This window comes from Momordica charantia, assembly GCF_013281855.1.
Source record: "Momordica charantia cultivar OHB3-1 chromosome 6 unlocalized genomic scaffold, Mcharantia_2.0 BLBB01000006.1, whole genome shotgun sequence".
Classification (NCBI taxonomy): Eukaryota; Viridiplantae; Streptophyta; class Magnoliopsida; order Cucurbitales; family Cucurbitaceae; genus Momordica; species Momordica charantia.
The window spans coordinates 15,212,919-15,285,007 of record NW_028275164.1 but is presented as its reverse complement, the minus strand read 5'-3'; the positions used below and the strand labels follow the sequence as shown (position 1 = coordinate 15,285,007).

At 34.2% G+C, this 72,089-nt stretch overlaps 2 protein-coding genes across 2 annotated transcripts; one reads left to right on the top strand and one right to left on the bottom strand.

Annotated features, from left to right (window-relative positions):
• The first annotated feature begins 49,723 nt into the window (after positions 1-49,723).
• On the top strand, positions 49,724-50,221 carry LOC148210765 (uncharacterized). Its single transcript, XM_088125179.1, has one exon. The coding sequence runs from the start codon at positions 49,724-49,726 to the stop codon at positions 50,219-50,221; it is 498 nt and encodes a 165-aa protein (XP_087981305.1).
• Positions 50,222-51,370: 1,149 nt separating this feature from the next.
• Positions 51,371-55,397, bottom strand: LOC111019591 (uncharacterized). Its single transcript, XM_088125178.1, has 8 exons — positions 55,300-55,397; positions 53,914-53,964; positions 53,363-53,687; positions 52,938-53,162; positions 52,677-52,859; positions 52,220-52,613; positions 52,056-52,151; positions 51,371-51,977 (listed from the first exon to the last, which is right to left on the bottom strand). Exons 1-6 carry the CDS (start codon positions 55,395-55,397, stop codon positions 52,386-52,388), a joined length of 1,110 nt encoding a protein of 369 aa, XP_087981304.1. The 3' UTR covers positions 51,371-51,977; positions 52,056-52,151; positions 52,220-52,385.
• Positions 55,398-72,089: the final 16,692 nt, after the last annotated feature.

The following is a 72,089-nucleotide window of genomic DNA, read 5'->3' as shown; positions in this document are numbered from 1 at the left end:
GGCGACCCATTCCGATGCATCCACGACCAACAATCCAGTGACCTTCACCGTTGGTAAGTGAAGGTGGGTCTTGAAGTTTCTAAACAAAATAAACTTTCATTCCATAGCAAAAAAAAAGTTGTTTATTTTTTTGTAAAAAGAAACCAAGTTTTTTTTTTTTTTTTACTTTTCTAAAAAGGAGAAATATATTAATCATGTTTAAATATGTTTGGTAAATAGGATTGAGTTTTTGTTTTGAGTTTTAGACATCTTTTTTAAAATGCAAAGTAAATAAAGTTTTAATTTAAAGTAAAGGATAAAGAAAATGTTTTAAATTAAGTTTAAATAAGTTTTTTAAAAGAAAATAAAGATTTTGATATTTTAAAATTTGTTTTAAATAGAATGATTTGTTTTTTTTTTAATAAAGATGATTTTTTGTTTTTGTTTTTTTTAAGAAAAGATTTATTTCGTATTTTAAACAAATGTTTTTTTAAATGCAAAGTTTTTTTTTTTAAAATAAGTCGTTTTTAAAAGTGAATAAAATATTTGTTTAATTTCCTTTGATTTCGTGAAAAACTGAGTTTAAAGAAAAAAGTTTTCTTTTAAAAGAAAGTTTAAGAGTTAAGTTTTTTAGGAAAATAATAAAAAATTCAAAAGAAAATTTTTGTTTTAAAATAAATGAATCTCAAATTATAAAATAAGTAAAAGTTTGTTTTGAAATATTTGATAAATAATTTTTGAAAAAATGGAATAAGAGATCAGGTTTGTTTTGAAATATTTGTTAAATAAGTTTTTAAAAAATTGAATAAGAGATCTTTTTAAATAAGTTTGATCTTACAAATAAGATATTTTTTGATTTATTTTTTATTTTTTAAATCAAATTTCAAACTATGAAATAAATAAAAGGTTTTTTTATTTTCTGTTCTATTTAAATAATAGATTTTATTTAGAGTTTTTTATTATTTTTTTAACAAAGTCTAAAATTAAAAGTTTTTATTTTAAAAAAGAAAATTAAGTTATATCCTAAGATGTTGGCACATTGGCAAGAGACTTTGATATTAAAAGTCATGACCCAACCTCAAGTCTTTTCATGCCTGAAAATAATTGGAACCTTCCAATATTCAGGTGATAAAATCTTTCTAATGACCTTCGTGCCACTCATACCTATTAATTCATATCTTATAATAAAGTGTCAATTAATATAACGTGAGACATTTCAATCGAAAAACAAAAATATTTTTTTTGACCAAATAAAATAATAGAATAATTTTTGACAAAATGTGGTACCGTTTTTAAAATGGGTGTCGTAGGGTGCTAAAACCTTCCCTACTTCCAATCAACTCCAGAACAAAAAAATATGTTTTCCGCAGACCGTTTTTTATTTATAGGTGACCAATCACACCTCGTGGATGATTGGTGGCGACTCCAAAGCCTTATCTCGAAAGAGACTCTTGAGGAGATGACGTCGGCCACTCCACATCGCGATGACATTGCAGTTGTAGACATCGTATTTGGTCGGGTTTATTTTTAATTTTTCTTATTTATTTATTTATTATTAATATTTTATTTTTACTTTATTAGGTGGTTGTGGAGGAAAGGTTGTTGGATGGACCATCATACATATCTTGGTTGTGGAGGAAAGACCATTTTTACTTTCTTACTTCTCTCGTGGAAAATTCAGTCATAAGGCATATTCATGTTACTTATCTAAATTGAATTATATGAAATGTTAGGAATGTTATGAATGTTGGAACTAAAAAGAAATGGGTTCTAAAGATTGAGACTAACCTACATGGATCCACACAAATATGAGTACTGAAAGCTATTTGCTAAATTGTTTCGTAGGTGCACTTGAATTTTAAGATTGCTTGAACCACAAAATAGAAATTGCTTCAAAAAGTAGTTTTTGACTCATTTGGGCTTAAAAAGGAAAAACTGTAACTTTATTTAAATTAAATGTTTTTATTTTGAGATATTTTATGATATTACATTCCAATTTGAATTTTATTTTCTTAAATTGTTTGTTGAATTGAACTTTTATGTATCTTTATCACTTCCCTTATTACATTGTTGTATAATTAAAATGTTAATTTTTCTTTTGACATCATAGCAAATTAAAGTATATTTATCACTTATTTGTGCTTTATTTGTTATGGATATTATTTTCTTTTGGTGAAATTAATTTTAACTATGTTTAGTTTTTGTATGTTAGGAAATTGTGCTTTCTTGAGAAAATTGATTATTAAGAATTGTTGTAGTTTATTTATGAGTTGTTTGTTGAAATTTTATTTAAATTATTGTTTATGTAATTGGTTTGTGAAAGAAGTTTACTAGAGAAAAATATTTAGAAACTTCTTTTTCGGTCTTTGTTAATTCTTTGTTAAAAATGAATTTCATCAAACTTGTTTTGAAATTACTTCTCCTGATATCAAATTGTTTGAGTTCTAGTCCTATAGTTTGTATTAAGTATGCTTAGTTTGAAATTTATTTGGTTATAATCTCCTTGAAAGAAATGATTTTGAGTTTTTATAAATGAAAGCTTGAAAGTTTATACTTTGATTGTAGTTTGCATGTTTGATGATTCTTTTTAAAGCCGTATCGTTAATTAATTCATTTTGATAGGGGGAGTTGCTTGAACATTTTTTATTTATTTTTGAATCCCTATTGGTTGTGTCTTGAATTTTATTTTATCTTTAAATGCAATATATTTTATTTGTAATTATTATTGATATGCTTTATTTATTCATCTCTAATTAATTTTATTTTATGAAGAAAAATATATGTGATTGTTTTTAATGTATCTCATATTGCCTCTCGTATTGGTATCTTTTTAACTTTTGGCATAATATATATTTTCCATAAGTTGTCTGTCTCTTTATATTCAATAAGCTTGATATATATCATGCTTAAACGGAACTCCTTCAGTTTGCTTCTCTTGTGATTGATATTTCCTTACTTGCAATTTCGTATCGTGATAATACTTTTGAAATTAATTTTCATCAACTGATATAAGACTATATGTTGTGAAACTCTTTGTTGTTAAAGTGTTTAAAAATTTTATAAATCCTATATTTTTAATTGGTATCTCTTAATGCTTCAAAGTTTGAATTTTTATATGAGATTGCTTGTGAGAAAATGAAACTGTAAATTCCATTATTGATATATTTTAAAGTTATTTACTCTATTGAAATATCTTGTCTTATGCCCTATTATTATGGTTAATTGAGTTATTAAGAAAGTTTTAAATTGCCTAAGTTTTGAGTTATGCAACTCCTTGAAATCCTTTGATAAAATCTCGTTTGGAGTATGCTTAGTTTTAGGGGGAGCAGATACATAATTATGAGAGTCAAAGCGAGCATAGATCAGTGGTAATTCGCATATACCTCCAACCAAGAGGTTGTGAGTTCGAATCCCCTCCCCAACATGTTGTACTAAAAAAAAAAAGATACATAATTATCAGAGTTATTTATGATAATGATTATGAATTATTTGTCAATGTTGTTATTTTCTGATAAAAGTTATTGGTTTAAATGATTTTATTGTTTTTATCTTGTATATGTAACCTTAATATATGTCTCATACATTTAGGAGAAGTTTTTATTCATCTGGTTAAATATCTATGTTTTGATGACTTCTTGAAAGTATTTATATCTATTGATCTTATGTTTGCTCAAAATTGATTAACTTTCAAAGAGCTTAAATTGATTTATGGTTATCTATTGTTTGATTACTATTTTGAAGGGGAACTTATGCATGCTTAGAATTGTTATGTTTTGATGATAAGGGAGAATTGTTAAGAAAAATTCAAAATACTTGTGATTAATGGTGATATTGGTTGAAGTACCCATTTGTGGATGAATTCTTTTAATATTATTATACTCATGCCACTTTGAGAATATTTTTCTTAAGTGGTTTGTCATCATAAAAAAAGGGGATATTGTTAGCTTTACGAGCTTCAATCGCACCAAATATTTTGATGATAACAAACTTTATTTACTGATGGTTTTAGTGTGTTAAAGTGTCCATAGCATAGAGCTTGGAAAGATGAATTTAACGCACTTTGAATCACTCAAATCAGAGTTCAAACGAATAATTTATAGCAAAAATAAGTTAGGGAAGAAAAAGTACACGTGGCAGGTGACATGGATCTAATAGTCAAATTAGGCCATCGTGGCAATGATGTGGTAGTAACGTGGCATCAACAATTTTGGTGACGTGGACAGATGTGACAACACGTGGCACTTTCAATCTTAACAAATAAAATTCTCACAATTCTCTCAATTTCACATAATTTCTCAATCTCCACCAATTTCTCCAAATCTCCATAATTATCTTTATTCTTTTCCTTATCTCTACTTTTAATCTCCATCGTCCATCATTTGTTGTCCTAAATCCAACAGCTGAATTTCATCTTCGAAACTCTATTTAAAGCCACCAAACTTAACCATTCTCTACACCAATTATCAAAGCAAACATTCTTCTCTCTTCGAATCATTTTGCTCTCAAATTTTCATTCTCTCCACACAAAAAGTTGTCAATATTTTTTTGTGAGAGATATATTAGAGTTTAGCTTTTTAACTATTGCTTTAGTGCGAAATTTGCAAATCTACCTTAGTGAGGTATTTTATTTGTATTGTTGATTTCACATTTGAGTTTTGTATTAAAGTGTGGGTACACTTTGGGTTGTGAGAAAATACGATTGGTTAGATCCTGAACCAGTAAAAGGATCGTGGGTTTCTCTTTAGCCTAGGACCAAAAAAGGGTTGATCGATTTTGTTCTCACCCGCAAGAGAGTCGTTGTAGTAAAATACCAAAGAAGGAGTCTTGGGGGTGGAGTAGGGATTTCCGAACCACTATAAACATTCCTTGTGTCATCTCTCTCTACTATTTAATTTATGCATTTAAATTTCATTTGATTTTTTGTTATTATTGATTTGATTTTTTTTAATCTACAAATTCGTAAGCAATCCTATTCACCCCCTCTAGTGTTGCCATATCAATCCTACAAATATTTCTGTGAAGAATAACATGATTTCATCAAATGTCTCTAGCTAAGCTCAAAGAATGAGTGAGGTACATGAGATGAACTCTTGGGAGAGTTACGCAACCAATTCTCAAGGTTATTTATCCAAAGAAATTGGATCATTTTAACGCTTTTTCTTACCAAAGCTTTAAAAAAATTTACAGTCTCTTATTGTTCAAGAGACTCGACAAAATATCCTTGAACTCTTATTTTCCTTTTCTCTGAAAAGGAAGTGACTTTTCTTCCTCGTTAAGCTTTGTTGAAAATTGCAATTTCCAACCTCACTTGCTCATAGTGTCAAATTAATTTTCTTGTATCCGACCTTCTTGTCAGTTATAAGGCCGAGGTTATGAAACAGTTTAATCAATCAAGATGTACAATGCTATGAATTACTTTTGATAGTTCTCTAAACTAATAAATGAGATACATCTAAAAAAGAATCCTCCACTAAACATGATATGGTTGATAAAATTACCTTGATGTATATATCTCTTATCAGGTGAAGACATTCATTTTATTTTCATTTGATTATTTGCTAAATATTTGCTAATAAGAGGGATGAGAGTAGACAAAGGACAACATCTTTACCAAATATGGAAAAACTTCTTGTTCTCTTAACCATATTTTCACAAATCATGCATTCACATCACTTGCATATATATTCTTCAAGAAATAAATTGTTTTCATATCACAGTTAAATATTGAAAATATGAATATCATGCATTCATCTAGCGCTAGCACATGCACATGCATAAATATGCATTGTGCATTCATAGTCACATCCCATTATTTGAGCTAAAACAAAAATGAGTATCATGCATACATATTGCATCTATCTAGCTTTCAGTAGGCATATATGTTATTGCATCATGTAATGAGGGTCAAATAAATTAGTTAAGATAAATAAAAAACAGATCATATGCTGTCACACATTGTCAAGTAATAAAAAATAAATGGAAAATAAAATGGAGCATCATTTGTCATTCATGACATTGGAGTAGTGCACATTTGTAGACGCACCTATCATTCTTATAAACATCATTTGTGATAAGTACTGCATACTACCATTGGAAATCCGCATTCGCATGAACACGTGGTTTGCGTTAGTCTTATCATCATGCATCAGGTGCGCATTTCATACATTTAGGCAAGTTTAGAAGGATTTCTAATCCTCATAATATGGAAAATTGCATTTTAATATGTTGAAGCTAGTTTTCTACCTTACATGTGGCACATCCTTATTGGAAGAGAAAAACATGTGTGGCTTTAATTCTATGAAGCCAAGTTTATCACCTTGATATTTCGACTGACTACTGAGTCGACGTCCGTTATGGCCGAGCCCACCAAGATCTTCTTTGGTCTAATTCTCATTCTTTGTTTGAACCGACCTAGATGTGTCTTGCTGAGCAACATATTTTGACAAATTCCATGACAACATGTCGTGATTCACGCTTACCTTAAAGAGTCGTTGAGGCCTCGGGAATCCTGTCGGAGACCTTGCCTATATATAGAAATCATTTCCTCCTATCCCAGTTACGCAAAAATTATATTTTCTCTCGAAGATAGCTTAGATTCTTCCTGACTTGGGCGTCGAAGTGTTTTCTCTTGTAGGTCTCCTGCTCACAAGTTTCAGCTCATCCTCAAGGTCATCCTTCCGTTCGAGCTGAGCTCGCAAATTTGGTCATTTTTGTGATTAATCATTTATTTTCGGTTAAATCAAACTCAATCCAACTTGAGGTCAAAGCCTATGTTAAAGCCAGATCCGTTGCATTTTATCAGTCGGTTAAATCAAACTTGATCCAAGTCGAGGTCGAAGCCTATGTTAAAGTCAGGTCTGATGCATTTTATTCTTCAGTTAAATTGAACCCGATCCAAGTAGGGGTCGAAGCCTTTGTTAAAGCCAGATTCATCACATTTTATCTTTCAATTAAATTGAACCTGATCCAAATCAATGTCGAAGCCTGTGTTAAAGTTAGGTTCATTGCATTCTCTCTTTAAATTAAATCAAACCCAATCTAAGATGAGGTTGAGATTGTGTTCAAGCTAGGTCTTTTGCATTCTCTCTTTTGGTTAAATCGAACCGGATCCAAGTCGAGGTCGAAGCCTGTGATAAAGCCCAGTCCGTTACCTTTTATCTTTTGGTTAAATTGAACCCGATCCAAGTCGAGGTCGAAGCCTGTGTTAAAGCCAGGTCTGTTGCATTCTATCTTTCAGTTAAATCGAACCCGATCCAAGTCAAGGTCGAAGCATGTGTTAAAGTCAGCTCCATTGCATTCTTTGTTTCGATTAAATCGAACTCGATCCAAGTTGAGGTCGAAACCTATGTGATAAAGGAACTATCTCAATTACGCATGAGAACTCCCTTATACAAGGTGAACCCCTATAACAATAATAATAATAACAACCCAAATAACAAGATGATGAATCAACCCCAAGGAAGCTAAAGAGATTTGTACTTGGAAAAGATGATCAATGATCCAGAATAAAGGAGAACTTGTTCCTATATTTAGGGGTGTTCACGAATTTTCGGGTTGGGAATTAGTCGGAACCAACAGGTTGTAAAATGATGGCCAACCCAACCCAATAAATTCGGGTTGGGTTGTCGGGTTCTTCTTCTTCTTTTTTATTTTTTTAATTTATAAAACAGTAAGCTAGAAACTAATTAACTCACCGGAGACGACTTCATTCACCGGCGATGGATAGATCTACTACTCGGACAAATCTGTTTTCAATATATATAATGAAATAGTTAGCCTAAAAATATAATCTAACCTAATACATATAAAACAGAGAACTTTGCTAACAGTGTAGAAATTATGAGTGGCTTATGTTGTCTCATTTATTTAGGAGGCATTGGGGTGATTATTGAAGCTTTTTTGGACCAAAAACCAACACAATGAGATGAGATTTTAATAGTTCAAGATGTTTTGTTGTTAGTTGAATAAGGAGTTGAGAGAGACAGAATACCAAAGCAGCAGCAACGACGGCGAGAGGTGGAGATTGGAGCGGCAGTGGCAGCGGTGGTGAGAGGTGGAGACTGAACGGCGGTGGCGGCGGTGGCGAATGAAAAAATGGGAACCAAGGTTGTAGAGAGAGATGGGGGAGAGGAAAATGAAATTGAAAATGTTAGAGAAGAGAGAATCAAAGATTCAAAATGGGAGGAAGGTATTGAAAGTTGAGACCCTAAAATCAATGGTTGAAATTTAATAAAATGGATAGATGAGATTGAATATAAAAAATTAGATTTTAATTAATAATTAATAATTTATTATATATATGTAATATTACATTATTAGTAATATATATATATATATATATATATATAACGTATAATCTCGGGTCGGGTCGGGTTGACCAGAGATTTTTAAGGGTCAACCCGAGACCCGACCCAACACGATCGGGTTGGGATTTTCTAACCCAACCCAACCCAATGTTAGATTCAACCCAACCCAACCCGTCGGGTTCGTTGGGTTGTCAAGTTCCCTGAACACCCCTATCTATATTCAAGATTTTGAACTCTCCACAACCTAATTGATCAAACTAGATTGAAAGTTCTAAACATGCATTCTAAACAAAAGAATACAAAGAAAGCTTAAAGCTTGATAGAGACTAAACTCAATATGAAATTTTCATTCCTCAAAATGCTGTGTTTGAAAAGCAAATGTACATCCCTATTTATAGAAATTTGAAAGACAACATGAAAGGACACGACTCTTGGCCTAAATAGTCTAAATCCAGCCACCACCCTTTCAAATCCATTCATGAACCATTTTAAATGCAAATATATGGATTTAAAAAAAAACATAATACATTAAATTGTCGATGAATTTGGATTTTTAGATTTATGAAGTTTCCTGGAGGACAAGATGTCTTTTCAATCTTGAAGGGATGCAACTCTTCACCAAGTGTGAGAACCTTAGCTTGGAAGTGACCATTCAATCCTTCTGGTTGTCTTTTAGCTCTAGCTCTTGTGATTAGACCTTGTGGCATAATGATTCGCTTATGATTGGGTTGACTTTGAGCATAAACTTTATTTGAGCAGATTTTGATCTTGCTCCTCTTGTAAGCTTTTCCCGTGTACTCTGTGATCACACATTTGTATATCATTATATGTTAAAGTCAGGTCTGTTGCATTCTCTCTTTTAGTTAAATCAAACCCGATCTAAGTAGAGATCGAAACCTGTGTAAAAGCCAGGTCCGTTGCATCTTATCTTCGATTAAATCGAACCTGATCCAAGATCGAGGTCGAAGCCTGTGTCAAGTACAAGTGATTTGCATGTTGAGATCCTGCCTTGTATGAAGATGGATCTATTTTTATCTTGCCTTGTCTGAATAAAATTTTCGTCTTCCGTTTATTTTAATTTTATTAAGTTTTATTTTAATGGGTTTGATTTAAATTAACATAAGTTTACTTTATTATTGTTTGTAAGATATAGTCTAATTTAATTAATCTGGTTAAAAAAAGTTTAGATTTTGTTTAAAGAATTTGATAATATTTGGTTTTATTATTATTTTATTAAGTAAATAAAGAAAGAATTTATTTTCATAAATAAAAAGGTTTTGTTTGTTTTTTTTTTCAAAATAGCTTTCTGATTTTTTCATCTAACAACCGAACCCTTCCATATTACGGTTGTCACTTTTGTGTATTTAAGAGGGATGTTGCACATAGTTGGGGGACAAACAAAAAACATAGTGCAGAGTGCAGAGAGGAGAATTTGGTTTTATTACTCTTTAGGAAAACCCAACGTCCATTAAAGTTCACCTTTTTTTTTTTTTTCCTTTTCCTTTTCTTTCATTCTTTCTCTTCAATCCCACTTTTCCCTAATCTTCTACCTCTCTTCTCCTTTATTCTCCTTACCACCATCTTCTCAACCTTCCTCACCCATTCCGGCGGGCGACTTGCAGTGGCACGAGCTCGGCACCGACATCCTCATCCATTCCAGTAGAACGACAGGGACCTCTGGCGCCACAGGTCCAGCTCTGATGATCTGACAGATCCACGACCTCTGGCACAGCACCTTCTTCACGGCGACCAGACAGCCCAGATTCAACATTCCAAGTAGCAGTACAACAGCAGAAGATCAGCGACCCCACGGCAGCGGCGAGCAAGTCCGACAACCCCACGGTAGCGGGACGAATAGTGAGCCGACAATAAACCATTCTAGATTTGGTGAACGTTCAGGCGGCATTACGATTTCCGACAAAGACCAGCGACACAACAGATCCGACTCCTACGTTTCTTCACGCCCCACAACACCGATGTTTCTTTTCAGCGGCAGCAACCGGCATGGTGATCCACCACTCCTCCAACTCCGATAGCGGCGAAACAAGAAACGAGCAAAAATTTAGTTTCCGATGACTCATATTGGTGCAAGCACTACCAGCAATCCGGTAACCTCCACCATTGGTAAGTAAAGGTGGTTTTGAAGTTTCTAAAGAAAAGGAACTTTCCTCCCGTAACAAAAAGAAAACATTTTATTATTGGGTAAAATGAAACCAAGTTTGTTTTAGCTCTTTAAAAAAGAAAAGTCATTGATTAGGTTTTAATTATATTTTAAATAGGTTTGAGATTTAAATATTTTTTTTATTGCGTAAAATGGAACCAAGCTTTTCTTTTAATTTTTTTTTAAAGAAAATCATTATTAAGGTTTAATATGTTAAAGATAAATAAAAGAGGTCTTAAAAAGGAAAGATTTTTATTTTGAAGTTTTAAGCATTTTCAAATACAAATAAAATAAACCTAAATTTTTTAAAAGGAAAGAAAATCTTTTAAATTAGGTGTTAAATAAGTTTTAAAAAATGAATAAAAGATTTTAGTTTCAAATTTTTTATTTGACTCTTTTGATTTACTAAAAATTAAGTTTAAAGGAAAATTTTTCTTTAAAAGTAAGTTTAAGAGGAAATTTTTTTTTTTTTGAAAGTAAGTAAAAGATTGGAAGGAAAATTTTTTGTTTTAAAATTAATAAATCTCAAATTACAAAGCAAGTAAATGTTTGTTTTTAAAATGAAAGATTTGTTGGATAAGTTTTGAAAAATGAATAAGATATAAATAAGTTTTTTTTAAACTTCAATTAAATAAAAGGTTTTTCTTTGTTTTTTTTAAATAAAAGATTCGGTTAGAGTTTTTTTTTTTTTTTAAACAAAGTTTAAAGATAAAGATTTTGTATTTTTAAAAAGGAAACTTTGTTTCTATTCTAAAGTGTTAGCATAGTGGCAAGATGCTTGGGTTTTAATATTTATGACCCAAGTTCTATGACCCAAGTTCGAGCACATAATAAAAATTATTTCATTTTTTTCTATTGTTTCTACTAAATAATTATTTTGAAAACTCCAATGACGGAAATTGGAACCTTCTAATATTCCCGGGTGATAAAATTTTTTATAGCCCTCGTGGCACTCATACCTCTAATTGTATTAAAACGTGAAAATAGCTTGAGACATTTAAAATAAAATCACAAAAATATTTTCTTTTGGACTAATAAGTATAATAGGATATTAATTTTGTTCATTTGTTTCCCTAGAGTTTATTATGCAAGCTATGTAACATGGAAAAGTCATAAATACACACACAAGCCAACTCATTGCTACTTAATTCAATCATTTATGACAATTACAGATCACAAACTCATAGGTAACAGTAGTAGAACAATCAATATAAATTAAGACATCAATTTAATTAATACCAACTGTTCATAACCAATAAAAACAATAAACAAAGAATACTTTGAAAAAAAAGAAATCTCTATCTAGTCTGACCCTCCCGAAGCTTACAATTGAACTTGAATCACTCTTGAATTGGAAGAATTAAAGCTTATTCACTCTCATGGTTGAGGAAGATAACATGAATTGAGGAGAATAGAGCTTTTCGGCGGGATCAGGATGATGGATCTTCCAACAAGGCTCCTCCATTTATACAGCTATTGAGAAATTCTATTTGAAGGAAAATAAATAAAATAAAATATTTCTTAATAAATTTAGAATTATGTTATCTTGATTATATCTCTTTATTTACAAAATATCATAAAAATTCATAATTTTAAATTTGGAGCATCCTGCCATAATAATTGTGTTGGTACTTTATCTGTTGAGCTCTCTCCAATTTTGTGAAGTCGACATTATCCAAATAAGTGTATAAGATATGGATGTATTTTTTATCTTATCAAATTTTTTTTATTACCAGTTGCTCTGAGGGTATGTGCACTGTCCCCATACCCGTACATATGCAAGGGGTCGTTGCTTTGTGGAGTTGCATTCCTTGTGACTTGAACCCCAGACCTCCAGATATTCCTTGAAGCCCCAAGTCATCCAAGCTATCCTTGAGGACGACTCATCTTATCAAATTTCCCCACACCTAATTCATGCTTGTACTCGAGCATAACTTAACTTAGCATATCGACTATCCTCTCTACACCTTTTTTATATTTCTCAATATCCAAAAACACCGGTAAAGTTAATCACACATCAATGAGATGAATCATAATGACAATTAAGTGAATAAACATTTGTATGATATAATTTATAAAAACTCAGGGAACTCCTTAACTCATTTAAATCAAATTAAAATGACTTGACAACCTCACGAAGTTTCACCTAATTCTCTCAAAGTGTTTTTAGAATCATTTTACTCTCAAACTCAAAACATAGACTTACAAATGAATCAAATCTCCCCATTTAAAGATGAACTGAAAGTAGAAATCAAAGATAATTTAATATTGGTTGTAACGGGGCTTAGATAAGGGTGTGGTAAAAGAAAATTTAGGAGTCTATATTTCAAACAACAAAGTTATTTTCTTGAATGATATTGAAATAAAATGTACTGCTAGTAGCTTGAATTCTCTCCCCACATCTTCTTCGGCATTAAGGACCTTGGAAAAGTAGCGTTAACTCGATTACTTATTGGAAAATATTTTTCCACATGTCCTTTCTTCATTAGGGAATAAAGTGGCTTCTTTCATGATGTAACAATTTTTTTTTTAATTATAATTGTACAGAGCTTGCATAATATATGGGTTGAATAATAACAATGTAATATCATGCAACATTTTTTTCTTCTATCTTGACAGAGGTAGAAATTTTAAGGATAATAAATGAAAATGCCCTAGGTTTAAATATCGTGTTTAAAACACAAAAACAAAAATGAAAAATTTAGCTCAAAGGTGGTTTCTAAAGAAATATGTGAAATGATGGGATTTTAGAAGTTTAAAATTTGGGGAAGCTTAAATTGTCATTGTCATATTAAGCATCAAACATGCAGTCACAAAATGCATTCATATACAAGTCGTAGAATAATCATGCTAATTTTGATCACACTCATCAAGAAAAATAAATAGAGCAAGAGGTAATGTGTTGCTCATATACTCAAAAAGCTCACTTGGATCTGTAGATTACATCAAGTCTAGATTAATTTTAAATCAATGGGAGACTATCATATAATTTGAAAGGAAAACATTAATCATGTGCATCATCTTTCATGCATAAAAAATTCAAACCAAAACGTATTCCTAACATACAAATTATTCAAGGGTATTAATAAAAAAAAATGAAGGTTTCAAAAAGAGAAAACAACATATACGAATCAAGACATACAGAATCTAAAGCATGAAAAAGATGTAAAAGGTTGGACTTCTTCTTTTCTAATAATAATAATATTATTATTATTAATAATATTAATATTAATATTAATAATAATAATACCTAAACAAAAACCAAATAAACCAAGTGAAAGAAAACAAAAAACGAAAATAAAAATAAATAACATTTGGGTTGCCTCCCAATAGCGCAGGTGTCTAACATCATTTTGCTCGATGGATCTTGTAAATATTTAATCATCCAAAAACAAATTGCTAAATAAAAGGTGACAATTTATTAATTGAGGCAAAACTTTCGGTAATTAATAGTTCTGTCATCCCTTTGGCTCCAATGTCATCATGAATTTCTTTTAGACTAGAGTTTTCATCTAGTTTTTTCTCGTTAATAATGTTTTCATTTGTAACTATATTCTGCACAACTGAATTAAATGTTATTTTGAAAGAGAGTAGTTATAATTTATAGTATAAAAATGCTAAATTTTACAATCTCTCCATCAGATTCCACGGGGAGAATGTCTTCATTGACATTAATCTTTGTGTTGGCTGTTATTATGAATGGTCGCCCTAGAGTTTGCATTTTTCTGGTAAGTGTATTTGGAAGATAGTTGACAAATTTGTACACCTCCATTTTCTCCTTTTCATGCTTTTCTTCTTTTGATTTAGTAACTTATTAGGAAAGAGTGAGGATAGGGTGTGAGATGAAAGAGATACAAGAAGATCTAATTTTATCTCACATGATACTTTAGAAGTGGTTGCTCCATTTTCCTCTATTAGATTTTCCTCTATTAGTTGACTTTCTACTGGTGAAATTGATATCGAAGGAATCTCACTACTTAGAATTATTGCAATCAAGTTCTCCTCTAATTTAGAAGGTAGCATTCTAGAATTTTGAGCTTCCAACTTACTAACTGACGTAGCCAATTAAGTACTTTGGTTCTCTAAACTCTACGTTTCTTCTTTTGTTTCTTATTGAAATATGAGGTTATTTGCTTTTAGTTTTTGCATGAAAGTGTTTCTTTCCCGTTGAATTTGGAGATTATTGTTAGCAATACTCCTAACAAGATCTTCTAAAGACATACCTGAGTCTTGTATAGAAGTTGGAGGTTGTCTAATAAAGTTGTGATTTCCACTAGATAAATTTTGGTGATCTCTTCATCGAGTATGGTAGTGATTAGAGTAGGGGTCGTAGTGAACTAGACAAGGACACTGCTTACAACATTGGACTCTTGAATGAAATATTGTTGAGGTTGAGGATATGTATACGTAGGATGTCTTTGAAGTGAGTACATATTATGTCTCGTTTTTGTTTGAGATTGCCCTACAGCCAATTGACAAACCAAAGCAGTTAAATAAGAAATTTGACTTTTAAATTCACTTCATTTACTTCCTGCTTCACTTGCTCTAGTCCATAATTGTCCATCATTTGTCATCATGTTAAAAAATTAAAAATAAACAAAAATAAACCAATAAAAATAAATCGTTAAATGAAAAAAAAAAAAGAGAAACTAATAATTGATTCACTAGCAATGATGTCAATTTTGGTAATGGTTGTCAAGGCCCACAAAAATAATTACAGATTTTAATAAATTTAACTTTTTGATGTAGAGAGACCAAATCAAATCCCAAGGGATCCAATGAAATTAATTTCTCAATGTTTTATAAATATGGGAGGTTTTGAATTTGAATTTTGAATTTTAAATAACAAACTAAAAAAATATATGAAAGTCAATATGACCAAACTTCTAAGCTAAATATGTGATTTTCATCTCATTGTAATCTTGATCATAGGCTTCACACAAAATTGGTTTCTTAATTCAAGAACTTAGTTTACTTACTCGGAAGAGGCATAGAAAGTTTTAGTTCTCCTAATTTAATTAATTTAGACCAAACAACAAAATAAAATCTTATTAATTAAAGGCACAATAACATTCCTTATTAATTAAATAATAACATTAAGAACAATGAGAATGACTAAATCAAAGCCAATTAATTTGAGATATAGCTACAAATTAGTAAATTTTGTTCATTTATTTCCCTAGAGTCTATTATGCTAGTTGCGTAACATGGAAAATCAATAAATACACTTGCATAAGCCAACTTCTAGCTACTTATTTCAATCATTAATGACAATTGTGGATCACAAATAGTTATCGAACAATCAATATGACGTAAGACAAGAAACAAAAATTACTTGAAAAAAAAAATCTCTATCTAATATGAGCCTCTCAATCTTACAATTCAACTTGAATCACTCTTGAATTGGAAGAATTAAAGTCTAGTCACTCATGATCGAGGAAAAGAACTTGAATTTAGGAGAAGAAAGCTTTTCGTCGGGATCCAAATGATGGATGATGAAGGTGGAATTTCATTCAAGGGACACATCATTATTAACTTGGCTGTTAGTCACACGCGCTAACCTCATGGGGTAAGTTCGGAAGTAAGTTCGATAAAGTCGAACTACAAAATAACGAACTAAGCCAACTACATAATAGAAGTTTCCTAACTTGACCTTAACCTTTAAATATGTAACCATACAACTATATTTCAACCTCAACGTGTATTTCACGCCTAAAATTTCGGAGATAACCGTAGATTTTAATTCATCATGCCAACGATTATCTAACCTCCATATAAATACACTAAAATCAAATAGAGGAGGTACGCAAACTTGGCTATTTGAGATTTTGCATTATTGAGTCATGTACTGACAAAACCTTTGGAGTGCTAACTTCTTTTTTGCAGGATCCGTTTTCATTTTTGAGTGTTCTTGGATATCTTAACGCTTTAATCGAATTTATCATTTAAAATATCTGGTGCCGTTTGAGGGAACAATAGTGCTTTGATTTACCAGCAAATTCTTACCTTTGATTCTAAATCACCTTTCACTTATGGCAAACATCGTCTCTCAATAATCCATTGTATATGTGAGCCATTCTTCAAATCGTATGGTGTACAGGGAAGGAGACGTCACCCTTCCGAATTCATCAAACTCCACAAGGAGGATGGAACAAGAACTGACTAAATTGAGGGCACAATTGAATGATGTCCGAGTCGAGTTGGGTGGAGTCGCCCACTTATGCGATGAGCTAGCAGAACTGAAGATGGCTCTACGCCAAAATAAAGTACCCACCGAGGTAACAAGGGATATACTTAACCCTTAACGCGACACTCGATGACAATTGAGGAAGATATAACCTCACAATCATCACTTCGCAGAGATTATAAGAAGGAAGGCACTAGGGGTCTATGGACAAGGTAATCCCGATGAAGAGAGACCACAATGGAGGAAGGCTTTGATCAGTCAGTTTCAACTCAGCATGTCCAAAAAAGACTGGATACTTACCTGTTAACCATCCGACAAAAAGAGGGCGAATCAATTTGAGAGTTTGTCGAAAAAATCATGGCAAAAGATCAAGGTAGTAGATTTGTTCGCATGAGGTGGCCAAAATGAATTTTATCACTGCGATAAATGACCCCGACATTGTAAAATCTTTCTCATGCAATGAACAAAAACTTGAAGCGATTCAACGTGCAAAGAAGTATATGCATGCAGATTTGTTGAAGTTAAAACAACTACTTCAAACATGTTGTCAATCAGTTAGGACCAGTTGTAGTTCACGAGCAAATAGGGATCGCAGAGATAGAAAGCCGAATTATGATTAGTGACAACAATATCGTAATAGATCAAACAATGATTGATGTAATGTTGTTATGAACGATACACGTCGGTCAATGTACCATTAATGGAGATCTTGTTGAGCATCGAGAGTAGTGATTTGCACACTATGCTCGAAAGGCTAGAAAAGATGAAGCTGAGCTGGAATAAGCAGAATCAGAATTAGATTTCTGATCTCACAGAGATCACGATCATGACACTTCGTAGTGTTATGACCTTAAGAATCAAATTGAAACATTGATCTGACAAGATCATCTAAAGAAAAAAAGAAAATATGTCCGACCTGGTCGAGATGATAAGGATCGATCACCATCCCTCAAAAAACGTGACCAAAGTGATAAACAACTAGCCATCATAAATACAATTTTTGGCGGTCCGAGCCGTGGACAGTCAGGTAATAAATGCAAGGCCTTAAATCTGTGAGGCTCAACATCAGGTCAATACCTCATATAGTCGACCTACTACAGCGATTACCTTCACTGAGTAAGACCTAGAAGGAGTCCACCAACTGCTCAATGACGCCTTAATCATTTCACCAATGATCGATAATGTCCGAGTAAAAAGGATGTTGATCGACTGGGGGGGGGGGGGGGGGGGGGAGGGGGTGCCTTAACAAAAATACTCACACTCTCAACGGATTTGGCTTTAGGTTGGGAGATAAACCAATTGAAAAAATGCCAAACACCCTTGGTCATGCTTTCCGGAAGTTCGTGGCAGTAGAAGGATGTATCAAACTTCTAGTGTTGATTAAAGAAGGAGAAACTAAAGTTTGGAAAATAGTTGAATTTGGTGTGGTCAATGACACCTCTACTTACAATGCAATCTTAGGAAGGTTGTTCATCCACGATCTACAAGCTTTTTCCTCTACTTTTCACCAAATGATGAAGTATCCGACCAATCTGAATGGGGTTGGAGCTACGAAAAAAGAGTAGAAGGCATAGATAATGTTATGCAATTGCCCTGAAAGGTAATACGACTTGTGCTATGATTATTGACGAGGCCTCGACTTCAGTCGAACAACCCAAGGCTCGCCCTTCCAATGACTCCCATTGGGGCCGACAAGGAATCAGAAGGATGAGGAACCAATCGAAGAGCTAGAACTAATTATACTTACGATGTGGTAAAGCAAGTGAGTGTCGGAACAAGAGTGAAGACTTCCTTGAATAATCATTTAATAGATTTTTTACGTGCAAATGCGGATGTATTCGCCTGGTCCCATCAGGACATGTCTGGCATTAACCCAAATGTAATAGTTCATAGGTTTATATTGATCTGAACTCCTAAATCGGTTAAACAAAAGTGTCGGCCTATAGACGTGGAAGTTTATGTTGATAATATACTTGTTAAAAGCAAAACATCGGAGCAACACATCGCCGACCTTATGGAAGCTTTTGAAGTTTTAAAACATTATAAAATGAAGCTCAATCCTACTAAATGTGCCTTTGGCGTTTCATCAGAGAAATTTTTGTGATTCATGGTCAATCAAATGGGAATTGAAGCTAATGCAGATAAGATCAAAGCAATTTTTTAATGGAATTACCGAAGAACTTAAAACAACTTCAATGTCTTAACGAATGAGTTGCAGCTTTAAATCATTTTGTTTCCTCGTCTACTAACAAATGTTTACCATTTTTCAAAGTTTTTAGAACAAAAGAGAAATTTTAGTGGACTGAAGAATGTCAAAAAGCATTCCTCTAGCTGAGGGAATACTTAGGAACTACCCATTTGGTGCCGAAACCCGAAAATGGTGATAATTTATTTCTCCACTTGGCGGTTCCCGATATAGCGGTTAGTTCGGTTTTAATTAGAAATAACGATGGATGTCAAAGGCCAGTGTATTACACCAGTAAATCTATGACCAACGCGGAGACAAGGAATCCGGACATAGAAAACTCGCTTTAGCTTTGGTGACATCAACTCGACGGCTATGACTATAATTTCAAGATCATAAGATCACTAACGAACTTTCCTCTAAAACAGGTGTTCCAAAAGCAAGAGACATCTGGAAGACTGATGAAATGGGCGATAGAACTAAGTGAATATGACATTTGCTTTGAACCACGTGTCTCGTTAAAGGGACAAGTAGTGACATATTGTAGCCGAATTAATGCCTGGGGTATTTGAAGGAAACTTAAAGCAGCAGTGGACATTATATGTCGGTGGATCTTCCAATGAGAAGGGATGTGGAGCCAGAATACTATTATAGTCTCTTGAAGGAACTCGTTTTAAGTATGCCATCATGTTTAATTTCCAAACTTCCAATAACAAAACTAGTATGAAGCTCTATTAGCAGGCTTGCGAATGACTCAAAGCATAGAAGCTACTTACCTACTCATTCTCAATGACTCACAGTTTATTGTTAATCAGATCACAGAGAAATTTCAGGCCAAGGATAGCCAGATGTCAAAGTATGTAGACAAAACTGGGGCGAACGCTACCCACTTTAAGGATTTTGTGAGCAGACAAATTTTAAGATAAAAAAATTCTAATGCAGACACGTTAGCAAGACTGGCTTCGACATAAGAAATGGAATCAGCCTGAACTGTGCCTGTAGAAGTGTTGCCTTCAATATTTTAAGCTAAGTAATGGGACATTACGGTCCGAACGTATTACTGAATGGATTCAATAATAGAATTTCTACACGGCATAGAGCCTGAAGATTGGTGAGAATTTAAAAAGCTTGGGAGACAGGCTGCTCATTATATAATCCGAGATGGACAATTATGCAAAAGAGGATATTCATTACCACTACTTAAATGTTTGGATTCAAAGGAAGTTGATTATATCATCAGAGAAATTCATGAAGGAATCTGCGGAAACCATTTAAAGGCTCGATCCTTAATGACTAAATTTATCCGTCAAGGGTATTATTGGCCTAATATTAGTTTGTATGTGAAGAAATTTGTGAAAAAATGTGATAAATGTCAACTTTATGCGAATATTTTCAGGCAGCCCCAGGAAAATTTATTCCCTATCTCGAATTCTTGGTCATTTACCCAATGGGAAATTGATTTGATTGGACCGCTTCCGACTAGCAAGGGTCAGATAAGATTTGCTATGGTGGTTGTTGACTACTTCACCAAATGGGCCGAATCAGAACCATTAGCTACTATAACAGAAGCGAAAATAACTAATTTCGTCTGGCAAAACATAGTATATCGGTTTGTAATTCCATACACTATAATTACTGATGATGAAAAGTAATTCGACAATATCAAATTCAAAGAATTTTGTTCGGAACTTGGAATTAAACATCTAAGCTCGTCCTCTACCCATCCCCAGGCAAATAGACAGGCTAAGGCAGTCAACAAAATTTTAAAACGAGGACTCAAGTTGAAGCTTGAGGAGTTAAAGCGTCGTTGGGTATAAGAGCTACCAAGTGTCCTCTAATCTTATTGAACTACCCCTAGGGGTTTTATGAATCAAACCTGGTATGCTTTAGCCTTTGGTTCAGAGGTAGTAGTTCCACTTGAGATCGGTTTGCCAATTGTGCGAGTTGAAAGATCCTTCAATGAACAACAAAATTCTGCGACAATATTTGAATTTAGATGTAGTTCAAGAACAATGAAATGCTTCCCAACTAAGGAATATGGAATATCATAATCGAATGAAGCAATATTATAATTCAAGAGTAAAACTTCGTAGTTTTAAAGGCGACTTAGTTCTTAGAAAGGTTCTACAAAAAACTAGGACTCTAGGATCGAATTGGGAAGGTTCTTACAAAGTCAAAGAAATAGCTCGAACAGAAACTTATCATTTGATTGATCTGAATGAGAAACAATTTGCGCATCCGCAGAATGCAGAACATCTAAAAGCTATTATCAATGATTCCTATAATTTGAACATCATTCAATAGAAAAATGCTCAAATTAGGGGCTATCATATTCCACATTATTCAATGTTCATCATTTGTTTATTGTTCTGCTCATGTAACTTATTTGCTCAACTTATTTTTTTCGACTTATTTTGTTACAATTTTGTTCAGTTCTCTCTCTCCCAATACTCTATAAAGTAAATGACAAGCTATAAAGTGACAAAACGAGAGAAAATAACATAATCATTTTTATTAATTTATCTGTCACGGTTACAAGATTTTGAAAATTTAAAGAGATAATAACGAGTAATAAAAGAGGGAAGGACATGTTCATTGTATGCCATGACCGCAACCATATCCTCGACGGAGTCGCCTCTACAGTTCAGCGACTCTCTCCTTCAGGACTCTCTTCTCCTCCTTTAACTGAGCACATTCCAGTTCGTACTCAATTTTCTTGATGGTGCTTTAAAAAAGCTTTTGTTTCAGCCAGTGTACTTTTCGAACCATATGTCACATAGCACGACGTGTGGGAGGGGTAGCCAGGCAATGCAGACATTTGGAGGAGGATCTAGTGAAGCTAGTAGGATAATGGGGAAGATCGTATGTATCTTCCTAGATTCCCCTTTGCAGTCCAGGCGGCAATGGGGGGAAGATGATAACTTGTTCATCGAGGCAAAGAAGATGACTATCAGATCTGTTAGAGCATCTACTTCTCCAGACATTTTTCAGTAGATGTAGAAGAACATGAAGAAAAATGAGATATGTTAATGACCGAAACACCTCCTTTAAATAGGAAAAGAAGGAGAAAGTGAAATATTTCTTATTAGAGAAATGAAAGACCTGGTTCAGAAGTCAAAGCAACGCATTGAGTGCATGTGGATGAGCATGTGGTGAGAATTCAATGGACATTACGAGTATTGATTTTATGTAATAATTACTTCATAAAAAATAATAATTGTATTTTGACGGTTATTAAAGAACGTGGATTATGGAATTTATAAAACAATTACACATATATAACTCAGTTCAATGAAATTTTCAACTAATTATCACTAGCAGATTGATTTAGCTTTGAAGTATCAATTCTATTAAAATTCTAAAGCAGAAGTAAAAAAGATAAAAGCATAAACATTACAAGGTAGGCTACAAATTCTGAACAAGGATCGGCAATCTTTCGACTGCCTGTTGTTTTGATGGAAGGAACTTGTGTTTCAAGGTTAAGTTCAACCTCCTGAGCAAGTTGAAGTCTGACCTTCCAAACTGATGGTTCGGCATCAATATTTAGGGGTAGTTCAGAACCTGGCTTGGCTGAATCAACTTGATTACGTTCACTTAAGCGATAGGCAGCCTCCCAATCAAGATTGAATGCCTTGGTTAGTTGTGTGACGTCAACTTGAGGCGGGTTCTTCACTAACCAATTTACGGCGAAGTCCAAGCCACCATACTCCAAATCCTCCTTATATCCTTAAAAATTTTTAAATTGAGACATACTTTCATGAAGCAAGTCAAAAACCCCAAGTTGAGTTTCAGCTTCCACTACAGATTCAACGAGCTGGTTCTCAGAGTCTTGAAGTTTGGTCTCGATCTCAAGAAGTCTAGACTCGGTATTGCTAAGTTTAGTCTCGGCTTCAGCGAGCTTAGCCTCCACATCAGCAAACTTGTTCTCCGTACGAGATCTTGGCTCAAATTTCGACAATAAAAGTTTGTCTTATTTGGCCACGGACTCAGTCAACCTTTGTATTTCCAACTTCAACTAACTTGTTTCGGAAATCAAGTTGCGGTTCTCCTCTTTTAATTGAGTAAGTTGTACCTTGAAATTGTTATTCTCCATCATGCACTTTTGAGCATCAAGCAAAGTCAAAGTTGTCTCCTTCTTCAGTGCGTCAAACATGTGTTTCGACTGCTCAAACTTGGCCTGATCCTGTCTTAGTTATGATATTGACAATTCGTGTTCCTTCAGCTGAAAAGAGAAAGCGTAGCTCTCTTGATAGCCTCGATAATTTAATCTCAGTCAAACGATTTGCAATATTATGTTGTGAAAGTTCTGTGTGCATGGCAATGGCACTCTGGCACGCGAGGAGCAGAGTTTAGAGCAAAAATAAATATGCAAGTTCAAAAGTAGGATTTAAATCATTGTTAATTAAAGTGAAAATAAGAAGTCAACTTACTCTTGCAGCACCGGCGACTGTTTCTCTTATAAGATTAGTCCCAATGGAGTATTCGATGTTTTCATAAAACCAAAAGCCTCTTTGATGAAGCTTGGGTAGACTCTGTTTGCCAAGGTTAAAACTTCGTCTTTGTGAATGTTCAACATGAAAGGCAAAAGGCGAAATTGAAAATTATGTGGAGATCCAGACTCTTCGAAGGACATTTCCTCTGCTAATCATTTGCCTTTGTTTTTGGATGAGTCTTGGATTGAACCTCATCCAACTCCCATATAGATACGCCAAAAGCTGCCCCCAAAATTATAGTCGTTATCAAGAGATTCTTGAAGGTGTCGACAAAGTCACATGAGCAAGAGGAGAATGAGGGATAATTTCATTTACATCAGCCCAAGAATAACACGAATTCCCCTTTTGAACGAATTTGCGTTTTCCTCTTCAGTTGAGTCCCCCGATTGTCTTCTTCTCTGCTAATAGAAACCTGTTCATTCTAGTTATTATGAGTATCATTGTTTGGTTTTGTGCCCTTAGCTCATGTTTTTGTATTTAATAAACAATTTATTTTAATAAAGAGTTATTGTATTTCAATAAAGAGTTATTTTTTTGCATTACTCGTATTCCAATAAACTAAGATCCAATGTTATTTAATATAAGTGGAACAGTTATATTTGATATACAATATATATTTAATATATAATGTATATATTTGATATATAGTATATAGTTAATATGTAGTATATATTCGATATACAAGTCGATAATGTTCCAGTAATAACCTAAATGTTCTATAGTACATGGATACGGTTGGATACCTCATCCTGGTAACACTATGAATACGACCCGCTTTGTAGTAGTTACAAACAACTTAATTTAGGTTGTTCATGTAGAGACATACAAGTGGGGATATCCTATACATTGAGTTTGTATAAAATCAGACCGTGAAATAATTAATCTTTAGTTATAACACCGTAAACTAACTAGATTAATATTTCATAGAATGACCAGGTAACTCGATCTTAATCTTGAACGAGTTATGGACTCTTGCCTATAAGGGATCGTCCTTTGATTTGTATGGTGAGAGTGGCTCAAGTTGCCGACTCAATAATCCTACCATGTTGGGGACGAGATCGAGTGGGGAGCTGGGAACATAACTATGTAAGATGAAATTCACTCATTCCCGACTCAGGGTAAGTAGATAAGTGTTCCCTTAAGTGCTGTGACTTGAATAAGGGGCCCCACTCTATCACTGGCCCGAGAAGAACTTTCGTTTATTGGTTGGACCATTAACAGGTTGTTCATTAGAGGATCGGTGGTACTTAAGGTACAAGATGTAATTGAGGGGTAAAACGGTAATTTGACATAACTGCAATTACAAACACTCATGAAGGATCCACCTACTGTGAATTGTTATATCCATGGACGCAACGTATTCTGCAGTGCATAAGAGTGCAACTATAGGTCTTTAGTGGAATGACCTATAATTAACGAATGTTGATTAAATTAATTAATGTGTTTAATTATTTAATCTCGAGTCATTGAAGCTTATAGCTTGCAGGTCCATTAGGTCTCCTTGCTAGCTCACAACCGGTAAATCGAGGATTAAGAATTTGGAAGAATTTGAATTGTTCAAATTATTTAAGGGAATGTAAATTAGTTGTATAAGATACAATTAAACTATAATGTATATAGATGCATTATAAATGAGAGATATTTTTTAAACAAGATTCAATTAATAATAAATATGAATTAGATTCATATTTCAACCATAGGTTAAAAATTAACGTGAATGATTCGCATTAAAGGAGCTTTTGAATATGATTGGTTAAATATATGATATTTAATGAAATTAAATATTATTTAATTAATTAAATTAGTTTAATTAATTACTTAATATTTAAATATTTAAATTAAGTATTAATTATTTAGTTAATTAAATTTGATTTAATTAATTAATTATATTTAATTTAATTATTTGTTTAATTTTAATTTTAATTTGTTTTAAATTAAAATTAACAAACTACCTCGTTGCATTTTCTCACGGACTTGGCATTATGATGTGGTGGGGGAGTTATCTCCCTCCACCTGCATAAATGCACAACCTCTGCATTTTGCAAAGATTCTTCAACAAGGTTATGCTGTCAAAACAAAAAGCTCAACCAGAATCTCTTTTTTCCTTCCCAAATTTCAAAAGTCGGTTCCCACAAACTCGAATCTCGCAGGAGTCATAGCAAGTAGACTGATTGGAGGCAGTTCAATCAAACTGCTATTTTGCAAGGAGTTTCTACAAAGGTTGGTTTTCTTCCCTGTTTTATTTTCTGTGTGTTTCAAATTTCAAAAGAGATTCAAAGAACTCGTTCTACCGCTTCCGCTTGGGATTAACATCCATCAACCATGAAGTGCGGAAGCTCCGTTTTCTCATAAAGTAGCTCTTTTGACTCTAGTAGTAGCTTTCTCCGTAATGGATGGTCCCATTTTTCCTAATGTGTTAGACTTGGACAAAGTTGATGGAGATGTCCAAGGTTGGGGAACTTTTTTAGTCAACTGGGGATGAACCTTTCCTTCTCCCCTCTCTGAGGTATGTTGAGTTGGCAAAAGCTACCGAATTGCCTAACTGGATGGGAAGACATATCTACAAAACAAAAGAAAGGAGTGCAAAAAAAAAAAAGGACAATACAGAGCAAGAGGTTTAACAATGTCAACGACGTATACCTCTGGGTAACTCAACAACCAAACCACAATTTTTGAGATTCTCGCTGGAGAGGAAGAGAAGATTATATCGATCTTGAGGAGAAATTATTGCACAACTATTTCCTTAGTTAGCTCCCATGGAGGCTCAACTAAAGCTACACAAAAATTAGAGAAACGAAGTCATATAATGTGTTCCAAAGTACCAATGATTAATATAAGGGAGATGAACTTACTTAATCTACTAAATTCAGTGGGAACCTCACAGTAAGGAAATCCTTCGTGTTAGTCAAGGTCAACTAGTTACCAGATATGTAAACCACTTTTCCTTCCATTTTTTAGTGGAGATGGGGCCATTTACAGTGCAGGTAAAACCCTTCTACATATCAGGACCCTTCACCATCTTAGCAAACCCTTTTTGATAGCTCAAATATAAGCGACATGGGGCTTTAGAAGACTTCTTTACGGTATGAGTTGCTAGCATTTGTTCTACCGAAAGAATGTCCAATCCCACTACACTAAATCTCCATCATAGATACCAAAACCCCATAAGAGTGTCCCAATCGTTCGGTTCAAACTGGGCAGCGGCTAAGTTGACCCCATTTAATAATAATTGAGGCAAAGGGATGGAGAGGAAGACAAACCCATATTTGAACATTTGGGGATAGAAACTATCATATCCTACAGGGGGTTTATTAATAGTCCCCCTTCGATTGGTATCCTAAGTTCAATGTCATTAGGGATGGAGTAATTGTACTTAAGAATGCCCAAAAGTTCCTTAGGACAGTTTAATGGCCCAAAATTTAAATTCAAACTCTCAATATCCTCTGAGTTTGAATGAGAAGCCCTAGAGCAAGGAGCCGTGAGAACTCTAGATGGGGCTTGAGAAGAAGACGGTCTAACGAAAGTCTTTGTCCTAGCCACTAATCGACTAAAATCGAGAAATCCAAACAAATAGGTTAAAAAAATGATAGAATTTGTGTCAGAAAATTACCTAGATAAAGAAATAATGGTAGAACTGAGCGAATCCTCTTTGCAACCCATAGAAGTAGATGGCGGTGAATAAAATTTTGCCCTAGCCAAATGAAACGACCCAGAGAAAATTTCAAAGTAAATTGAGCCCAAAAGAGGCGCTGCCCAAACTTAAATAGTTAACGACTATGCACTATTAAGTTCGTAAAAAGGGAAAAATTGGTAATCTTGATTGGTGACGTGGATAACCAAATTTCTGAAGTTGGGGGCTAATGATGACCATTAGCCGCACGTCCTAACCCCACGGGGTAAGTCTGGAAGTAAGTTCAGCAAAGTCGAACTATAAAATAACGAACTAAGCCAACTACATAATAGAAGTTTCCTAACTTGACCTTAACATTTAAATATGTAACCATACAACAATTTGGGGATATGGGGGGTCGAACCTCCGACCTTGATGGAAGAAGTACATGCCAATTACCACTAATTAGTTATGCTCATGTTGGCTAAATACGAAACCGTACAACCGTATTTTAACCTCAACACGTATTCCATGCCTAGAATTTCGGAGATAACCGTAGATTTGAATTCATCAGGCCAACGATTATCTAGCCTCTATATAACTACACTAAAATTAAACGAGTAAGGTACGCAAACTTGGCTATTTGAGATTTTGCATTATTGAATCCTGTATTGACAAAACCTTCGGAGTACTAACTATTTTTTTTTGTAGGATCTGGTTTTATTTTCGAGTGTTCTTGGAGATCTTAATGCTTTAATCGAATTTATCAGTTAAAACAATGGATCTTCCAACAAGGCTCCAATTTTATCCTCTTTTAAAGAGAAAATTATTTCTAATAAATAATTTATAACTAATTGGGAAATCCTATTTGAAAGAAAATAAATTAAATAATAGATTTACTAATCAATTTAGGATTATGTCATATTTTCTAATTTGATTATACCTCTTTATTTACAAAATATCCTAAAAATCCATAATTTTCAATTTGGAGCGGTCTGCCATAATAATTACGTCTATACTTTATTCATTGAGCTCTCTCTAATTTTGCGAACTCTGCATTATCTTCTAAAATTGCACTTTTAAATTAATATTTTTTTAATATCTTCAATCTGTTACAAAATCATAAACTATAATTAAATTAAAATATTTAAAATTAATAAAATGTAAAATAAATATATAAAATATAAGTATATATTTTCATCTTATCGATGCCTAACTTAATTTTGTAGTCTTTTTATTTAAATTACATATATTGTGTTATTACTTTTAGACTCTGTATAATTTTTTAATTTATTTTAAAATTATATTATTCTTAAAGTTAACCCGTATTTTCAAAACGTATATTTTAGTCCTTTACTTTCAACTTTAGTTCATTTTGGTCATTGTACTTTTTAAACTTGTATTTTGATTTTGTACTTTTAAAAAGCGATCACTATTTTGGTCATTTCATTATCAGTATTTAAACTCGAACCAACTCAAGTAAGCTTTTTGTCGAACTCAATTTTCATACAATTTAGGTCGGGTTAGATTAGATTCTTTAGATTATCCAATATTTTGAACTCAGGTGAAAAGATTGTCAAGAGGCACAATAGTTAATATTAAATTTATTACAAGATTTCCCCCTTTGTTCTTATTATATCCTTATCAAGCAACCTTAGATCAAATTAGTTAAGTAACAAGAGGGTATAAATAATTTGAAAAAATCCATATATCCTCTAAAAGAAAAAAAACATTATATACTCTTCAAAACAGGTCAAGTCATTTTTGGCCACTCTCTCTCTCTTTGACCATTCAATAAGATATTGTTTTATTTAAGGCAAGGGAAAACTTTTGATTTATATTGGCCACTTTATAAATTATTTCTTTACAAAAAGGTAAAAAGAATTTGACCTTTGCCAGTGAGTGGTGTTATAATGGACAAACAATATCTATTTTTGCTCCTTAATCAAATATTAATTAATTAATTAAGGATATATTTTCATGCCAATATAGTTTTATGCTCGTATAGTTGGATAGGGGCTATCATTCCAGATCTATAAGATATATTTTATTACCAATATAGTTTAGTTTAGAATCTACTTCAATCAAGTTAATGTGTTTGCATGGATGAGAATCTTAGGGCCAGTTTGATAGATTTCGTTTGGTAACGTTTCCGTTTCTTGTTTCTCGTTTCTCATTTTCAATTTTCTTTTAATAAATCTAAGCATTTTACAACTAACTTTGTTTAATTGTTTCTCATTTTTTGGGAACATTCTCATAATTGTATAAAAATTTTTTAAACAACCGAAACAAGTTTCTCCTTTCTTGTTCCCATTTCCAATTTGTTCCAAAACATAAATGAAAAGATTGTTTTATCATACTTGAATTATTGGACGTTGGAACCATGCAATAATACATTTTTCTACATTAAAAATGAAGAAACAGAAACAAAGAAACATGAATGTTACCGAATAAGCCCATAATGTCATCGTTTCTTGTTTCTCGTTTCTAATTTTATTAAGAAACTTAAGCATTTGACAACTAATTATGTTTCTTGTTTATCATGTTTGTTCTTAGAAATATTCTCAAAATTGTATAGAAATTTTGGAAACAACAAAAACAAACTTTTATTTCTTGTCATCATTTCTAATTTGTTCCAAAACATAAATAAAAATATTGTTTTTTCATTTTTGAATCCTGGGTGTTCGGATCATGCAATTCTACTTTTCTTTATTAAAAAATGAAGAAACAAAAACAAGAAACGGAAACATTATCAATTCGAACCTAAATTGTTGTTTTATTAACATATTTGGATACATGGAATATAACGCTTAGATGCTACTTGACGGACATGGAATCTAGCCCAACCATTAGCAAAATTTGACGTGTGCATCAACAAAATTCATTTGTTCCAAATGACATGTTCAAGTGGTATATCTACATGTCAAAATATGTTAATAATAATTCAATGAAATATTAACTTTTTATTAACAAAATTTGATTTTTCTTTTTTTAGTGATTTACAAGTTTTTTTAGAACCTAATTAAAATTTATTATGAATTAAAGGTAAAATTAAAAATTTTAAAAGATTAAAGATTAAATTGAGAATTCCCGAAAGAATGTATAGGGGCATTGAATACATTTAGCTTTCAATGAATGCTTATGTTTTTCAAAGATTTAAAAACGGAAAAAAAAAATAAGAAACGAAAAATGTTAAAAAAAAAATCCATACTAAGTTATTCTTTAGGCAGCACCACACAATCGTTACTGAGCTCTCAAACTTACCGTATTAGCCGTATGACATGTTCTCTTTAATTCTTAAAAAAAATAAAAATAAAAATCTTAATAAACAAATTTATTTCTGGCTAATAAATATTCTAACTTAGAATCATAGTTCTAAATATACGTGGACGCGTCGACATTACCGTTGATATATCCATGTTTCCATGGATTTGATATTGATACGAGGGGTGAATCGATATTTCAATCGTAGTACAAGAAAATCGATAAAATATGAAAATTATCAACAAAATATCAGTAATATATATAATATTAATAATTATTATTTTTAACTAATTTAAAAATGAGAAAATATTTATTTGTTAATTTAAATATTTTTATATTTTTTTTAATTTTTTAACTTTTACAGAAATATCTATCGATATCGACATTTTATCGACATTTCTATCGATATTTCCATGAAATTGAGATATCGACATTTCCATTGACATCGACATTTAAAACCTTACTTAGAACCTTTCAATTTAATCTCTTTTTTTAATATTTTTCAATTATATCATCTCTATAGATGTTAAAATTGGTTAATTTAAGTTTATGTGACATGATAGTTAATTAATTAGCAGAAATTTAGATGACAAATTAAAGAAAAAAAATTGAAATGCAGGTAAACCTCAAAAATATTTGTTTAGAAATTAGAAACTTTTCACTTAGATAGCCTAGTTCTTTCTTTAAATTTATACTAATTCACTAAAGAGAGGTAAGTTTTGTTATTAACTATGGAAATAGTATATCTAAAAAAACAAAAACGTAAGCCACTAAATTAAAAATGTCTAAACAATAGAGACTAAATTTAAACAATAACCAAGGGACTAAAACATATATTTACAATTTACCAGAAGAATATCAAACCAAATTTGCAAGTACTACACAATCAAAGAATTACCGACATCTAAGAGATAGGTTGACTTATCAAAATATTAGTAATCTTTTTTTTTTTTTTGAGAAATTATTAGTAACCTCTTTGTCATTATATTTGAATTGTAATACTCGAAAAGTATATATATCGTGTGAGGTGCTACATTGCATAAACTTAGGTACAACTCAATACTTAGGAATGTACGAAGAATTAAAAAAATAAAAAATAAAAAGGCCATGCGTTGGAATTGGATATTTATCTGAATTATCCTCTTAGGCTGTCATGCTTCTATTATTTGTGTTTTTTTTTTTTGAAACAAGATTATTATTTATGTGTTGAATGCATTAAAAGACTATAGTTTTAAAATAATATAATGTTTTGGGTGCTTCCTCAACTTCTATTGGTTAGCCATTCATAGAACCAAGACTTTATCACTAGTTTATTTATTTTCCTTTTCATCTTTATTTTTCTTTCAAAAATCTTAATTAAATTTTAAACTTATATTGAACTCACATAAATTTTATTTAATGTTGATCGATTATATTACAAATTTCCTTGTATTACAAATTTCCTTTTCAAGACTCGTTTGGTAATGTTTTCCTTCCTTGTTTTCCATTTTCAATTGTATTAAGAAATCTAAATATTTGATAATTATTTATGTTTCTTGAACATTCTCAAAATATATTGTATAGAAATCCTAGAAACAATAAAATAAGTTTCGGTTAAAAATCTTGTTTTATCATTTTTCAATGTATGGGGTTGGGGTCATACAATTCTATTTTTCTTTATTATTAAAAAATGAAAAAACAGAAACAAGAACTGAGAACGTTACGTGAAACCGGCCTAGCTCCTATATTTTAAATAATTTTTAATTAAGTCTCTAAGACTTTTAAAGTTTCATGTATCTCATCCCAATACTTTAAAAAGTTTCTAATAAATTCCTACCATAACAAAACGTAGGAAACACACGTGAATTAGTGATTACCATGCTTTGTATCTGTTATGATAATATTTAACCTTATTCATGAACTAACGAAAAATAATATGTAAAATTCAACTCGAGCAAAAGGTCATGAGTTTGAATCCCCACCCCGTCTCAATCATTTCATGAATCTCTTCTTTTTTCGCATGGTTATCATCCAATAAATTTAAAAGCTATATTTTGACTCAGACATATATGTGAGATGACTCCTAATAACCAACGGGTGCTTTTCCTTGTGTGAATCCTATTCTAGGTTGATCTGTCTACGCGACTCTTTGTCTTTATTACAATGGCATAAAATAAAAAACATACAGATAATCATAATAAAAAGTAACAAAGAGAAAGGATAATAGTATGGATAATAAACAGGAAAAAAAAAACATTCGGTGGTGTCCCCTAATATGCTCCAAATGGAGTGAGCTGGTGGCCATATGAATATTTAAAAAATAAATATTTTGTAACACTATTTTTTTATTTTTTATTTCTTTTCCCATTATTTAATCTCAAATCTCTTTTGTCCTTTAACTCTGTGAATGGGGTCACATTAAGTTAGGTTATTTCTTGGAAGATTCCCCACTTTCATTTATTTAATGTATATATAAGATTCTTCCATTAGTTCATTTCAATAATGAACAAAATTAACAAAGTTCTCTTTTTTCTTACTTTTTTTTTCATTTTTAAATAATAATCCTATCTTCATCGGTTGTGTCATTGAAAGAACAAAGAATTGGTTGTTGTTCGTCTATAAATATTCCCCAATCGAGGCCTTAACATTCAGCTCGCCCTCGTTCTTGATTTTTGTGTCTCTTGACGATGTTGCAGAGGATGTGGTGGTCGGAGATGGCGGTTGTTTCGGTTAGAAGGTGGTCGGGAAAAATGGGTTGTGATCGGAAGAAATTGTTCGATATTATTTTGGTGAAGCAAAGGGGCTTCCTACTTTGAAGAGGAAACTATAGCCTACATCGGCAAGTCAAAGTTCTTGGCTCTTACTCTTCTCTCTCTCCCTCCTTTGTTTTCTTTGTTTTTTGGGGTTTGGATGTAACGGGAGTTTTCTTGTTTGCTTTTTCGATGTTATGTTATAATCAAGGGTGAGAATTTGAACCTATGACTTAGGTTACACGATATCTAAAATCACTAAAACCACTTTAGTTCTATATGTTGGAGTTGATAGATGTAATTGAAAATCATGACAGCGGATTATTTTGACTATTTTCAGGTTGTAAAAAATAAAATTCATCTTAGGATATATCTTCCTATCTTTACATCGTTCTATCTTTTTCTCTCTACTTTGTGACAAAATCAAACAAGCTTGTTCTAAAAAGAATAGAAATCTTCCATGTATTAGCATATTTTGGTATATATTTAACGTCGGTACAATTTGAAAATTTTGTTCACACATTTACTTTATTTTTAGCAAGACATTCGTTGTTAAATTACGATATTTTTCTATTAATTTGTTATTAAAAAATGAAAAAAAAAAATTCATGCTTTGCTGTTACTTATGTTAGAAAAAATGAAATGAGAAGGTAGAATATGAATATTTCATTCCTAAAAGAAAATTTAATATTTTCTAAGCTTAGGTTAGATGTGCATAAATACCCATTCCTTAAAATTAATATGTATGTGTGTATATGTAAACAGAAGTTTGATTTCTAGATTTCACGATTGATTAGTTTCACATTTTATCCAATCTTTAGCATTTCGTTTGAAGTCAATAATCGAGTGATCAGAAAACATAATATTGTAGAATTTTTACATCGACAAAGTACCCAAAAAAAAAAAAAAACAAGCAAGCAAATTATTTAATGCTTCATTTCAATTTTTTTTTTTAATAATGCTTCATTTCATTTATTGATTATGAAATTACATAAATAATATATATTCAATATAGTAAAAAAGTACCCTAGTACAATATTGAGAAGCTACGAATATGATTATTTTTAAATAAAAAATTTTGTTATTTTTTGAAAAGGGTTTCAAATATTATATCGAAATTTTAAATATTGAAAACATAGGTTTCCAAAATCCATTTTTTAGTTTTAAATTTTGGCTGAGAGTCCAAATATATCATTTTTTTACAACTAGAAAAATGTATATCTCTAACAGCTAAAACATGATTAGAGAAGGAACTTAATTAATTTTTAGAAACAAAATTATAATAATGAGGACAACAAACTAATGAAAAATTAAAAAAAAAAAAACTAATGAAAAATTAAAATATAATTCTATTATTATTTTGATTTTATTGTTTGACATCTATACTCTCTCTTATTGGCGTGGTAGATTTCTGAGTAATATTTAAAAAAAATCAAGAAAAGAAATTTCTTAACTTCGAATATTTTCTACATTAAGCAAACTAAACAGTAACTAAAAAAAACAAAAAAATGTGGTTTATTCCGATATTTTTATAACAATATATTGGAGTTTCAAACAGGTTAAACGATTTCTTAGTTATATACTTTTTCTACTTATTACATTTTAGCCCTAGACAATTTTTTTTTTTTTCATTTTTGTTCTCATATACTTTTCTTTTTATTTTTTTAGTTAAAAAAATATGTAGGTAGAAGTTCGAACATTCATCCTTTTGGTCAATAAAATATGTTTTAACTAGTCAAACTACTTTTTTTTTTCATACTTTTATAAATGTATCAACCTAATAAATGCATGATGTTAATAATCTAATTAAATTAAAATTAAAACTAGATTGGATATCAAGTGAAAGTTGATGGAGCATTTTTTTTATATAGTTGATGTGACATCTCCATATGTTTTATGGATCATTTTGTGTAACAAGTAATAAAGGATGAAATTAAAACTTGTAAAAGATTACAAATCTAATTGAAAAATAATTCAAAGATTAGGGACAAAATTATATTCTTAGCCTATTAGAAGCAAAGGTCAACTCATCAATCACTTAGGCCCTAACTTGATAGTGTCAAAAGGACACTCAATGTATTTTGATTGGCCAAGAAAGTCCAAATCATTGATAACAATTTCTTTTTTAATTTTTTGTTTTTCTATTTTCTGTCTATGAAAAATAAAAATCATATATGATTGATAAGTGTTTTTTGGTTTTAGAAAATATAAAATAACAAATGTTTGATAACCATTTTTAGTTTTCTGTTTTTGAAAAGTTCGATAACCTAGTTTTCTATTTTCGAAAAAATTAGAAAGTTGAAAATATAGGTTAGAGAGAGAAACATTTATATAAAGTAGAGATGATAATAATGTGGGGCGGGAGTCGGAAATGACTTCTCCCATCCTCTTCCTCACAAAAATTTTTAGTCCTTATGCCCACCCCGTTCTTCGATTTTGGGACCCGAGGTCCATGTTGAGGTAGTGCTCATTTGAGGATGGGAACCTTTACTAGAAAACTTACCATTTTAATAATTATTTTTAGAATTTAAAAAATAACAATTAATAAATATATATAATTTATATCTATTTTATTGAGAAATATTATTTACTGGTATAAATAAGTAGTTTTAAAAAATATTTGATGTTTTATTTATAATTTATTAAAACAGTTAATAAAAGATATATATTGATTATTTAAAAAATGTAATCGGGGACAGAGTCGGGACATGATGGAAAATGAATTCCTTATTCTTAGAGTGGGGACCCCTACAAGAATTTTTGTATCTATAATGTAGAGACATGGAAATAAAAGTTTAGAGAGATAAAACGAAACATTTGAAAGAGAAGAGGTAAAATAAAAGTTTAGAAAAAAAAATTAGTGAGAGAAAAGTTAAAAGATAAAAATAGAAAATTCTAGAGAGAGTACGCTGGAGAGGAAAAGACATGTTAGAGAAAGGAAAAAATTAGAAAGATAAAAAAAATTATTATAGTGAGAAAAAAGTTCGAAATATATTTGTTTAAAAAAATAATAAATAAAGAATGTTATCGTGAAAGAAAATTGAAGGAGAAAAAGATTATATAAAGAGAAGTTAAACATATATTTGTTAGAGAAAAAAAAGATTAAGAAGAGAAAAAGAAAGTTATACGGAATTTGAGGGATAGAAACATCCCAAAAAATATTAAATTTTTAAAGAGAGAAAATTGAGAAAATTAAAAATGATAAGTTATAACAAAAGGAAAGAAATTGGAATCTATGGACATGAAAATTTTGGAGGGGCTAAATAAAAGAGATGAAAATTTCAGAAAGAGAGAGATAAAATATTTAGGAAGAAAGAATCTAGCATTGTTTTGTTACTAGCTCAGCTATTGTATCTCAGGACAAGTGACAGATGAATCTTGTATAAGGAGAGTGACACTCAAGACTCAGCTTCTCGAATCTTTTACAATTCTATTTTTATGCTATTTTATTTTTGAATTTTATAGTATAATGTGGTTATATATATATGTATTAATGGTATTGGGGGCAAAAATGTGACCTACCACGTGGCGTGATACAATCGAGTTATTAAGCTCATCTGCCATCGATCTACTATGTTCAGCTACCACCGAGCTCCTAAGCTCATTACAACAAATTACACTTTTAATCTTGGTTAAAAACAAAAACATGGTCGACACAATGACGGACAGGGAAACAAACGCACTTCAAAATTGCTGAATTAGAGAAAAGGTTTAAGGCAGAAGCTGTTAATACATCATGTTTTTTTTATAAATAGAAGTCCCTCCACTAAACTTAACTTCTTAACTCCTGAAGAGAGTTGGTCAGGAACTCCACCCTCACTTGAAAAACTCAAGGTGTTCGGCTGTTGCAAAGAAAACTTGAACCAAGAGTTTTGAGAGAGATTTTTCTGGGTTATCTTGATGGTGTTATAGGATATAAGTTGTGGATACCATGTTTGAAGAAAAGCATAGTGAGTAGAGATGTTGTGTTCAAAGAAGATTTGATGGGAAGTAAATCTGACAAAGAAATTAGTTTAGACTCTCGAGCAGAAATTGAAAAGGGAAGAGTCGAGATTGAAATAGAAACTCAAGAGAAAGATCCCGAAATAAATGATGAAGTTGCTGCACCAATAGAAGAAATAATAGAAGATGAAGTGCCTGAATCAAGTACCTATAGAATACAAGAACAAGCTCAGGGTAATTATCAACTCACAAGGGATAGGGAAAGAAGGGAAACCGTACCGAGCACCTCAAAGGTATGGTTATACTGATTTAGTATGCTATGCTCTACATGTTTCAACTTTAGACTGTGAAAATCATTTTTTCGACCAAACTGACTGATAAACAAGTAGGTTTTGTATATAAAAGACCGATTCCGACCGAACTCTTCATCAAACCGATCGACCGACGTCGGTTCGGTCGGTTTTGGTAGGTCGGATCAGTTTTTCAGAGTTCTTTGCTCACCATTAGGTTAGGGGTCCGATGTTGTTATCATGTTAGTCCAAAGGTCGGTCATGTTGGGTGCCTTAGGTTGGACCCAACCAGAGGTCACTTAGGTGGAATGCCTGCTTCCTGGCCTTGCGACTAAGTATAGCACCTCGAACCTGTCCGATGTGGTCCTTTAGGCAGGATTGCTTCCACTCGAAGTTTTCTTTGTCCTCCACATGGCAAAGTGATTTTCTCCCCTAAACAAAGTATAACTAGTGTCATAAAATTAATTTACTTAGGAAAATAAAACAATTAGGATGTAAAAAAAAAGTTTCCTAACACTTGCTCGTCACTATTTTTTTAAGTAGAATATATAGAGGTGGAGGATTCCAAGTCACCACCTTTTGGTCGGATATAGCTCTAGTTAGGTTGACACTTTTGTCTTTAAAGTTGTTATCTTATGATAGCACTAAAAGAGGAATTGTGATAAAGGCAACTTTTGTTTAGCTTTCATATCTTACATTTAATTGTTACAACCTAATTAAAATCAATTTGGGGTTTAAGTGATTGGGTGACTGAGATTCGTGGAATCATATCACAATTATGTGGATTTGGTGGTATGGTTAGTTATGCATAATGAAAATTCCCTAGAGATAATTTAATGATTCGACACACTTATGTGTATAACACTTTTTATTTGATACAATATGCTAGAAAGGTACTAAAACTAATTTTTATAGTCACTAAAATAAAGCAAGAAAACTTAGTGAGATTTAAAGGGCGAATACCAATGACAATAACGGTTGGGATTAGGGGTGAATAAAAAATTCCGAAAAATCAAACTTGAGTGACAAAAACCGACTGAATGACCAACATTGGTCAATTGGTTTGGTCGAAAAGATGATTTCCGACCAAGTAATCGAACATCAGTATATAATAAAAAAGCTGTAGATCAAGCCATTTGCAAGCTAGTATTATCTCCATCTCCAGATAGTCTGGGCGGCGACAGTGGGGAGTTCATACGATACAATAGACATTGCAGCAGTTGATAGCGGTAATAGCTATTCTAACATTAGCAGTAAGAATGATCGAAAATTTTGGTTGGTTCAATGAGACCAAAACGCTCATTTTGGTTGTTGATGATAATATTTTTTTATCTTTCCACCTATTTCTCACAGTTATCGTGTATTTTGTGTGGGCAATTATACGTCAGAATCACTGGTTTTTCCTTCTAATTACGGGCTAGGCCCGTCATTAAAGAGAAACAATGTCGGTCAAGCGCTCAATACCGATTTGAGTGTACTTGTTTCTTTTTAATGACAGACATCTTTATTGTTCTTTGGGTTTGGGAAAATATAAAAAAAAAATTGGAAATTGTGGTCAAGGGAACGTGTGTGTAGGTTTTGATGGTGTGACATGTGGTTGTGGTTAAGAAAAAAAAAGAAAAGAAAAAGAAAAGAAAAAGAAGGAAAAGAAAAGAAAAGAAGAACGAAAAGAAGATGGGAAATTGAGAAGAAAATGTTTGATGTTTAATATGTGAAAGAAAGTGAGAAAACCGTTGAGTATACAAATTTAATATCCGAAAATTAAATTTGTATATTAAGAATTTGAAACTTATTTTACATTTATAACAATTTCATTATTTATTTCATAAAGTTGTTTTTGTTTCAATTTTGTATGATGTAACTTTGTTTTGTTAAAGTTTCATGTTGTTAAACTTGAAGTTACACTTCAAATGAGAAGTTTTTATTCATGTGGTTAAAGTTGAACTTAATTCTTGTGTGTGGAGTTTCATGTTTATACAACTATATATAATTGTGATTTTCTTCATTTTGAAACATCCAAACATACCTCAATTGAGTATTCTCCTTCTTTCACAAGAATTCTCTCTTCCTTTTGAGTTCTTGTTCTTGTTTGTGTTGAGAGCAACTGTCTAAGAGTTCTGTCAGATCCGAGTAGTTCGAGGTTGCAATTCTACCGGAGTTAGTCGTTGTATCCTGCTGAGATGATCGCTGTAGTCTGCTAGCAACTTGTGCAGAGCGAATAATTGTCTTCAGGTCAGCGCTATTGTAGCGTGCCTCGACTATATTTCGTAAAGTTTTTGTGTTCATCAAACTGTCAAGGTTTATAATTGTTTGTAGGCAGTTACGTTGTAAATTGTTGCTACTATTATTCAATTTACATATACAGCGTATATTTATCCAACAATCTGAAGACAATTAGATGGTTACAAACACTTCTGGCAACACTCCTTCGATGATGGGATCGACTATTGTCAAATCTCATGCTAAAAAACCAGAGAAGTTCAAGGGAGAAAACTTCAAAAGATGGCAACAGAAGATGATCTTTTACCTCACGACATTGAATCTTGATCACATCCTAAAGAAGGTATGTCAAATTACTCCTCTAGAAGCAATCATTCCTAAAACTGAAGCTGCCAAGCAAGTATGGTTGCATTCAGACTTCCTATGTCGCAACTACATTTTGAGTTGCCTAGATGACATCTTGTATAATGTCTGCTGCAATGCCTTTGATACTTCAAGACAGTTGTGGGAGGCATTAGACAAGAAGTATTAGCTGGAAGATGTTGGTACTAAAAAATTCCTTGTTGGAAAGTTCTTAGATTACAAAATGGTTGATACCAAGTTGGTTGTCAATCAGTTGGAAGAATTGCAAATTATCATTAATGATTTGCAAAGTAAAGGATTGGTAATTAATGAACCATTCCAAGTTGCTGCTGTGATTGAGAAATTGCCTCCTGCTTGGAGAGAATTCAAATGCTATCTCAAACACAAGCGAAAGGAGTTGTCCATGGAGAATTTTAGTGTGAAACTCCGTATTGAAGAGGACAACAAAAAGGGGGATAAAGAGCCACAGGAATTTGAAGCTAAAGGACATATTGTTGAAGCTTCAAGGCGACATCCCAAGAAGAACCAATCCAAGACAAAGAATCTTGGGCCAAAGAATGACGCTAACAAGCGCGTTCGTGCAATCTGCTGGGTTTATGGCAAGAGTGGTCATATGTCTACAAATTGTAGACACAAGAAGGGCAAAGCTCCAACAACCAGGCCAACACTATGGAAGATGACAATTTAATTGCTGTCATCTCTGAAGTAAATATGGCATCTGATACCAAAGACTGGTGGATTGATACTGGTGCTACTAGGCACGTTTGTGGGGACAAATCATTGTTCACCACTTATGAGAAACAAGATGGCAGTGATAAACTATATATGGGAAATGCTTCAACAACCTAAGTGGTAGGCAGAGGAAAAGTCCTACTGCAATGAACTTCTGGAAAGATATTTACCCTCACTGATGTGTGGCATGTGCTAGAGATTAGAAAGAATCTTGTTTCAGGAACCCTACTCAACAAAAATGGGTTCAAACTTGTATTTGAGTCAGATAAGTTTATACTGACTAAGGAGGGTATGTATGTGGGAAAAGACTATCTAAATGATGACATGTTCAAATTGAATGTATTGGCACAAGTGCCCAAGAACAATAATAATAATAACTACTATTCTGCTTATATTGTTGAGTTGTGTGATGTATGACATTCTAAGGTGGGGCATGTCAATTATCATTCTTTACAAAGAATGGTAAGTTTAGAACTATTGTCTAATTTTAACATTGATAATAGACACAAATGTGAAGTTTGTATTGAATCAAAGTTTTCTAGAAAGTCATTTTCGTCGGTGGAAAGAAGTAATGAGTTACTTGATTTAATCCAAAGTGATGTATGTGATTTTAAAAGTATTCCCACAATAGGTGGTAAGAGATACTTTGTCACATTCATTGATGATTGTAGTAAATATTGCTATGTATATTTATTACATAGTAAAGATGAGATCTTAGATGTTTTCAAAACATATAAGGCAGAAGTTGAAAATCAACTTGAGAGGAAAATAAAAGTGCTTAGATCAGATAGAGGTGGTGAATATGAATCATCATCTCTTTCTGAATTTTGTTAAGTTAATGGTATAATCCATCAAACTACAACACCTTATACACCACAACAAAATGGTGTAGCTAAAAGAAAGAACCAAACATTGAAGAACATGATTAATTGCATGTTAAATAGTTCAGGTTTACTCCATAATTTGTGGGGGAGGGTTTGCTTACAGCAAATTGTATCTTAAATAAAATTCCACATAAGAAGACTAATAAGTCACCTTATGAAGTGTGGAAAAAGAAGTTACTCTTATATAAAATATTGAAAGTGTGGGGGTGTTTGGCAAAGGTACAAGTTCCTTTACCAAAAAGGACAAAACTTGGAGCTAAGACAGTTGATTGTGTCTTTATAGGCTATGTTATGCATAGTGCTGCTTATAGATTCTTGGTGATTAAATCAGAAATACCTAATATTAATCATAATACTGTCATGGAATCTATTGAAGCTGAATTCTTTGAGGATATATTTCCTTTTAAAGAAGAAAGACCGAAAGATAATGGTGCCAAAAGGAATCATGAGGCTAGCTCTTTAAAAGGTCAAATTGATCAAGAAACTGATATCGAACCTAGAAGAAGCAAAAGAGCTAAGAAAGCTACTTCTTTTGGACCTGATTTCATAACTTATATGATAAATGGGGAGCCTCAAAATTTCGAAGAAGCTGTGTCATCTCCAGATGCACCTTATTGGAGAGAAGGTATCAATAGTGAGATAGAATCCATTTTGCAAAACAATACCTGGGTATTGGTTGATTTACCTCCTGGAAGTGAACCAATTGGAAGTAAATGGATTTTCAAAAGAAAGCTAAAGGCCGATGGCACTATTGATAAATATAAAGCCCGTTTAGTAGCTAAAGGCTATCATAAGAAAGAAGGAATAGATTTCTTTGATACCTATTCTCTACTAATGAGTATTACATCTGTAAGGATGTTAATTGCTATAGCAGCTTTACAAAATTTGGAAATACACCAAATGGATATAAAAACTGCATTTTTAAATGGAGGCTTAGATGAAGAAGTATATATGGAACAACCCGAAAGGTTTGTTGTAAAAGGACTTGAAAATAAAGTTTGTAAACTTGTCAAGTCTCTTTATGGATTGAAACAAGCACCTAAACAATGGCATGAGACGTTTGATCACATTATGTTATCTAATAGATTTAAGATAAATGAGTGTGATAAATGTGTCTATGTTAAAACCATAAATCAAGATTGCGTCATTGTTTGCTTATATGTGGATGATATATTGATAATAGGCACAAATAGAAGTGTCATTGATTCCACTAAAAGAATGTTAAATTCCAAATTTGATATGAAAGACCTTGGTCTTCCTGATGTTATCCTTGGAATCAAAATAACGAGAAATCCAAGTGGATATATACTTTCTCAATCTCATTACATAGAGAAAATGTTGAGAAAATTTGGTTATTTTGAGTGTAAGCCGGTAGTTACTCCATTTGATCCAAATTGTAAGTTGAAGAAGAATAATGATGAAGGTGTATCTCCACTAGAATGTTCTAGAGTTGTGGGTAGTTTAATGTACATAATGAATTGTACAAGATCTGATATTGCCTACTCGATAGGAAGATTGACAAGATACACTAGCAATCTTAGGCATGATCATTGGAATGCGTTAGTCAGAGTTTTAAAGTACTTGAAGTACACTTTGGACTATGGATTGCATTATACAAAATATTCATTTGTACTGGAAGGATTTAGTGATGCTAACTGGATATCTGATAGCATGAAGAATAAATCAACCAGTGGGTATATATTTACCTTAGGTGGAGCAGCTATGCCATGAAAATCTTCAAAACAGACATGTATAGCACGGTCTACTATGGAATCAGAGTTTATAGCTCTTGATAAAGTTGGAGAAGAAGCATAATGGCTTCGAAACTTTCTTGAAGATATTCCGTTGTGGCCGAAGCCTGTAAGTGCCATATGTATTTATTGTGACAGCTTAGCAGCCTCAATGAGAGCTAAGAATAATGTCTACAGTGGGAAGTCATGACACATAAGACGTAGACATAATTTTATCAGGCAGTTGCTTTCTAATGGAATAATTTCCATTGATTATGTAAAATCAAAAGAGAATGTTGCAAATCATTTGACGAAAGGATTGTCTCGAGAGCAAGTTGCATATACATCAAGGGAAATGGGGCTAAAACCTATGAAATGAAATATCTGGTGGTAACCTAACCTAGTTGACTAGAGATCCCAAGATCTAGGTTCAATAGGCAAACTGGCTGGATAATTCATAGTTGACACACTAAGAAACTTATAGTTTCATCCCATGTCTATGATGTTATGTATGTGATCTGTTGATGTTAAGGTCATATTGATATCTTGATTACAAGAGGAGTAGTGGTAGAATACTCTTAATCAATATCACCTATATGACAATAGAATTGGGTCGGTTCTATGAGAACTTTTCGAATGGTTTATTTTTTCTAAAGCTCTTATGAATTCAGGATCTTGTCTAGGACCAAAATGGACACAACCGTATAGAACTTAAAGATACAAGATAAGTTATGTGTGATATTTGTTGTCTCAATTTAATCATGAGAAAGATAGTTCCAGAGCCAGTTCTCACTATTTCTTCGGTAAATTCGATAAATATTCACTAAGGAAGGTCCAAGTTCAAAAGACAATTTTATTATTTATTTCATAAAGTTGTTTTTGTTTCAATTTTGTGTGATGTAACTTTATTTTGTTAAAGTTACATGTTGTTAAACTTGAAGTTATACTTCAAATGAGAAGTTTTTATTCATGTGGTTAAAGTTGAACTTAATTCTTGTGTGTGGAGTTTCATGTTTATACAACTATATATAGTTGTGATTTTCTTCATTTTGAAACATCCAAACATACCTCAATTGAGTATTCTCCTTCTTTCACAAGAATTCTCTCTTCCTTTTGAGTTCTTGTTCTTGTTTGTGTTGAGAGCAACTGTCTAAGAGTTCTGTCAGATCCAAGTAGTTCGAGGTTGCAATTCTATCGGAGTTAGTCGTTGTATCCTGCTGAGATGATCGCTGTAGTCTGCTAGCAACTTGTGCAGAGCGAATAATTGTCTTCAGGTCAGCGCTATTGTAGCGTGCCTCGACTATATTTCGTAAAGTTTTTGTGTTCATCAAACTGTCAAGGTTTATAATTGTTTGTAGCCAGTTACGTTGTAAATTATTGCTAGTATTATTCAGTTTACATATACAGCGTATATTTACCCAACAGAAAACAGAGGAGTGGAAGAAGATGCTCAAAGTTTGCTGATAATTGGTGGCTGAGAACCTTAGTTTTGAAGCTGGACTTGAAGAACTCAGCAACTGAAATTAGATGGGAAATTTGTTAATTAAGCTTGCTCCTATGGAATATTTACGTGAATATGGGTTTCGATTCAAAATATAGTTCGTGGTTTTTTTTTGTTTTACTTTTGAATCTGTGAATGCTTTAAGATTAATCATGTGAGGCAGAATTTGGGATTTAGTGAAAGAAGAATCAGTTAGGGTTTGTCAGGATAGAATTAGAAGGAAGAAGAAGAAGAAGAAAATGAAATGTAGAAATTAGTGTTGTTGGTCTCAATTGAAGAGGAGAAACAAAGCATCTAGAAGTTAATATTTTAGTGTTGGGTTTCTTGGGGTTTATGAGCTATGGGTTAATGGATGTAAAATAGAAATATAATGGGTTTAGGTAAAGAGGAGTTTTCATGGGATAAACAAAGGCAGAAGAAATGAAGATAAATCGTGGGTTTGAAATTGCAGAAGAAAGGAGGAGAGAGAGAGTGGAGTTGTGGGTGGTTGATGTTGAAGAGAGAGAAAAAATCAAGGATAAAAGTAAATGATAAATAAAAGTAAAAAAGAAGTGGTGTATTTACCTGGGTTTGGAAAGATAGAGAAATTGATTGAAGGGTTGTGGGACCCATTTGTAAGATAATATAAGAGAGAGAAAAGTGGGTTTTTAATGAAAAAAGAGAATGAATTATTTAATCGGTAATTAGTTTTATTTTGAAGATAATTTGATTTAAGTTGGATTAAAATTTATGTGGAATTAATTTGGTATTGGATTTATATTTCAGGTCAGATAAAGATTGAAGTCACGAATACCTCAATTGAAGGATTTGTGAGTGGTTACTTTATTAAACGTTTTGGATATTATTTTTGGAATTTGTGAATGGTTATTTTATTAAACGTTTTTAGATATTTATTACAGAATTTCTGAGAAATTATATATATTAGGTATGATTTAGTATTTCTACTGAGAATGAAAGAAAATGCGTTTGTTTGATAATTTAGAAATATTTTATGATTTTAGAGAAATGTTTAGAAAGTTATGAGATGTATTTAGAACGAGATTTCAGAAAATTATTTTAGAATTTTATGAAATGTTTGTAGAAGGAATGATTTTAGAAATAATTTGAGAAAGTTATAAAAAGTTCTTAGAAAGAATGAAATAAGAATTTTAGAAGTATTTATGAGATTGAGAATTTTATGTAGAAAGAAGTTTTCAAACAACCATGTTATTGTATCCAGATGATTACCTGTATGCTATATGAACATGTTTCTATAATGTACCCAGAAATAGAAGGCCTTTGGGATCATTTGACTCCGCGCATTGAGAGAATTATTCTATTGTATATATTGAGATTATTTTATGCCAGTAGAGCAGAATTAGAATTATTCTACTGTGTGTATTGAGATTACTCTACGCCAGTAAACCAGAATAGGTATGAAGTTTTCTGTAGCTTGTTTTACGATTGAAGAAGAATGTTTTAAAGGTTTTTAGAATATGTTTTTATAGCAGGTTGAGAAGTTGGCGTAACTGGGTCGCAGGGGATGCAGGGGATGCAGGGGACGTATGGGAATGTCGGGACAATCAAGACCAAATCTTTAATGATTTTTTGGTGGCTCAAGTTTATAATGTTGCTCCAGTTTTATATAATGTTTTTCATAGCTTGAATTTCAGTTCTATATGAAAGAAATTTTACGAGAATACTTTCTTATCAATTTGCCACCCACTGAGCTTTCTAGCCCACTCTTTATCATTTGTTTTTCACTCAGGTTGTACCTGAGTTTCTGACTTTTTGAGTTTCAAGGAGAAAGTAGATTAGCTTCGCTACCTAAAGTAGTTGAAGAGTTGCATGACATTCTATATGCATGTGTTGGTTGTTTGTAAGAAGTTTTACCTGCACCCTTTTGATAGAAAGGAATGTTTACAATGGTTGTAAGAATGGTTGTTTTGTTGAGATTATTGAATTATTGTGCATCCATTCAAAATTTTTTAGTCATGGTTGAGGTCAAAGTTAAGAAAGAAAGTTAACCATGGACTTCATAGCTAGTCGAGGTCTGTGGTCGGCACAATTCGTTCTAGGACTAGTAGGTGTTTGGGACGGGTCGTGTCTCCCTAACCTGTCATTAAAGATAAATAATATCGGTCAGGCGCCGACATGGATTTGAGTGTCGTTGTTTCTTTTCAATGATGGACGTCGTTAATGATTGTCCTAACCTGTCATTATATTTACGTTATTGTTTGGGTGACATGGTTTGTGAGTCATGGTTTGTGCGTCATTGTATGTTAAAATAACTCACGCTTTTGAATACTCACGTTGCTAGACACTTCTTGACTCCCAAACTCATCTTCCAAGCTAATCTATCTCCATCTCCAGATAGTATGGCCAGCGGAAATGGGGAGTTAATAGATACACTACAACAAATTTGACTTTTCATGACGGGCAATGCCCGTCATTAAAAGGAAACAATGACGGTCAAGTGACCGACATCTATTCGAGTGTCCTTGTTTCTTTTTCAATGACAGACCGTGTTAATGACGGGCAATACCCGTCATGAAAAATTTTATTTTCATGACGGGCATTGCCTGTCACGAAAAGATAACCATGACGGGCAACGACCGATATCTTTACGAGTGTCTTTGTTTCTATTCATTTTTCATGGCGGTTGTGGCCCGTCATTGTATGTACGTCATTGTTTGTACGTCATTATATGTGCGTCATTATTTGTACGTCATTGTATGTGTGTCATGGAATGACTATATTTCGTGACGATCATTGACCGTCATTATTTCGTGAATAATGTAATTAAAAAAATAGTTGGTTACCAATCAAGTGGTTAACCAACCATATAATCTCCTTGCAACCTACATTCACACAAAATAATATCTCAAAATTGCAACTCAAAACTAACCAAATCATATCTCCTTCAATCTATTCACAAAATAATATCTCAACATGTCCTCTACTTTAGAACGACCTCTTTTAAAATAATAAAAAACTAATCTAGAATGCAATAACATGCTCCACATGATTCATATGGGACAACCAATCCCTCCACAAACTACATTTAGCAATAATAAAAGAGGAAATTGACTCATATGACCCTCTCAAGTTTCTAATGTGTTCAAATAACCCACCCGTCAAAAATTGTTTTGAATGACCCAAATCAGCTTTTTCAGAATTGTCAGTAGAAGTAAATGTACCCAACTACCCCTCAATTGAAGAGTAAATTCTCGGGCTGAAACGCGATTTTCCCGATCAAAAGTGTGAAAATATAATGTAATTCAACGAATTCCAGTGCGAAATCGCATTTTCCCGCCCGAAAATTGGCTAAAAATGCTAATTTTGGGTTGTTTATGGGCGAGAATTGGCGAAAAATTAGGTTGACTTACAATGAATTCCCGACCGTTAACTATATTATTTCGCCCGAGAATTTAAGGTTTCAAATTAATTCAAACAGCTAACTCTCATCTGTGCACTTAAGCAAACCAGTCTTCTTCATCTGTGTACTTCGTATTAACTTTGCGGATAACAAAAAGAATATTGTACATTGAAAGTAACTCTTCCATCTGACCACGCAGTTTGTTTGTAGTTGAGTAAGATTTCAACACGAACGAGGTAGGTGAAATGTCCTTTACAAAGAATGGTCTTTTTTCGTCTTTTTTGTCTCGGAAGTCGCACATTTATATGTCTGCCCTTTTGTTTTTTGTTTATTTTGAAACGTTTGAATGCGTTTTTGTTGTTTTTATTCTACCTTTGAGAATGACATGTTTGGGGCATGTACTGTCTATATTTTTCCATGATTCTCAGGCGAAGTTAGAGTTATTCACGGTCGAGAAAGATGAGGTTCGGGCGAGAATCATATTGTATTCGGGGCATGAATTCTCGCCCGAAAAACAATAACTTCCGCCCGAGAATTTCGAAAATTTCTAATTTTGAATTTTGAATGCTTTTCTTTTCACATGCAGGATGCCTCGCCTATTTGTTAGCTATGGTGGTAGTTGGAATGAAACACAATTTATATATGAAGGTGGAATTATGGGAGGTTTGGATGTGGACGACTGTATAACTTATGAGGAGCTCCTTAGTGCTATGTTTAGCCTTACCCGAATAGATCCGGACTGGTACAAAATCTTGATACATTGTGTATATAAGTTCAATCTGCAATACCAGGTTTCGAAGTATTACATCTTTGATGACCATAGCTTTAGATTTTTTTTAAGAGGCCCTCCACATCCCTCTGAAGTCCCATTATATGTATCTGTCGTACCGAAGGAAATACAAGTCTGTGGAAGTAGTTCAATGAATCGTAACATTCCAGAAGCAGAAGCATTCCAATCATTTCCCCACTAGTTAAGGCAGATCGTTCCGTATTATGCGCCATCGCTTCCTTTTGATTCCACGCTCCCGAGCACATCATGTTTTGTCCCATCAATGACGCCGCTAACGGACAATGTAATCCCATGTAACATGGGTGACGAAACAAACTATTGCGGTCAAGGGGTCGATAACGATGAAAACGACGTGGAGTAGGAGTTCGAGGCCTAGGATGATGACAATCACAATTCTGAATTCGATGATGATGTTGATTTTGACAACGAGGAGGAAGTAGACCCAGTGGATGTAGCCGGTCCATCAACGGACTCCTCGACCGAAGTGCATATGGTCAATATGAATGTACCGTGTGCAACCGATCAAGCTTCTTGCTCAATGGAAATTATTAGGACAGGTGACGAAGTTTGTTCGTCAATGGAGGACATTGCGGTAGGGAGTACTTTTCAATCGAAAAAATATTTGCAGTTCAAACTCTCGGTGTACGCAATGAAGATTAATTTTGAATATCGCGTAAAGAAGTCAACAAAAAGTTTGTACACTGTCTGATGCACCAAGGATGGGTGCAAATGGAGCCTACGTTCAAGGAAAATTAAATGTTCGGATACTTTTCTTATCTCTACATTCTATGAGGTGCACAGTTGCACTCGTGAGGTAATGAAACATTACCACCGGCAAGCTCAAAGTCGTGTGGTGGGTCAGATTATAAAGTCCACATTTGAGAATCAAGTCGTCGTTATAGACCGAAGGATATTGTTAACGACATACGGAAAAATTACGGTATTAACATCCCATATGAAAAGGCGTGGCGTGCGAGAGAGAGGGCTTTGGAACTACTAATGGGATCGCCGAAGAAGTTGTACACTCTTTTGCGTAAATATGGTGAGGCATTGAAATTGGTGAACCTGGGCACGGTATTTTCATTGAAATTGGAGAACGATAAATATTTTCAATATGCATTCATGGCCCTAGGCTGCTCAATCCGAGGGTTTAGAAGTTGCATTCGCGCCGTACTTGTTATCGACGGTGCACATCTGAAGGGAAAATATAAAGGTGTAATATTAATAGCCTCCTCTATTATTGGTAATAATCAGATATATCCACTTGCATTTGGAATCGTAGACAAGGAAACAAACGACTCAAGGACTTGGTTCTTGGAACGAGTGAAGAGTTGTATTGGAGACGTTGAAGGATTGGTGTTCGTGTCTGACCGGCATCGAATCATTAATAACTATGTAACTTCTGTCTTCCACACTGCTGAAAACGTTAGTTGCATGCATCACGTGCAGATGAACTTGAATGATAAGTTCAAGATTAGGAGTGAAGACGTGGAATGACTATACCGCCTAGCAGCTAAGGCATTCAAGAAGTCTACATTCAGGTATTATTGGAATTAGCTTGCAGGATTCCCAAAAGTGCGAAAGTACTTGGAGGAACTCAGGTTCGATAAATGGTCACGCGCGTATCAACTTCGGTTGAGGTACAATCAGATGACAACTAACATTGCAAAGTCCATGAATGCAGTTCTAGTAGACGCACGATATTTGCCTGTCACTGCACTATTAAAACATTTTAGGGCTCTTCTACCATGATTGTGATTATGTTGAGGAGATTGTTAAAGGTGCAGTGGAGCAGGCCTGACGACATACGATTAGACCGATTGATAATTACGAGTACGAGATACACGATATTAGCGGTAAAGTGCATTTCAACCTAAACAGTAAGAGTTGTACATGTAATCAGTTTGACTACTACGAGATCCCGTGCTCCCACGCTGTCACTGCCGTCATGCATCGTAATGTTAGTATATACACACTGTGTTCGCCCAAGTATAAATTAGAAACGCTTCTTAACGCGTACGCCGAACCAATCTACCCATTGGATGATGAGGAGGACTGGCCTCGACTTTGTTGAGTACACCATCGAGCCTCCGAAGTTCGTTGCGAGAGTTGGAAGACGACAAACAGTATGGGTACCTTCAGTAGGCGAGCCTCAACAAATACATAAATGCAACAGGTGTGGAATTCAAGGTTACAATAAGAAAACTTGCCGCCAACCATTACGAACAACAAAGTCTTAGTTCGATGTATTATTTACTTATATCCATGTACTTTCTTTTTTGTGTACTGGAAATCGATCATCATATATTTGGGCGAAATGTTGATAAAATTTTACCTTACTTAAACGATTTCAAGAGGCCATGAATGCAATTCTTGAGCGGGATGTTGATATTCTCGCCCGTGAAATAGTCTAGAGAACTGCTTCTAAGTCTATGAAAAAGTTTTCGGGCGAGATGGTCATATTCTCGCCCGAGAAATATTTCAGATACTTCACTTGCACTGACTGAAATATTTCTCGCCCGTGAATAGCATGATTTTGCTCGTGAAATATTCCAGTGCTTTCCATACTAGCTATTTTTTGGCGGAATATGAATAGTCGATGTTGTATTGTTGGATTGCAAAATTGGCTTGCACAATTGGTTCATTTTTTGTATCAAATTGGTTAGTTTGTAAGAGCTAGGTAATAAAATGATGTCATAGTACTAATAAGCGAATTGGATTCAAAATATAGATCAGTTCGCCCACCTTTCAATGGCTAATTTCTCCCTAAAGAAACTAATCTTGTCCTGAGTTAAGCTGGCCATATTTGACCATGTTACATCATACTCAAAGTATTTAACGCAAAACATCCCGCAGTCATCGGATCCGCTCTATTAGGGCGCGGACGTTACCTGACGAACGCGCCATGGTGTATCCAGTAGTGTCGGCCAGTACCTGACGAACGCGTCATCGACCTCAACTCTGACTCTAGAGCTGGAAAAGATGTCATCGACCTCATTGAATCCCACACAATGATCTCACCCTCTTGCAGATCGATGTGTAGCATAATCCAATGGTTGCCACCGAAGTTGTATGGTAGGTAAACAGCATCCAGATCAAGCCATCGTGTCTGATAGTCGGTGTACGTCCCGTCCATGTAGCTCAGGATTGTCTTACACTTGCCAGCCCAATCGTATTCCGCTGCAACTCCCGCAGGTACTGCGTTCGGGGCCGTCATGCGTTGATATAGTCCGTCTGTTCGTTGAAGAAAGTTCTGCAACGAAGAAAGAATTTTGTTAGCACATGAATTTGTACGTACGGTCAGCGTATGAGATATATATATATTACGTACCGCAAGGACGATGTCACCGGTGGTGAATCTTCGGCAACACAAGTCCTACCGTTGCTCGAGTTTGTTTGGCGTGAACATGACCAACGAATCAATGACCTATATAAGTTATTGTTGTTAGAAAAAAAATAACAGTACAAAACATATTTAGGGTTTCTAATCCGTACCTCACTCATCATCCACTTGCCTGGGGTGATAAGGTCACGAAACCATGCTTTCCCCGATCACCGTAACATGATTTGCGAGTGGCACGATCGGTCTTAGGGTTCGCCATCCAAACATGAAACTTCTGGACTTGTTCGGGGGGGACGTGGACTAGTGGGTCATATGACATTACCTTCTTCCGTTTCCCATCCACCATGACATTGAACGACCCCCAAAGCTTCCATGGGAGCTTCCTCTTCCGAGACCCCCGTCAAGGTTTCTGGCGTTCAACGGTCTGCGACAGCCCACGTACCTTACCCAGGTCCGGATGCGACGTCGAGTATCCTTAGCATTCTGAGATTTTGCTTCTCCCGACCCTTCCTCATCAGAGTCCGTGAAATCCTCGGTGTATTCGTCCTGGATAAATTATGTTAGCAAATAAAATCTTGTGTTTAGAGGTGAAAGGTCAAAAATAAATACCTCGTCGTCCATAGATGACTCTAACGGATGCGAATCGATCATAATATGGTACACCGGTTTGCTTTGAACAGGAGTCTCCTCGAGAGGGGCAACCTCACAACGTGCATGTAGACCGGTCTCCATACGCTCCTTGTGCACGTCCTCTGTACACATGTCTTCCTTGCGCGACAAGGCAGGTGGATGCTATTGAAACAGGACACAGTAACCTTCGTTAGACCATGGTTACGATCAAATTTGAACTTATGGATTACGAACACATACCTCACGTTCTGGTTCAGCCTTTTCTCCAGTCGTTTGGCCGGACTGATGTTCCTCTGTCCCGTGCACGTTGACATGGAGAGGCTCGATGATCATGTCATCTGTGTCGTCCCCGTCCCTAGGAGATGGTGTAGAACCATCACCACCCTTAGAACCATCACCTCGACCACCATCAGTGCTAGTGACGGTTGAACCATCACCACCATCAGTGCTAGTGACGGTCCACCACTAGGTCCGCTAGTGGGTCCATCAATAGGTCTTCCACTAGGTGCATCACTCGAACCATCTACTGGCCCAGTACCATCACAGCTGCTGCCTCTTCTCATGTCATTCCAGTCGACAGGTGAACCCTATAGAATGGAGGACAAGTTATTTCTCGCTATGCGAAAACGACATCGTAGTTATTATAAGTCGAAAATTGTTATTACCTTAGCGATTCTCCGCAAGAATTTCCGGATGGATTCTAATTCAGCCTTAATACTTCCGAACCCGTCGTCCATGTGCCTGTCCATGCGCTTCAAACGTTTCTCAACTTTTCTCATACACATACTGGACATGTGTACCTTCTTACCACGTCCATTCTCCTCCTTCTCCTTAGGCTCTTCATGGATGTCTTCTCTGACACCTTCGTCGACGTTCGCTCCTTGTCCCCCGTCATCCTTCTCTGGTCCTACACGTGCACTTGATGGTTCAACAGCATCGTTCTCGCACGGGACTTCATCCTCATCTTCGGGCTCGGGTGGTTCGAACGTCCTATTTAGGAATGATGTCAGCATCCGTTGCTTCTATTGATCGAGTTCTTCCCTACAGCAATGGTAATGAACGTGTCGGCATAAATATGGAAATCAAAGAAAGTTATAGATATAAACAAGATTTAACTTACTGTGCCAGATCGGAAAATATCTCTGTCCAGCACATGCCATGCAGTTGAATGGTCGTACCTCCATCGAAGAATACGTGGCACGGCGTCCAAATTTACCTTATTGGCCACACGCCCAGATAATGAAGATATAGTCTCGTAGGCTCACACCTGTAAGTATAAGTGGTGGACGTTATTGACCAGTTCAAAGGAACGATAACTATAAACAAGTATCTATGCTCATACTTGGAACGCCTAAAGGAAACCGTAGAGACTGTACGATTCCCTGAACCCGCCATCCTTCGACCTCTTCATCGAGCCACGCTTCAGACTATATATAGTCTTATCAAAGGACAACATGCCCCAGTCGTGGTTGCAACACGTTTCCCAATCATCGACTATTCCCAGCAATGTATAGTCGTACTTTAGGGTCCTCTCTCTCCCCAACAGAACTAACTCTACTAAGTCAACAATAAATACCTTGACCGCGTCGAAGTCATCATCGAACTGTGCGACTATATAAATCTACTCAAATTCACTCAAAAGAACGTTGTTACTATCATTAAAGTAAAGAGCCCTAAGTCTGTGGGTAGATGTGTCTTTTCTAACTGGACTCCTATCATACTTAAGGCCAGAAATAATGTCGAACTCCATTCACTCAAATTGCCTTACTCCCAAACAGGTTGAAGCTAATAGTGTCAGGTGTACTATCCTCGATCTCCTTAAGTAAGATGTTGTGTAGCAATGACCCGTTAAATACGAGGTCTAAGTCAATGAGGTGGCCGAATACAGTTTTCCTAAACATCCTAAGCTGTGGTGGGTCAATTTACTCTTAATGGCTGCGGTAGTCTTCGCTAGATGCGACAAATATGTCAAATTGGCGGAGGCATAGGATAAGGGAGGGATTTTAGCTACCATTTCCATTTTGAATTAACCTGTAGATGAGGAAATAAAGAATCCTATGATCAGAGAAAATGACAAACCATACATATAAATATATTCTAATAACCAACCAAACCTTTAACGAACCCAAAAAAATAAAAAATAAAAACTAATTCTGTCAACTTTCTCGGGGCAATTTTCGGGCGAAGTCGTGCACAAGAATTTTAGCAGTATTAATGAACTCGAACATTTCGCTCGAGAATCATTAATCCTGTAAAAATTCTTGTGGACTTTCCCGGATGAGAACGGGCCCCGAGAATTTTTCCAGAGCCTACAACCCCCACCATTTCAATTTAGATCGCTCGAAATGCCCCGAGATTTTTTCCAAACGATAAATAAAACTCCAAATCCAAACCACCACGCCCGAAATACCCTGAAAATTCTTAATTTCTCAAATCCCTAACCTAATTTGCCCGAAAACAACCGAGAAATCTTCAGATTCCTAAGAACACGCTCCAAAACTTTGGTAATCTAACCCACTTCGCTCGAAACCAACCAAGAATTCTCCACATTCTAAACAATCGAAGCCCTAATCCACTTCCTACGAAATAACCCTGAGAATACCTCTCATTCGAAAAATCCACAACCAAATCCACAACGATGGTCATCTTCAACCTCTCATACACCTCAAACAACCAGAAATTGGTACAAATACTCGCCATAAACTAAAACCCCTAAAAATCTAAAATGAAATCGACGGGAAAAAACGAAATCGAAAGAAGAAATAAACAAAACGAAATCGAAAGAAGAAATAAACAAAACGAAATCGAACCTTCAATATCCACGCTACTTTCAAAACAAAATGGAACGTCCAATCGAAGCTTTCTATGTTGAAGGGAATGGAGGGAATCGAAAAGGAGAAGAAGAAAAAGACGAAGGAAAACGAAATGGAAGAGAAAGAGGGGGAAAGGCCAACAGTTGGTTTTTTTTTACTTCAGGGGCACAACTGTAATTTTATTTTTAAAAATTAATTAAAATAATAAAGTAGGTAATTGAAAACAATTTTAGAACGCAGGGTTATTTGAGCCAAATAGAAACCTGGGAGGATCATATGAGTCATTTTCCCATAATCAAACACTTATAATCAAACAGTTAAAAAGATTATCGACCAATGACAATTCATCTTCATGCTTAGCATAAGAGTTGAAAACCTACTACGAGTTCCCTTCCTCTCATGTACCACCCCCATGTTTTTTGAAATATGTCTTAATTCAAACTATTGATTCATCTTCAACTCGACAATGAAACTTGCTAATTTTTTACTATCATACACTAATCATACACTTTCTAATTACACAACTTAACTACTAATTCACATAGAAGGACAGAAGAAAAAAACTCAATAATTAAAAGAAAGTGGAAACTTACGACATCAAAATGCAAGTTTTGCATACGTTGGAAAAATCACCTTGATTTATTGAACAGAGTTTGATGGGGAAGGCGAGGGAACCATAAACCTGTGATACATGGAAATGTTCAATAAGTCCTCTAATTTAATGAAGAAAGCAATTCAACACAAAATGGGTCATATAAATACTTATATTCCAGAATTACAACTCAAAGATTCTACTCATTTAAAACATGCACCCTCAATTGATTGTTGTTCTAAGCTGAATGAGATAGTAGTAGTCTTGAGCCTGAGTTGGAGGTGTGAATTATATGCAGTCTGCTAACTTGTTAAAAAATATAGAAACAAGTCTCCATATTACTATTACAAAGGAAACAACCACCGCAACCTCTTAAACTGATCGTTAATTATTCAGTTTTAAATATTTGCTAAATAAAAATATTTTCTACGAACTAGTAAAAAGATCACGAGTGAGACAGTAATTTGTACACAAAAGAATAAATCTCCTTTCCTTAATCAAACCTCATTCTTACACCACTATATAAATTATACAATCACACGAAGAAGAATGAAAAAAAAAAAGGTAAGAGCATTAATGAATGGTCACAGCCAAAAAGTAGGGGAGAATACCTTGATGAATGATCACAACAATAATGAAGTTACAGTATATACCAATAATTGACCGATATGTTGTGAATAGGGAATAAGGAATGACAATTAGTTGATCTCTAGGTTCCTATTGCATTACTTTTTGGTATGTTAACCAAAAAAAATATAAAAACATCGGCTAGGAGAACGTTCCCCTTATACGAGTTCTTTTAAATTCATACATTTATAGAGGGATTATGAGTTCATTTCCAAAATTTCTACACGACAAGCAATCATTAAACTTATGCTAGCTATTAGGAACCTGCAGATCAAAAGAAAACGATAAAATTGCGCTACAATTAGATATGAAAGGTTTCAAGAGCTACACAGATGTCCAAACGCCCCCATGTATGAATGTTGCACGCAATCTTCAATGAAAGGTTCATCACTAGCACACAATCTTTAAACAATGGTAGAGTTTCCTTATTTCTTTACTCCACTCAAATTTATTGAGGAAAAAGAATCATTCATACGCCTATATTAAACAGAAAGCACACATTTGAAAATAAACAACCAAGAGCAAGGAGTACCATTTGAATCCAGTGATTGTATAAACACTAAAATCTTTAGTCATTTCTAAAATACCCAAGACCATGATAAAACTGAAAAGTCTTTCTATGTTAATTTCAACAGGTCTTAAACCATAACAGACAACAAAAATATAAAGATACGAATAATTATGAAAAGAGAGAAACCAGAGATTCGAGATGGGTCCCTTAATTAATTACCTCTTGTAGTGTCTTGTTGATGAGAGTGAAGTAGGAATGGGTTGTTCCCCATGTTGCTTGTGGAGACGGCGAGTGTGTAGGTTGCCATTGGAGGTGTGGTTGGGTGCTTTCGATCAAAACAGAGTAATAAATTAGTTAATTAAGATTAAAACTAACTAGCAGAAGAGACTACAACGATAAGGCCATCAATATATGGCTTGAGTTTCAATATTTTAACAACTATCCATCCCAATATTATCCTTCTAAGTTCCAACAAAAAGATAGGATCAATGTTCACTTGCATGAACCACCTATAGAAAGAATAATCAATATTGAATTTACTTAGCTTAAAGTAAACAGGGTAATTAGAAAGAGTTAGTTTAATTAATTACCATGAAATGATACCCTGAAAGATGACTTTTGTAAACATGAGACTAGGAGTGAAAAAAGTTAAAAAAAAAAAAAAAAAAAAAAAAAAAAAAATCTGTAAGAAAGAAGAAGAAATTACTTTGGATTTAAGCATATTGGTTCAAGTTATAGAAAATAGAGTTAATTAGGGAAGGGAGAGAGATTACCCTATTGGGAGACTTTTGAGCATGAGCGAGAAGAATATAATAGTAATCAGTGGCAAAAATGCTCCCAATAAACATATGAGAAGGACTTGTATTTGGGCATCAATGCCACCTCCAACAGTTACAACAAGTACCCCATCTTTCCTAGGTGTTTGAGGGCATACACCAACCAACACTGAAGGAATGAAATCAAAATGAGTGCCATCTAATCTTAAGAATGCATAAATCATTAGATACAAAACATTAAAACTCAATGTTGTTTCCAATCTAGAAATCTATCAAACATCATATAATAAGAAAGTGGAACATCATATAAAGACATTACAAACCATTTGAATATCTTTTCTAAGCGGATCCAACTGTGCCATTTTCTTCATTCATATCATCCAAAATTGACACATGAGTTAGACACAACCAAATATGGAATCTCGGAAGGTAATTATTAGAATTAATTAGTGTATATATTGTACCAAATCTCTTCAACATGTGCTAAATATAACTTTTGGGTGTCATGCATCTTCAAAAGGCAAATAGTCTTTCTCCACATTGACAGGTCATTTTGTTAGACTCTAATTTGGAAGGAACAACATTTCCATGACTCCTTTCTTCCAAACGTTGCTTGCAAAATTCAATGAAAGTGGAAAATGGGAGCGGAGCCTAGAAAAGATAAATGTAGTCATTAGAATCCAACTTGAAGATGCTTAAGGTCGCCATTGTACAAATTTTAATCCTATAAAGCTATTCAGTCCTTGACGCATGCCATCCAAGAAGAACCTTCGAAGTCGGAAACCATAAGAAACAGAACCTAATGCAATGCAAATATGCAATTACCTAAGAATCAAAATCAGTGAATGAACGATTTCGGAGAGCTTTGGAAGTCGCCATTGCTCCAGAAATCGTTGGAGGTCACCACTGATTTGTGTAATCATCGCTCGCTTGCTATTGAAGAAGATAGGGTTCGTCGGAGTCGCTGCTGCTTAGCATCATTGGGTCGCCATCGTTCGCACTGCCGGAGTTCTAAAGCTCGCGCTTTTCGTGAGGGAGGCAGCAAAGAATGAGAGAAAAAAGAGGCTGAAAAGTTAATTAGGGTAAAATAAGGATTGACCTTTAAAGTTTTAATGTCGGTCACTAAAGACACTTTTAATGTCGGTTTTAGACCGACATTGAATATCACCTTTTTTTCAAATAATTAAGCGCGTTTTTCTCTCTGTCCGTTCTTGTTTCCTCAGTGAATTTTTTTTTACCGTCACTGAATGTAAGATTTTGTTGTAGTGATATGATGGATATTGCAGTAGTTGTGGTAGCAGTAATAGTTGTTCTAAATTGAGTAGCAAGAATGAACGATAAATTTGGTTGTCGATGGGACCAAAAAGTTCATAAGATTTTGGTTGCTAATGATAATATTTTTATGTTTCGACCTATTTCTCGGAATCATCGTGTATTTCGCGTGGGACAATATATGTTGAAACCACTTGTATGGCTAAAAAAATTTGTCTTTTAGTGACGTGCCAGCCCTGTTATTAAAGAGAAACAGTGTCGATTAAGCGCCTAAAATGGATTCGAGTGTGATTGTTTCTTTTTAATGGGGACGCCTTTAATGACGGGTCTAACCTTGCTGGGTTTTGTGCCCTAAACTCATGGCTTGAACGAATTATTTATTCAATAAAATAATAGTTATTTTATTTGTATAACTTAAAATCCAATAAACAAACATCCAAGGTTATTTGATCTAACTTGAATAGATTGTGGTCGACATACAGGTGGATCATGTTCCAGCAATAACCTAGCAGGTCTACACTATATGGATAAGGTTAGGTCCCTGGTAACACTATATATATGACCTACTTTGTAATAGTTACAAATCATTTGACCAAATCGTTCATGTGGAGACATGTGAGTGGGTGTATCTTGTACAAATGAGTTTGTATAAGTCTAAACTACGAAATAATTAATCTCACTTTGTAACACCGTTGAGTGACAAGGTTAAGATTTTATAGGGTGACCATGTGTAACTCGATCTTAATCCTAAGCGAGTTATAAACTTCTGCCTATGAAGGATCATCTTTTGATTTGTATCGGTTAAAGTAGCACGAGTTGTCGACTCAATAAGTCTACCATTTTTGAGACGAGACCGTGTGGGGAACTGGGAATATAGCTATGCAATATGGAATTCACTTATTGCCCTATTTAGGATAAGTAGATGAGTTGTTCCCTTAAGAGCTGACTTTGGGTCTTGATCAATGGGGCTCCACCCTCTCACTGGCATGAGAGGGATTTAGTTAATGGTTTGACCATAACAAATTCTTCATTATATGATTAGTGGTACTTGAGGAGTGACAAGTAATTATAGAGGTACAACGGTAATTTGACTGAGCTGTAATTACGGATAACTTGTAAATGATTGACTTACTTGTAATGGTTATATCCATGGTCACAACATGTTTTATAATGCATATAAGAGTGCAGCTATGAGTCTTTAGAGGAGTGTCATATAGTGAATGAATGTTGACTAATTTAATTAATGAGTTTAATTAATTAATCTTGAGTCATTGGATTTTATAATTTGTAGGTCTATTAGGTCCCTTGATAGCTCACAATGGGTAAAACGAGGATCGATCAAGTTTTTTTTTTAAAGAATTTGAAGTGTTCAAATTATATGATGGAATATAGGTTAATTGTATAAGATACAATTTATACAATGTGTAGATACATTATAATTTTGAATAAAATTCAAAATTAAAATATATAATACAAGAGATATATTTGAATAAAATTCAAATAATAATTAATGTGAGTTGAATTCATATTAAAATTATAGGTTAAAATTAATTTGAATATGTTTCAAATTACAACTATAGATTAAGAGAGAGGTTTATTTGAATTTGATTCAAATAAATGTTTAATTAAATATATGATATTTAATTAAGGCTAATTAATTAATATTAATTAATTAATTAAATTAAATAAATAACTCCCCTCATAACTCCCCGTTTTTGCTGGGGAATGGGGGAAGTGATGAGGTGAGGGGTTATCTCTCCCCTTTGTTAAATGCAAAAACACACCGTGTTGAAAAAGATTAGCTTCCTCTCTCTCTGAGAAAAGTCTCTCTCATCGATTATAAAGTGTAAAGAATTATGTGCAAGGAAAAATTTCCTTCACTTTGAAAATGTTCCCACATAACCGATCCTTGCCGAAATAACAAGGAAGATCTTTGGAGGTGTTGATTGCTGTGTTTTTGTAGAGGTTTCAAAGGTAATTATTTCACCTTTAGTGGTTATCCCCTTTCTGTATTTTTCAAAAGGAAAAATCAAAGCACTGCGTTCACACGCTTGCGCTGTGGGATACAATCCCTCCAGGCCTGTCATTCTATGTACGTGATTGTTTGGGTGCACTTGTTTGGGTGATATCGTTTGTGCTTCACAGTTTGTGGGTTATTGTATGTTCAAAAACCTCACGCCTTTGAATATCTCATGCTGCCCAACATTACCTTGACTCTCGAACTCATCTTCCAAGCTAGTGCTATCTCTATCTCCAAATAGTTTGGCTAGCAGCAAGGGGATCGGAGTTCATAGATACGATGGATGTTGTAGAAGTTGTGATAGCAGTAATAGTTGTTCTAACTTTAGCAGCAAGAATGATTGATAAATTTAACTGGTCATATGAGACCAAAAAGTTCATAAGATTTTCGTTGCTGATTATAATATTTTTTTCTTTCGACTTGTTTCTATCAATTATCGTGTATTTCGCATAGGACATTAATTTGCCTTTTAATGACGGGCCAGACCCATTTTTAAAGAGAAACAATGACGGTCAGACGTCTGACATGAATTTGAGTATCCTTATTTATTTTTAGTGACGAACGTCTTTTATGGAGAGGCTTGCTCGTCATTGTTTGATTGATATTATTTTTGCGTCATTGTAGGTCAATTATTGTATGTTCAAATACCTCACGCCTTTGAATATCTCACAATGGCCGACACTACCTCGACTCCTGAACTTGTCTTCCAAGCTAGTATTATCTCCATTGTCAAATAGTTTGGCCGACGACAATGGGGAGTTCATATGATATGATGGACATGACACAGCTATGATAACAGTAATGGTTGTTCTAACTTTAGCAGTAAGAATGATTGATAAATTTGATTGGTCTGATGAGACCAAAAAGTTCATAAGATTTTGGTTGCTGGTGATAATACTTTTATCATTCGACCTATTTCTCGTGGTCATGTGTATTTCGTGTGGGGCATTATACGTTGAGTAATTAAAGTTAGGGATTAGTACATGGATTGTCTATTTAGAAATCATAATTACGTAAAAGGATTGAAAAATTTAGAATTTACACTTTTGTCATGAAACAACCCTAATTAGATGGTACCCATCACACAAATTACTAGTATATCCTTTTTAAGGATTCATCTCAATATTAAATCATTATTAAAATCTAGAATTGGTAAATTGGGAGGTCAAATCCCTTAAAATGTGCTAATGATACTTCCCAAAATTAAAAAAAAATCTCAAAACCCCAAAATCCCAAAAAATCATCCATCTTCTTCCATCAGACCTTCCGTTTTTCTTTTCTTCCTCCGACCTCCTTTCTTCTTCTCCGACCATCCATCGCTGTCTGCCTTCCTTTCTGGCCGGCTCTTTTTTCTCTGTCGCAAAAGCATTTCGTCTGTGTTTATCCCCTTCGAAATGAGATTTTCGTCAGTTCTTCTGCTCCGATCATTTCTGCCTGCCTTCATCTCCAGTCGACGTCTGTCTGCCTTCATCTCTGATTGCCTCCATTTTTTCAATCGCCAGAGTAGTTCATCTCACGATTGAAAGGTTTGCATTCCAACGGTTGTTTTCAATTTCTCATTTCGTTTGAAATATTGTATATATGAGGATATATATTATAGTGATTTGATTAGGATATATCTTATGACTTAACTTGTATATATGTTGATATGCGGATATATACTGTACTGATTTTGAATGTATACATGCGAATATATAAGTGGATATATACTGTGATTTTGAATATATTTTTTGAATAATATGTGGATATATGTTTATCGAGACTTTAAAAGATGTTTCTGTGATTTTAAATTGTCTTTGAAGATTGAGCACCAATGTGGAGGTGAATTAAGGGAAAATCAATCTTTTTGAATGAGTAAATTAAAGTTTTGAATGAATGAATTAAGAGATTTGTGTTGAAAATTAGTATGGGGCCACGGTAATTAAAAGATTATGATAATAATTTATGGAATCAAATCTTTTCTATTTCAAAAAAACAAATAACTATAATAAATGTAAATGAAATAAATAAGGGTAAGGTCGGAATTAAAATAAAATCATACATGCAGAAATCTAAAAGTGTAAAATTAGAAAAATTTAGACATTTGTGTAAATAAGTTTCTAAAACAACCCTCCAAATATATTATCTCTTAAAGTTAGGGCAAAAGTAATTGGGTCTTTTAATGTCGGGCTTAGTAGGATAAAATTAAGAGATAATATTTTGAGAGGGCTATTTTTAAATCTTAATTTCATAAATGTCTTTAATTTTCAAATTTTACACTTTTAGATATTTGCATGTAGGATTTTTTGTTAAGACCGATTCTACCCTTATTTATTGCTTTTTATTTTATTATAATTTTTAAATTTAAAAGATTTGAATCCTTAATTTGAATTATATTCATTTAATTATTGTGGGCCCCATTCAATTTTTCAACACTAATTCCTCAAATCTCTCTTTCAAAAAAGATTTTTTCCTCTCAGCAATTAACAACTTCCAATTTTGTTAAATCAAGTTTTGAATATTTCCGCTTAATCTGTCTGCTGTCATCTTCGTGTGTTGTTTCCAGTCGTCGGCTGCCATCTCCAACCACCGTGTTTGTTCCCCGCCGTCGTCGTTTCAGACCTTCAGGGCTTCCGTCAACGAGTTATTGATTCCTTCTTCCCCAGAGACGTCCAGACCTTCAATTTTCGTCGCGGAATAAAGTTTCCATCGACGTCTTTGCACATCTCCAACGTCGTGCAGTACGTTCCTCGTCTCCCGTCCCCTTCTATTTATACCAATCGTAAGTTAATAGTCTTCCCGTTAAGATTGGTATATATGGGGATATATTTTATTTATGTGTATAGAGAATTGAAGTTCTAAACGTCTCATAGTCTTAGTCTTCTCATTTATATTCGTATATATGGGTATATATTGTATATGTCTATATATCTTATAGTTATATATACATAAGATATGATATTAATCTTTTGTTGGTCTCAAATATATATTATGGAGATATATTGTATATGTGTATATATCTTATAGTCATATATACATAAGATATGAAACATAAGTTCCACTGAGATTGGTACCATATCTTATGTACTAATGCTATAAAATATATACACATATAAGTTATATACACATATATACAAAATCGAACGATAAGACTGTTACCTTATTATTGGTGTAAATGGAAAGGGGATCGTAGACAAGGAACCCACTGCTCGACGCCGGAAAGGAGAAGTAGTTCAGCAAGAATATGTCGCCTGAAATGTTGTTCGCCGACGGAAAATGAAGGTCTGAAACGTACGAAGACGGAAAATGGGATATAACTGAAGCAGACGTACAATGACGGAAAATGAGACGAGGAACGTACAAAGACGGCGGCTGGAGATGGAAATTGAATCAGACGAAAGGAAACTTACGATACAGCGGCCGGCGAACACGGCGGCGTCAGACGATGGGCGACGAACGGTTACAAAACTCAGAGACAGCAGCAGACGGAGGAAGCGAAAAAGTCTCCGATTTCGAATTTGGGGATTTTTAGACGGGATTTGGAGGATATTTTGGGAGATTTTCAAATTAGGGGAATTTAGGGTTTTTTTTAATGTTTTGGGGTTTTAATTTGTCCTGGAAAGTATCATTGAGCTAAAATTATGGGATCCAAATTATAATCTTCCAATTAATCAATTTTGCATTTTAAAATGAATTTTTGCATTTTAAAATGAATTTAAAATTAATTTGTAGATACAAGAGGATATTTAAGTAATTTATGTAATGGGTACCTTCCTAAATAAGGTTATTTCATGACAAATGTGTAAATTTTATACATTCCATCCTTTTACGTAATTAGGATCTTTAAATAGCTCATCAATGTACTAATCCCTAAAATCAATGTCGGACTAGACTTGACATTGACACAATACACTTATGTGCCTTATGATTCCGCTTTCTTTGCATAGTTTATCAAATTCTTTATTGCAGTTGTTGATGTACTTATTGAGAGAGAAATAAGAAAGTGGGGGAAGTGATGATTTCATTCATTAGTTCTCCATATAAATACATACTATGATACTAAAAATAAACATAATTATCTCCACATAATTAGCTACTCAACTAACCCATAAGAATAGCAACTTAGACTTGACTACAACTAAAAAAGGAATATCAACAAGTTCCTAAAAAACTAGGTCTTTGACCAAACCAATTCAAAACTAACATTCAAACTTTGTATTTGTAGCTTTGAGTTAACTAACATTCTCCTCCTGACTCAAATACTACAGACACCTTCAAATTGGCCAGCTTTGGTTTAGTATCAAACCAAACTTCATAGGGTGTCTTCTTCTCCAAGACCCTTGTAGGTTGTCTACTCAATAGAGAGACGATTGTATTTGCTGTTTCAGCCCAAAACTCCTTTGGCAAATTCTTCTCATGCAACAAGCATCTTGTCATCTCCATAATACTCATATTCTTCCTCTCACTAACTCCATTTTGCTGTGAAGAATATGGAGTAGTGAGTTGATGCTCTATCTCATCTTCGTCACAGAAAGAATTGAATCTTTGCGACGTATATTCTGTCCCATTATCAATTCTCACCACCTGGACATTACAACCATTTTGATTTTCAATCCATCGGCTACTATTCAGTGAGAGAGTTGGTTGAGGTCTACATAATTCAGTGTGGCTGAGCTGCAGTTTCTCAGCTTCTTTCCAGATTGACTTATGCAAACAAACTCCGCAGTTTGTTTTAAGCTCCTCCAGAATTGGTACTCCTATTGTCATCTCATTTTCCTACCGATACTGCAACCCCTTTTGATGAAAATGCCCCAATCTTTTGTGCCTTAACTCAGTGTCATTCACTTGACACTTGAAAGCTATCTGCTCCTTCTCTAGTGGATCTAATGAGAAGCTCTTGTGTTGCATCTTTATTTTGAACCACTCATTCCCATTAGAATCAGAAATGAGACACTTCTCATATTCAAACAACACTTTAAATCCCTTCTCTACTAGTTGACCAACACTTAACAAGTTTTGAGCAATCCCAGGGACAAACAATACTTCAGTAATCAACTTGGTTCCAACACAGCTTTCTATTGACACTGTGCCCTTCCCCTTTACTTCAAGATATTCACCATTCCCTATCTTCACCCTTGACTTAAATGACCTGTCAAGGTCCTTAAACAACTCTTTGTCACTTGTCATGTGATTGGTACACCCACTGTCAACCAACCAACTGTCACATTGAGTGACTGATGAGAAACAAGTAGCCACAAAGAGTTGATCTTCCTCTTGTTGTACTGCAGCATGCGCTCCTCCTTGCTGTTGAGTTTTTGCTTCTTTACAGAACCTCTCAATGTGCCCCAATAAATGACACCTTCTACACTTCACATCTAGCCTTCTCCAGCATCTAAAGTGTGGATGATTATGCTTTCCACAGTGCTTGCATGCACTACTAGCATCCTTTACAACAGACTCTGAGCTATTGCTGCCACTTCCCTTCTTCCACTTCTTCTCTCTTTCATATTCTCCCTGCTGCATTCTAGCTTTCAGTGCCCCTTCAATGCTTCCTTCTTGTCGCATCAACCTCCTCTGCTCCTGTGCTTGTAAAGCACTCACTACTTCTATCACTTTGAGCTTAGTGAGGTCTTTAGAATTTTCTAAGAAAGCAATGGTTGCTTCATATCTCTCAGGTACTGAAACCAGAATCTTCTGAACCAATCTATTGTCAGATAGATCAGTTCCTAATGCTCTTGTCTTGTTAGCAATCCCGATCAACTTGTCTGAGTACTCTTTGATGGACTCAGAATCCTTCATTTGGATTCTCTCGAATTCCCTCACCAAGTTCAACACCTTCATGCCTTTAATCCTCTCATCACCTTCATACTCACTTTTGAGGAACTCCCAGATCTCCTTTGCTGACTTCAATGCCATAATTCTGTTGAATATGGCGGGAGACACAGCTGCATATAGGCAAGCTCGAGCCTTTGCCTTCCTGGTGACCCTCTCCTTGTGAGTCTTGATCTGATGCATTGTTGGATTATCAGGAAGTGGAGCAATTTCATAATCTTGCTCAATTGCTTCCCAATAATCACAACCCTCCATGTAGGCTTGTATTCTGATTGCCCATGTTTGATAGTTTTCACCATCAAACACAGGTGGAGCTAGTGAAGAAAGATTGTTTGATCCTAACTCCATTGGACAAAACTCTCACAGGTGTATCACTTAGTTTCTCTCGGGAATATTTCACTAATCCTCACTCACAGATCCCTTAAGAATTTAAGGCTCTGATACCACTGTTGATGTACTTATTGAGAGAGAAATAAGAAAGTGGGGGAAGTGATGATTTCATTCATTAGTGCTCCATATAAATACATAGTATGATACTAAAAATAAACATAACTATCTCCACATAATTAGCTACTCAACTAACCCATAAGAATAGCTACTTAGACTTGACTACAACTAAAAAAGGAATATCAACAACTTCCTAAAAAACTAGGTCTTTGACCAAACCAATTCAAAACTAACATTCAAACTTTGTATTTGTAGCTTTGAGTTAACTAACAGCAGTATTCAAGACCATTATCAGTTCTTAAGTACTGTATTTTCTTATTAGCTTGATTTTCAATCTTCATTTTCCACTGCTTGTTCTTTGGTTTCAAGTATACACACCCAAAATTTCCATGAATAAACATCAATTAAAGTCATAAAATACATGCCGTCACTTAAAGAGTTTATTTCAGCACGGCCCCACAAGTCAAAATGTATATAATCCAATCTTTCCCTTGTGGTATGTTGTCCTTTATTAAAGCTGACCCTCTTTGACTTACTGTAGATGCAGTGTTCACAAAATGAAAAATCTTTTTCATCAATGACCGAGATTGCCACCAATTTCCTTTGTTGTCTTTCTTATCAGTTCTTCCTATGTAGCTACTGTTACTTTCAGATTTTCCTTTAGCCATTAATCCTTCCCCAATCCCTTGGTCTCTCTTTTCGATTTGAAGCTCTAAATCTCTAGACCTTAGTGCTGACAAAACTACATATTCTAGAGTTAAAGACTTTCTTAATTGCAGCTTTTACAAAATTATCAATCATTATCACTAACTTAATCACTCCAATGGGGAGATTACAAAATTACCCTATCATTCCAGCTAAGGAAAAAAAAATTGGAAATAAACTAGAGGAGCAAATGACGTGTAATCAGTAAAGGAGCTTAATAATTTCCAACTCATTAAACTATGGTCTTGGGAATTCCATGTAACCGTACTATTTCCTTTAAAAAAAATAGCTACATAAATTGCATCATATGTTTTCTTGCAAGCCATAAAATGGGACATCTTACAAAAACGATCAACCACCACAAAGACCGAATCAAATCCTCTTTGGGTTTTTGGAAGTCCTAAAATAAAAGCCATAGATAGGTCTTCCCATATTGTGGTTGGAGTGGGCAGCTGTATATAAAGACTAGTATTTTGGGATGTAGTCTTATTAGTTTGACAAATAAAGCATCTAGAGACAAAGTTATGGACATATTATCATAATTGAGGCCAAAATAATGTAGAGGACACTAGATAGAGAGTTTGATCCCTTCCACTATGTCCTGCCAAATCACCTGGATGCACATCTTGGATGAAAGATTCTCGAAGTGAGGTGTGTGGAATACATAATTGGTCATTTTTTAAGAGGTACCATCTACTAAGTGGAAGCTTGAGGTTTTATCCTCCCCCAAAGAAATTTCCAATTTTTTTAGCAATTGGTAAGAGCAGTGATTGAACTAAAATTTTTATAAAAAAAAATTCTGTAAAAGGAAGCTAAACCAAGAAAGTATTGTATTTCCTTTACTGATTGAGATTGTTTCCATTGAGATATAGCTTGAATTTTCTTGGGGTCCATTTTGATACCATTTTGTCCAATGATAAAGCCCAGGAATGAAATTTTCGAAACAGGAACATTTCTTTATGTCAATAAAGAGTTTATAGGTTTTTAAAGTGGTGAATAACGAAGTTAAGCGTGTGATGTGCTCTTCGTGAGACTTGCTATAAATAAGGTTGTCATCAAAATAAACAATAATGAACTTGTTCAAGAAGGGAAGAAGAACCTGGTTCATAAACCTCATAAAGTTACTTGGTGTATTTGAGAGTCCAAACAGAATTACAAGCCATTCAAATAAACCTTCATTGGAACAGCATATGGACTAAGACTTAGTTGAATATGTCCTTTGTCGAGTAATCTGTGGATTTGATCATGGAGGATTTTATATTTAGTAAGGCTCGTATGGTAAAGTGTGAGACTTCGTAATGTTGCTCCAAGAATCAAATCAATCTGATGCTGAATATCACGTAAAGGAGGAAATGAGGAAATGTTGAAGGAGTTTCCAGAATTGTAGGAAATTACTTAAATGATTCTAGGACATGAGGATGTGTTTCATTCAAAATGGTGTTGTCCCTTGCTTCAAAATCATTGATCACGAGACCAGTAACATGTGAATCATGGTGAAGGAGTAATTGTTTGTCACTAGTGATAGTAAACAATTGACATTTTTATTTGTTTGTACCTATTGAGTTCTTTGTGGTTGTAATTGGTAGTGGTAAGAGAACTTTTTTCTTTTCCATCAAAGTAAATTCATAAGTATAATACCGCCTTCTGTGGACTGTTTGTGTATCATATTACCAAGGTCTACCCAAAATGATATAGCAAACATCCATCTCCAAAACATCACAAATAATTTGATCCTTGTAGTTATTCCCAATTGACAGAAGAATTGTACGAATGTTTGACACTTGAGCTTCGCCTCCTTTCTTGATCCAATTAATCTTGTAAGGTGTAGGATAAGGGATGGGTTGGAGGTTGAGGGTTGTTACAAATTCGCTAGACACAATATTTTGGTGCTTCCATTGTCGATAATCACGTTACATATCATTCCATTAATGGTGCATCTTATCTTGAATAAAGATGTCGTTGCGAAAAAGATTATTTATTTTTGCTCACCTCATCTAATTCTAAATACGTGACCTCATTTCATAATCTTGATTGTCTTCTTGATCAATTTCTTCTAGGATAGCTACTACTCTTCTTTGAGGCACTCATTTGACAAATGCCCAATCTGTCCACATCTAGAACACTTATCTAAGTTTGGCCTATTGTATGTATTAATGGGTTTTTTTGTTGCTGGAATTTTATCATGGTTAGTATTTGTATGAGGTTCAATGTCTATTTGTTTTCATTTGTTCAAATTCGATTGGACAGAAGCTAGATTAATCTTGTCAAAAATGGTACTACTTTTACTGCTACTGCCACTTTGGCCATCCCAAATAGTTTTTCGGCTATATTGTTAGTTTGAATCTATTTGTTTGTTGTTCTTCAATAGTGGTTGTTGTACAAATTATCTCATATATTAAGATACCCAATTAGTTGGTGTCGCAACGTGCTCACGACGCGCAGCGGCCGACGTCCTCTTTCAAAAGTCTCTTGAATAAAAAAATTTTGGAGCCACCACCAATCATATTGACGGTGTGATTGGTCACACAATTAAGAGAAATTAAAGAAAATTGGTCTACGTGAATTAAATTGAGTTCAGTAGTCATTTGTGTGTAGGGGATGTGTTAGTGCGACGAAGTGCAAGTCACAAGCCAACAACTAACTCCATGATCTTCTCAAAGTCAAGTTATATTGTTAACACAATCTCTCGTTAGTTTGTTTACTAAATTTAGTTCTCTCACCTCTCTATAAAAATGTGGGAGCTTACATTGTAGCAACACACAGAAATCAAATCATAAACTTCTTATTGAGTTACTTCTTTACTTTTCGTGTTAATTGTTTTCTTGACTTGGTAAGAGCAGGTCATGACGATCTCAAACTTACCCACTCCAATCGTGACTCCTCCGGCAGTAGTGAGTGGCGCTGTCTTCACCAGTCCACCGTTGAATCAACTACTTAATCAAATCACCTCTATTAAAATGGATAGAGGAAACTTTCTACTATGGCAAAATTTGGCCTTACCGATCCTGCGAAGCTACAAGCTATTTGACTACCTTACGGGAGACAAGCCATGCCCTCCCACGCATCTTGTTCCAACAGACACACCTACAAATATAGAAGGCAGCACCTCGTCGCAATCCTCCCCAACTTTGAACCCCACGTACGAGGCGTGGATCGTAGTGGATAAACTACTCTTGGGTTGGCTTTACAACTCGATGGCAGCGGACGTAGCCATGCAAGTTATGGGGTTTTCCACGTCGCGTGAACTATGGACAGCAGTTCAAGAACTTTTTGGTGTCCAATCCAGAGCGGAAGTAGACTACCTAAAACAGGTATTTCAACAAACCTGCAAGGGCTCATTACAAATGATTGAATATTTAAAGCTTATGAAAAGTCATGCTGATAATTTGGCCCTAGCGGGTAGTTCGGTCTCTGTTCGAGACTTGGTTTCACAAGTATTGACAGGTTTGGATGAAGAGTACAATCCCATCGTGGTGGCCGTTCAAGGCAAAGTAAATCTGTCATGGTCAGAAATGCACGCAGAGCTTCTAACATACGAGAAACGGTTGGAATACCAAAACTCCCTCAAAAGTGGCATCCCGATCAACCAGACTCAAACACCCTCAGTGAACTATGTTGATGGGCGAAGCTTCCAAACCAACCAGCGGACTAATAATGGAAACAACAGTCATGGGTCAAATACTCATCGTGGCGGTGGTTATCAACGGGGAAGTTTTGGTCAACGAAATCGTGGCAGAGGTCGATAGGGAGGTAATAACAGCAACAATGGAAGCAATGGAAATAGACCCATCTGCCAGGTATGTAATCGGATAGGACAT

Excerpts from the sequence above, each read along its gene's own strand:
- LOC111019591 (XM_088125178.1), bottom strand. The coding sequence starts at position 55,397 with ATGGCGAGTATTTGTACCAATTTCTGGTTGTTTGAGGTGTATGAGAGG. Across the intron at positions 53,163-53,362 it reads TCTTGCGGAGAATCGCTAAG|TGGTGGACCGTCACTAGCAC; the intron begins GTAATAACAATT and ends TAGCGGACCTAG. Across the intron at positions 52,614-52,676 it reads AGTCATCTATGGACGACGAG|GACGAATACACCGAGGATTT; the intron begins GTATTTATTTTT and ends TAATTTATCCAG.
- LOC148210765 (XM_088125179.1), top strand. The coding sequence starts at position 49,724 with ATGGGATCGCCGAAGAAGTTGTACACTCTTTTGCGTAAATATGGTGAG.